Source organism: Vicia villosa, linkage group LG1 (assembly GCF_029867415.1).
Source record: "Vicia villosa cultivar HV-30 ecotype Madison, WI linkage group LG1, Vvil1.0, whole genome shotgun sequence".
NCBI lineage: Eukaryota > Viridiplantae > Streptophyta > Magnoliopsida > Fabales > Fabaceae > Vicia > Vicia villosa.
The window spans coordinates 94,470,254-94,532,173 of record NC_081180.1 but is presented as its reverse complement, the minus strand read 5'-3'; the positions used below and the strand labels follow the sequence as shown (position 1 = coordinate 94,532,173).

Genomic DNA, 61,920 nt, shown 5'->3' with positions numbered 1-61,920 from the left:
TTGTCCCTCGATGTTGCCTCGGTAATGATGATTGTCCCAATTGCTAAGGTATCCTCGCATGATGTCTAAAAAGATTAATGACTATTATATCCTTCCCTTAGACTACCTGCCTTCTTTATGGCAAGGGACAGTCTTGTGGCGAACGATACTTTCTCGATGACCCTTAACATCCAATTGAAAGACTTCCTGCCCTCTTATGGTATGGATAGACCCTTTCGCCCGAAAAGCTAGAAGAAAAATTTCAAAACTTAGGGTAGTTGCTACTAATTGCTTGCTCTAAACTCAAATCAAAATATTTTCCCACTCTTTTCAAATACTTTCAAAACAAGGCTACGCTTATTTACAAGCTAAAGTCCTTAACGAAATCTTTTTACTATTCACACACGACACTTTTCAAACAATTCAAACAAACAAGTGAGCTAAGCAATTAAGAGCCCATGGATAACCATGGATGCAAAGGGTGCCTTACACCTTCCCTTTGTATAACTTACCCCCCGAACTCAAAATCTTTTTCAAAGGGTATTTTTCTGTTCTTTTAGCCTTTCCTAAAATTGGATAAAATAAAAGTCGGTGGCGACTCATGCTTAACCGCGACATTTTCGATCATAAAAAGTCAGTTCACCGTGTTACAGAACTGGCGACTCTGCTGGGGATGCTTTCGAATAAAAGAGGGGTTACCTTAAAGTTTAGGATCACTTTAAATTTGTTTGACTTGTTTGCTTTATCTTTAAAGGCTGTTTTGGGTATTTTGCTGTGTGAAAGATCCTACACACGGATCTAGTGTACCTTAGGTATGTGGCATGAGACCAGGGAGGCTGTACGACATGTATCGTTATGGTTGAACTGGTGGCCACCGTTAGTGCGACGCTTTGGTTTGTCCTGATGGCCCTTGAATCTGATCAAGGAGACGTTTGGCTACCGCGTGGGGTCATAAGCACTAATTCGCCCTTAGAACCTTAGTCGAACTTGACTTTGGCCTATAGGAAGTAGCGAGATGGCTGGCTTTGGATTCCTGACTGAAGCTGGTTGATACTCGATGCTACACTCATTGAGATTGGACTCAAGGGATGCTTTTGGCTGGCCGATTGTGCGCTATGTTGAGACAATGCCCACGAGAAAGATCAAGGATATGAGCACCATAGAACCCGGTTACTATTCTAGGACAGGTTGAACCAACTTAACTTCAGTGGGGAGGGTACTTACCTACGAACTTCAAGCAAGCCTCTAAACCTAAGGGCACTTGTGTGACTTGTTTGTGTTTGCTACTAACCTTTGTTTCCTTGCAGGTTTTGTTAAAGGACGTGTTTACCCTTACTATTTCACGCTACGCCTAATAAGCTGCATTCGCATAACATACTAACCTTTGTTTCCTTGTAGGTTTTGTTAAAGGGCTTGTTTTCCCTCACTATTCCACGCTGCGCCTAATGAACTGCATTTGCATAACATCATGACATCATGAGCACAACATGATTTAACTAACCCTTTCAAGGATCCTAGGAATTTAGGGCGCACAATTTCAGGTGCCTTTATCAAAGACTGAATTCCTATCAAGGGGCAAGAGGATTTATTTTCCTCTGGCCACGCAACTCCCAATTCAAAGACTCAGTACCTAGCAAGGGGCAAGAGGATTTATTTTCCTCTGGCCACGTACCTTCCAATTCAGAAGTATCATCGAATCAGAGGCGATGACCCACTCGATATGGTGAGCTTGATTCTCAAAGAAAGACGTTCAAAGACAAAATTCAGAATTCTTCAGACAAAGACGCGACCAAATCATTTTCTAATGTCGCTAACTAAATTCCTATAGATCCTTGAAAATATTGCATTTGCATTCATAACATCGCATAACAGGTTTCTCAAAACAGGTATCTCATCCTCTCTTGTTGTTTACCTCAACATAAATGGATTTCGAGCAATCAGTCAAACACCTTCAGGCTCGGAATATCCGATCCCAGACTTTGATTCTGAACTCACCCAAGGGGCAAGAAGAATTGAAGGCACTCCTATTCTTGGGGTAAAATTACAATGCGAGATGCGCTTATTATTCGAACAATCCTGGTTATGGTATAAAGGATGGTAGACCGTTGAAGCGTGCGATTAAAGATTTAATCATGACACTCAAATCAGAAAAGACCACGACAATGAAGTCACGACAACTGAGTCACGACAACAAAGTCACAACAACTGAGTCACGATAATGGAATCACGACAACTGAGTCACGATAATGGAATCACGACAACCGAGTCAAGATAATGGAATCACGACAACTGAGTCACGACAACAAAGTCACGACAACTGAGTCACGATAATGGAATCACGACAACTGAGTCACGATAATAGAATCACCACAACCGAGTCACGATAATGGAATCACGACAACTGAGTCACAACGATCAATTCACTCATATGATCCAGACGCTCAGGGCAATTGAGCCAACGAATTCTAACACCTACTATAAACCCAATGCAAGGTGCGCGTACCATTCCAACAGTCCTGGACATTACAAAAACAATTGCTGGACATTGAAGAATAAGATTCAAGATCTGATCAATGATGGAGAAATCTAATTCACCCCTCTTGAGACTCCTGTGGTGATCGCCGCTCTTATGCCTAGTCATGACAAGACTGATTGAGATCTAGACGGACGAACTATTGGATCATTAGATCTACTTTCATGTGCAATTTCTATTCTGTTTGTTTAAACATTTGACTCATGATAGACATTATCTGTTTTAATAATCATCATCAGTGCATTGCATATGTTTGTCTTGAATAAATTATTTCGTTATCACTCATTTTTAAATTATGTCTCTACCTTGCATATGTTTTGTGATATTCAACTCCTGTTAAAGCTGTATGCCTTTCGAGGGAGGATGACGAAAACGATACCGTAACCTCATACAATATGCTTTTGAGCGGACTATGCTGACGATGTACAGGCATTGTTTCAATTCCTAAACAGTGGAGATATAAGGATGTTAATCCCTCGTCAACCCCTTTGAGCCTAAGAAGTAGAAGTTTCTTTCTTATAAAACCCTTGATCATAACCGGGGGCAGGGTAGTTCTCAGTTAATTTGGCTATGCAGTCTATTTTAAGAGAATCATTCAGTACACCTTTCAACAAAGGTTTCAATCACAAGCGTTCATCCGCACACATTAAAGAACTGCTGGAGATGTCAATCAAAAGCCAATGATGGTTCATCGATCATTAAGCAAGGCAGTCAATATCTTTCAAAAAGAAAAAAAAATGAAAAAATATATATACAAAGAAAAGCCTGCTAAGTCAAAAATCAAAAAGATGACTTAGGCAAAAATCAAGGCATCCCGCTGACTGTAAACTCGAAATAGACAGTTCAGGCAAAATTTAGGGATATCAAAAAGATGAAAAAAGAGAAGTCAATAAATTCCTGAACAATACAATTTTGTGACTACCGAAAGGAAGAAGTGACTGCCATCTCAAAAGTTCTCTTTGCTTGTGAACCATCATCATCAAAGGTGCAAATCCAAAAGTCTCTTGAAACCGGAATGCATAAGTTGAATTAACTGAGCTTAGGACGGAAGATCATCACGAAGAAGGGATGGGTATGAATAAATTTTTGAGCCATTATCCTTTGTTTCTTAAACCGTGAACCAAGCCACGTTACAACCCTTGAAAGTCCTAATTGAAGCATGGTTAGTTCGAAAGCATACTGTCACCAAAAAGGTATCCTGACTCCTTAAGGTTACCAAAAATGCTAAGTTGATATCACGTTTTTACAAACATCACATTGTTACGAATACCACGTTTTTACAAATATCACGTTTTTACATCTCCAGTTTTAATATTTTTCAACAAACTCAAGACAGACATATGCATTGCCTCTCATGAATTCATTATTAAACATATTTTGCTACATAATTTCAAATGTTAGCATCAGAAAGAACTTGCGCAGGGTACAACTAATGACTGGAAGTTATCCCGACAGACAAGATTACTCCGAGAAGCAATGTCTCCTACGTATACAAGGGGCATGGCACGCTTTGCCCAAATCAATCTGGGGCAATCAAGTCAAGATTACGAGAATCTCTCAAAGATGCCAAAAACAATCAGGGGCATGCATCCAAGTAAATCTGAATCTATTTCCAATCAACATGGGGCATTGTCCTGGGCCTATGATTACGAGGGGCATGACACCCATAGTGAACATCTCATAAAGTCCTCGCGAGGCGAATCTTTCCCTACTAGCAGGGGCAAATCTATGCAAGTCCAATTTGACATCTTGATCAACACTCAATGAGGTGTCCTAATCAAATCCAAGAATGGTAGTTACTATAATACTGGAGGCAACTTCCAAGACACCCATGTCTCCCCATAGAGCCGGGTTCACAAGATCATATCCCCACAGAGCAATTCTCAAGAAGATATCTTCAAACATACTCATCCCGACAAAGACATGACTCCCCAACAGAGTTTACATCTTCAACACTACCGGTTCTCCGACACTCTGCTCTCCTCCAACATGGTTTATCAATATCTCCTATCCCCAGTCTGGGCACATCAAGTTACTGATCATCCCCAAGCAAAAATCATAAATCCCCAGCTTATGTCTTCAAAACAAGATCATACATCAAAGTCACAATGATATAGAGATTTATTTTCTTAGAACAATATTAGTCATACATCATATTCATACATCGCATACATCACTTCATGATACATAGCATGTAAGTTTCTCATTTATTTTAAGAAACTCATTACATAACACATGCATCACGACATTGCATAAAAACTTGCTATGTCTATTGCAGGATACAGACAAACGAACAAAATCTCCAACTTTCCAAGATCTAATTCAGTTACTACGAACAGTACTGACACGATCAACATTCAAAGATCTAATTCTATCATCACGAACGGTGTAGACACGATCATCTTCCAAGATCTAATTCATATACCACGAACGGTAATGACACGATCATTTTCTATCATCACGAACGGTGTAGACACGATCAATGACCAACTAAGTCTAATTCGGTTACTACGAACGGTGCTGACACGACAAGAGATCTAATTCTATCATCACGAACGATGTAGACACGATCACCTTTCCAAAGTCTAATTCAGTTACTACGAACGGTGCTGACACGACCAACTCTCCAAAAATCTAATTCATCTGCTATACGATCAACATTCAAAACAACTACTTCTCAAACACTTCAGTCTCGACATCTGGATGGCATCTTTAAGCCCATCTCCAACAAATATTCCTCAGTACAAAAAATTTCAGCCTAACGCACGGCATTCCAGACATCTACGGATGCAATTTGGATTAGTCTAACGCACGACTCATCCATCAACCTAACCCACGGTTTTCCAGACATCTGGGGATGCAATTGAGAATAGTCTAACGCACGATTTATTCTTCGACCTACGCACGGTTTTCCAGAAATCCGAGAATGCAATTGAGGATAGTCTAACGCACGATTTATTCTTCGACCTAACGCACGGTTTTCCAGACATCTGAGGACGCAAGCTAGACCCAGTCTAACGTACAACTCAACCTAAGTCTAAGGCTCAGAAACAGTCTAACGTACGACACATTCTGACTCTCAAGTATATCAGTTCGGATGGCATCTTCAAGCCCATCTCCATCATACATATTCTCGAAACACCTGGATGGCATATTCAAGCCCATCTCCGACAAAAGTCCCTACTTCAGCTAGGGCAAATTTCTTGGTATTCTAGTGTTCAATCATCTTCCACCTTCAGATACCGACTGGCATACAAACCACTCTACATCTTCAGATTTAAGATAATTGAACAGGGGCAGCTGTCATACCCCAAAATTTGCCCATTACATTTTTATACTCAAGCTCATTTGAATATCAAAGTCTCAATACTCAACTGAGTATACACTCTCCTAAACAACAGCCTTCCAACTAGGGTTTTCTCTTTGTCAAAGAAAAGTCAGGTTCTGATGCCTCCATGTCCTCCCATATGATTCAAATGATCCTCATGCCAAGTTTCGAGCTCTGATTCAAAAGATTACTCACTCAATGACCCATAAGATCAATAATCGACTGATTAACCTAAAAGTCAAACTATGGTCGAACCACAGTCAAAACTTCTGATTTTTGGTCAACATCAATATTTTGAATTTACATTCATCACTTAATCAAGGGTTGATCATGATTCATCAAGAAGAGCTCCAAAGTTGACAAAAAAAACTCAAGTTTCTAATTAGGGTTTTGGACTAAAAGCCAACACAACTTTGAGCAGCCATAACTTTCACATGGAACATCAAAAATTCCCCATCCAAAGCTCATTTTGAAGGAAATTGAATTCTCTACAACTTTGTCTCTCACATGCCAAGTCCAAAAATGCTTCATTTGGAAGATATAAGCCAAAACATTACAAGTCCTTCTAAAAGATCGCAAAAAGTCATCTTTTTGCAAAGAAGTGTATATGAATATGGAAAGTTCAATGAAGATGAAACCAAAAGGAGTGTTTAAAGGACTCTTTGAGCTTTCTAAAAAGTATGAGAACACCTTCATATCATAAAAAATGAGAGAGATATGCTCGGTACAAGTTGATCGATTTTTGAGAATTTGCATAAAACCCTAATTGGTGAATTTTAGTCTTTGAGTAATGGGCTTTAAAATTTTGAACCATCCACGAAATTTGGAGCCCAAGGGAGGTCCATTTACTAGTAAAATTATTATTTTGATATTTATTTCATTTATATTTGATTTTTATCATTAAAATTCAAATAAAAGTCAAATAAATCATCAAATAAATAAATCAAATTTTTCTCTTGAATAAATCTGATTTAATATCATCTAATGGCTAGGATTAAAAGGAAAAGGTGCAAGAATTGGAATTGATCCAAGAATAGAAAGATTTGAAGAAAATTTCATTCAAAATCTTTTTAATCTCCAATCACCAATCAAACCTTTTTCTCTCCTCAAAAACCAACCCTAATTCTCATACTATATATATTTAACTCATTCATGTGCTAGAGGACGAAAATCTGGAGGTGGAGGCAGCCAAAAGACAAGGGTTCTATGTGGCAAAAAGTTCAAAGAACTAGGGCACATTCCATGGCTTTCCCCTGCAAGTTTCAGCGAGCTATAATCATGCCATCATGCTCCTAAGGATCCCAGGACTCAATCCACATCATCACAGATACCCATAGCACGTGAAAAGACTTCGTCCTCATTCTCACGGTTTGTCTAAAATTTCTTCATATTCAAACTTTATTTTCATGCCATATAAATGACTCTTGCGCATATATTAGTACTAATGGACATGTTTAGAGTTGTCTGGAGCATTGTTTCGAAGGTTTTGGTGCAGGAACAACCATCCACCATGGTTAGGGCATAAAAGCTCTACGCGATCGGATCCACATTTTCAAGCGTTTTTAGGCCAAACGGACATCACTATTGAATTCAGAAGACGATTTTACGTGGATCTGGGTTGTTCTTTGTTTCTACTAATGTTGATTTTACAGGTTTTGAGATTCGAAGGATTTTTCACAAATAAATCCGCAGCAAATATCGTGAAAAAATCCGCAGGTATCCAATGAAGAAGACAATGAACAGTAACGTGGACCCTTTGACCACGTGTGTTTGCGCTGCTATTGGCCAGTCCACGGTCTTACTTGCTCTCTCCGCTTTGATTGGCTCGCGCCAGAATCCAGGGGGCCCAGTTTGACTTTGTTTCAAATTTCTCATTTAACCACTTGTTTTCTTATTTAATTGTTTTAACTGATTCCTATATCAATATATTATTGCAGCGCGACTGGCAAAAGAGGATTTTATTTGAGGCATGGTAGGTGAGTTCGAATCATGCTTCAGACAAATAATTTTTACCACTTGTGTTCTCTTGCAGTTTCAACGAATCCGGTGTTCACCTGCCCTGTACCCTCACGATAGACTCTCACGCGTCCATCATAGGATCTCTACCCAGGCTGATCCAACGCAGATAAGCAAGCAATCCATGGTACACCATCAAAAGGGAACCAGACTAGATCCCAGCTAAGTTCCTTTTAAAAATTTTAGTTTTTTTTATTATTATTATTTTCTTTTGTTTTATTCCAATTTTATTTCTTTGCCTTTTCTCATTAATTATTTTCCCTAAAATTTATACTTACTACTAATAATATATTTTGCCAATAATTCAATCGAAAACCTGATTTTGCTTATAATGTTAAAAATAATTTGTTTTAAATTGGTTTTTAAGCTAATAACTATTTTAGAATAACAATTTAATTTTAGGCTAATTTAAATTATTTTTATGCCTTCAACCCTGATGTTAGCATGACAACTACTCACTGTTTTGGGGTTTGCCTTTTACCTTGTTATCTCTTGCCTAAATTATTACTGTTAATTTTTAATCTTTTTAATTTGCCACATTATAATTGTTGGGAATTTTAATGCACTCACAATTTCTTTTCTTTGTGCCCAATTTTCAGGTTTAATCAAAATCCTCCGACAACGCGCCTTACCCACTAAAAAGCTAAGTTTTTAACTCTTTCTTGGCTTAAATACCATTTTAATTTTAATTTTTTTTTGCTTTTATTTAATTTCTGCTTTAAATATCTTGCTTTATTTTTGCCTTTTTATTTTCGCGCCCAATTCTTTCCCTTTCTCTTCTTCACTTTTCAGGGATAGCCAAGATTCTCCGACTACACACCATCAGAGCTAAGTTTCCAATCCTTTATTTTATTTTATTTAAATATTATTTACCTTTTGCCTTTTGCCCAAAATAGGGTTTGCCTCGAATAGTCAATGCACTCACCCTTATTTATTCTCCTTTTAATTTTCAGGGTTCGAGGAAGATCAAGACGCTTAAGGATTTTTTTTTCTAATTATTGATCCTTCTTATTTTCCGCCTTTTAATTTCCCCCATCCCCGCAGGTGTTTATTGTAATAGCATAGGTTTTATTTTCCTACCTTTAATTTCTGCCATTTTAAACTGCGTGGTTAGTAATCTTAGGGAGTGCAAGCCTTTAACAGAATTAGATAACTAATTATAAGATAAATATCTGAATACAATCACGTGATTGGTGCACACACTCACCTTTAGGGTAACCTCTTCTGTTGCCTTGTTGCCTGTTGCCTCTAAATTGTACTAAATAGTCAAGTCCCTCGATTCCGAGGATACCTAAAGTAAGGTTGCCTACAGAGATTAAAAATCATCATAAGATCATAGTCCCTTCAAAGTTGCCTTAATAGTAAATGATCTTGTCCCTCGATGTTGCCTCGGTAATGATGATTGTCCCAATTGCTAAGGTATCCTCGCATGATGTCTAAAAAGATTAATGACTATTATATCCTTCCCTTAGACTACCTGCCTTCTTTATGGCAAGGGACAGTCTTGTGGCGAACGATACTTTCTCGATGACCCTTAACATCCAATTGAAAGACTTCCTGCCCTCTTATGGTATGGATAGACCCTTTCGCCCGAAAAGCTAGAAGAAAAATTTCAAAACTTAGGGTAGTTGCTACTAATTGCTTGCTCTAAACTCAAATCAAAATATTTTCCCACTCTTTTCAAATACTTTCAAAACAAGGCTACGCTTATTTACAAGCTAAAGTCCTTAACGAAATCTTTTTACTATTCACACACGACACTTTTCAAACAATTCAAACAAACAAGTGAGCTAAGCAATTAAGAGCCCATGGATAACCATGGATGCAAAGGGTGCCTTACACCTTCCCTTTGTATAACTTACCCCCCGAACTCAAAATCTTTTTCAAAGGGTATTTTTCTGTTCTTTTAGCCTTTCCTAAAATTGGATAAAATAAAAGTCGGTGGCGACTCATGCTTAACCGCGACATTTTCGATCATAAAAAGTCAGTTCACCGTATTACATAAGGCTAAATAAATAAATAAAGAAAAATAGATACTTAGCTTTGATTTGATCTGATATGGTTGATAGGACGCCTTTAAGGTTAAACCTGAAAAGAGACAAGGCAGAAGAAGATGAAGGCGAAACAAACCCTTATATAAAATAAACCAAACAGAATAGTTAAATTAAATTAAGTAAAATACTTAACTTTGGGTTTTTGAATCAGGCGCGTATTCGGAGTGAACCATGTCGATAACCCTGAAAAGGCAAGGCACAAAAGGAAGAAAATATTTTCAGTGTATGGCGAATCCACATTAGGATTCAAATTGAGTATAATGGTAAATTGATTTAATTAATTATTGGTCTCGGGACCTAATTAATTAAATCGGGATGTGAAAACAAACTCAAGCACAAAAATATTTTTTGGGATTTTTGGAATGAAAATAAGATATATATAAATTTTTTGAATAAAATACATAATAAATATAATTTAAATAAAAGATAATAAATGACTTAAATTAAGTAATTTAAATAAAATAAGTATTAATTATAAATAAATATATAAGAGTAAAAGAAAATGTATATATGAAAAATAATTAAGCAATATAAATAAAATAAATATATTTAAAGAAATATTAATATATAAAAGTAAAATAATCATTATTATAAAAAGAAAGTGTTTAGAAAAAGATATATGATAATTATATAATAATTATTGTATAATAGAAAAAAAACAATCAAAAACAATATATATATTAATATATAAAAAAAATAGTTTTATGTAATTAAAAAGAAAAAAAATTAGAAAACTTAGCGTAATTATCCAGTGCGGCGCATGCGTGAAGTCTATGGTGCATTTGCATGTTCTGGTGTGTGGGATTGATCCAAGAACGCATCTAACGGCTGGGATGGTGAAGGAACACGCTAATGGGTACATCTTAATCCACTGGATCTTCCCGGATTTGAACCAAACACGCGCGCGAAGGGGACCAATGGGGGAGTGACGCGTAATCGTCTTCTTCCTCCCAACCGTCGTCTTAGGTCTGTAAATACCTATAGTGACGGTGCTGCGTCGTTGCTACAAGACCTGCAATTAAGAATACAAGCAAACCTATGCAAAAACGTTTCGCGAGACCATCAAGGTGTTCGTCCAAGCCTCGCGAGTTTACCTATGGCCTTTATTTGGCCTAATTTCACCTGTATACGGAAGCCCTAATTGAAGCTCATGAACCCTAATAATGGCATATCGCTCGAGACATCACAAGAGCACAATTAATTCTCCAGAAACAATCAGAACATTGAGATAAACACAAATATGCATTCCAATATGATCAATGATGCTTGTATAATGCGAATCGATAAGAAAAAGAAAAGCAAACCGTGGAGCTTCTTAGGGGTTGATTCTGATCGTGTAAATTGATGGTGATGGTCTGGATAGCTTCAACAATCTTCAAGGAATGTGTTTGGATCAAAGAGATGCTCTGAATTCGCTTCTAACTCAGAATTCAACTTTGAAATTTCTCTGAATTTTTGGACTCGGTTTTGACTCTTGCACTGCAGATTTTTTTTTTAGGGTTTGGATCAGTTGTGTATTTATATTGGAACGTTTTAGGTCAACATATTTGTAGAGAATCTCATTGAATCATGATTTGCAACTTTGATTGGAATTTGATTTTGCAAATTTCTAACTATGGCCAAATCTCAATCTTTTCCTTCCAATTCTCTTGACCACGAATCTGAATCAAATATATGACTTAAATGATGATTTAATTTGATTAGAAACAAAATAAAATCATCTTTTCCTCTTTTCTTTCAAAATATTTGATTAGTCTTGTATTTTTAATGAATAAAAAATCATATAAAATCAATTATTCATCCATAATTCGTGACATGGCAAATGGAGCTTCTAAATGACTTGTATAGCAAGATTTGGATCAAAAGCACTTGGGCCTATTTGCAAAATATTTGAATTCCTTCACATTTTTTCCCTCCAAAATAGCCTAACTTTGACAAGGCCTATCTCTCTCATTTTTTGAGGTATGGAAGTGTTCCAGGACATTTTGGAAACCTTAGAGAATCCTCTAACCAATGTCTTTGGTCTCGTATCAAAATCATTTTCCATTCTCCTTTTATGACCTTTTAAAAAAAGTGTCTTTTTATTGACTTTTGAAAAGGACCTATAATGTATGAAGCCATATCTCTTAAACCATTGACCTATGAGCTCTGTTTCTTGGACCATTGGATAGAGGAATGAATTCCCTTCAAAATGAGCTTTGGTGGGAATTTTTCTGATGAAGTATGAATATTTGGTGAATTTTCAAAGTTTGGTTGACTTTTTTCAGTTCATGCCCAAAATAGTAACTCTTGACTTTTGACTTCTCTGATCTTTCCTTGCATCATCATGATCAACCCTTGATCAAATGATGATTTTAGGGTTATGAGGATGTTGTTGACCAAATATCTTGAGTTTTGACTATATATTGACTTGGAATGACTGTTTTGCCCTTGAGAGTCGACTGTTGACCTAATCAGGATTTGAGGGACTAAATTTGCTCTGTTTGACTTGAAACTTTATATGGAGATTCTTTGGGATGTTGGTGACCCTATGGAATCATCTTGAGCCATTGATTCAGTGATTTTCCTTTGAATGAATCAAACCCTAACTCAGAGCCTTTGTATAGGAGAGTGTGTTTTGGAGCTTTATGTCTTGATTTTGAAATTGCATATGGGAAATGGTATGGGCAAATTTTGGGGTATGACAGACTCCATTTCCCACATGTGGAAATCCATTGTCCTGATAAAGAAAATCAAAGCTCTCAAAAGGGAGTTGATTGTTTGGAATAAGAATGTCTTTGGAAATTTAGAATCCCAAATTCATTCTTTGAGGTAGATGGTGAGCTCTTTTGATTCCAGCACTACTACTGACTACACATTTTACAACGGTTGAAACAGACATATAACCACGGTTGATGGATTCTGCTAAAGTAGCGTGTGATAATAAGTGGGCTACTTACATCCACGGTCTATTGGTCATGGTAATAAATTGAAAAGCACTTTATATATCATCACGGTTGTAATAAACAACCATAGTGAAAAATTTAAAGGTTTCTGGTTCGATACCTAACAATGCCACTTCCTTAGAAATTGATTTTGAGGGATAAAACTAAACCTGTCACAACTAGATTTTCATTTAGAAAGGATGGAGAAACTCTTCTAGGTCTGGTGTCTATCATAAAATCAGCATCTATCAATGAATTTCTTCTTAACTTTGAATAGATTCTCGCCATGCAGGAAGAATCGAATCATTCTCCATAAATGATGTATATGGGATCTTGTACCAAGACCCAAAGGAAAGCACATTATTGGAACCAAATGGATATTCAGAAACAAGTTGAACGAGCAAGGAGATGTGGTAAGAAACAAAGCCAGACTGGTTGCCCAAGGCTATAGTCATCCATAAGGAATTGAATATACTGAAACCTTTGCATATGTGGCCAGGTTAGAATCTATTCATCTTCTTATTTCATTTGTTGTTAATAATATCATTTTATATCAGATGGATGTCAATAGTGCATTCTTGAATGGTTACATAACAGAAGAAGTTTATGTTCATCAACCTCCCGGTTTTGAAAATCATAAAAATTCTGGTTTTATTTATAAACTATAGAAATCTTTGTATGATCTGAAACAGGCTCCTAGAGCATGGTTTGAAAGACTAAGAAACTTTCTTTTGAAAAATAATTTTACAAGAGGAATGGTTGATACAACTCTGTTCTACAAAATATTCATAAATGACATTCTACTTGTTCAAATCTATGTGGATTATATTATTTTTGGTTCTACTAATGCCTATCTTTGTGAGGAAATTTCTAAGTCTATGCAGGAAGAATTTGAAATTAGTTTGATGGGTGAGCTAAAGTTCTTTATGGGAATCCAGATCAATCAAAGTTCAGAAGGAACCTATTTTCATCAAAGCAAGTATACGAAAGAACTTTTGAAAAAGTTTGACTTATCAAAATGTAAAACACTAAGACTTTGATGCATCTGACATGCATTCTTGAGATGGATGCTTCAGGTAAAAAGATCGAAAAGAAGTTGTATAGAGGTATTTATTGGCTCTTTTCTGTATTTGACTGCTTCTAGACCTTACATTCTCTTCATTATATGTTTATGTGCTAGATTCCAATCATATCCTAAAGAATCTCACTTAACAACTATTAAGAGAATCTTCAGATATCTGAAAGAAACTACTAACCTTTGATATATATATATATATATATATATATATATATATATATAATCAAAAGTATACAATTTAATAGGTTATTGTGATGCTGATTATGCTGGAGATAGAATTGAAAGAAAAAACACAAGTGGAAGCTGTCAGTTTCTAGGTGAAAATCTAATTTTATGGTCCAGCAAGAAGTAATCTACAATAGCTCTATCAACTACAGATACTGAGTACATTGTAGCCTCTAGATGTAGCACTCAAGTGCTCTGGATGAAAAATCAATTGGAAGACTATCAGATTAAAGAAGGTAACATTTTTATTTTGTGTGATAACACTTCAGCTATTTGTTTATCAAAGAATCCTATCTTACACTCAAGGGAAAAACATATTGAGATAAAACATCATTTTATAAGAGATTATGTACAGAAGAGTATTTTAAACTTAAAATTTATTGATACAGACCATCAATGGGCTCATATCTTTACAAAACCCCTTACTGAGAACAGATTCGTATTTATTTTGAAAAATTTTAACATGGAATTATTTCCAGAATAAGAATACGATTTTTCCTATGATGGTGTAATGTAAGACTTTGGGAAATAAATTTTGAAGCGTTATCCTTCTAGAGATAGAAGTTTGTATAACTCAGAATTAATCTTTGTCAGATTATAATTTGATAAAATCTAATGGCTAAAATATGAGGAATAGAAAAAGTCATGAGTAAATAGTTGAGACTCTGATGTATGACAGTTGTCACGCATGCAAATATCAAATCTTTGATAAGAATTTTGGGTTTCTCTATATCTTGGGAACATGTGAAGTCATTTCTTTCCCCTTAATATTATTAATTATTGAAATGATTATCCCTTCATGTCGTGTCCCATTTTTTGTGTCGTTTTGGTTCTCCGACTTTTCATAACTGTACCTCTCTTCATTCAAATTGTTTTCTTAAATGTTAAGGTAATAAAATGTGAAGATAATGTAATTTTTGTTGTTTTATACCATAGTGATTTCATACTGATGTTCTTAATCATATTTTCTCACATTGTACTCCCCTTGATAATATCTCTTATCTTTCTCTCGAGGCCAGGATCAGGCATCAAATTTTGTGGCAAACTTTCATCCAAGAGAAGAAAATTAGGAAGTGCTCACTCTTGTCGATAAAAAAAATTTGTATTTCATTATGCTTAAAAAGAAAGTTAATTTACCTCTTACCATCTTTAGCTATCTAAAGGATAAAATCATAACCTCTCGCAAGGGAAAGATCATTTTCATTCCTTTTTTAAGACTTCTTTTTGAAGTTTTTATTCGAAAAAGGATGGTTAAAAATATTTGGAAGGAAGGCTTAACTGACGTCCTTGAGACCGTTTACGGATCAAAGTTGGAGTTAGCTGAAATAGAAATCTAAATTGTTTGACTCGGGAGATGTACTTGGCTTGATTTTTTTATTTTATCTTTGTTGTACTCATCTCTCTCCAGAAGATTGATGAAGAATTTTTTCCTTCATATTTTCATCTCTTCATTTTATCCTTTTCATTCAGTCTTTGTGTGTATTTTACATTATTTTTATTGATGACAAATGAGGAGAAAATGAGTAATGATTTTGATATATCTCTTTTCTAAATAGAACCCAAACATATGAGATATCTTATGGGAACTCTGATATTCAAACAAATCTAAATCTGTGTGCAGACACCGATATATCTTAATTGGCACAAATTCTGATCAAAGGAAGTATTTTCTGATTAAGATTTTCTGGTTCTCATAGCGAGCTTACAAACCTCACTCTAATGAGATTTAAAATCCTAATATATTTAAACTTAGAGGGAGCTTACAAACGTAACTCTGATGTTTCAAACTATTGTGCATCCTTCAGTTTGATTAAACCATGCAATTTCAAATTGATTAAAATTTTCTGGACTATCAAAATTTTCTAAGTCTTACTCTCAGGGGGAGGTTGCAAACCTAACTTTGAAGTAGTCATGAAAATTTTTGATATTATTCTCAAGGGGAACTTGCAAACCTCTCTCTGATATTTTTAACTATTATGTGTTTATCAACGAAAAATTGTTCATCAAAATACATGGTATTGTCATTATCAAAAAGGGGAGATTGTTGGAACAAGTTTGGTTCGTTAACTAATCCTTTAAGTTATGATGATAACAAGTACATTTGTATAAAAAATAATTTTATTCTCTAACGGTCGTTCAATGTGCATAACAAAAAGAAAGCAATTCTGACTTTGAAGAAGTCAAAACTAAATGTACCAAATGTTGAGCTAAACACATACCGAATCTGGAGATCAATAGAAACTGAAGACTCACGTAGTCTGAAGATTAGCGTTATCAGAAGCAAGCATAATCTATTGTAAGAATAATGACTTTGAACTATGAACAAGTTTCATCACTATTTATCATAATGCTCTTATTCAAAGGGATAACTTCTGAAAGAAGATCTTAAAGAAGCAGCAAATCAAGCATCGGGATTATCAAGTCAATGCATCTACAAGAATCTATCAAGAAGACATCTGAGACAGACTATAAACTCTCTACGACTATGATATCTTAAAGCTCCAAACACTAACTCTTATCAAGCTTCATCATAACCTATCAAAAGCCTATGAGTCATGAAGTTAAGTGTGAAGAAAAAGGCAGTGACTCTAACCTCTGATCAAGCCTCACCTCATTCTATCAGAAGCCTCTGAATTATGAAGTTGGATGTGAAGGGAGTTTTTTGTGAAAATATTATTAAAGTACAAAATCAAATGACTACAGTACAACATCCTATCCACTATCTTGCAAGTCAGGATAAAGAATCGTGCATTATAGTGTTACTACTTTCACACAACCCATCATAGTGCTGTTATCGCCACTATACTCTTGCTCTAACTGATGTCTCCAAACATCTATTTGTTGTGTGGATACTCAATCTCTCTTTCTCTAACAAATCTATTTTCTTTATATATGTAAATATAAATTGGAAGGTTGAAAATCATAAGAGACAACATGTAGACTATATTCATAAGAAAAGGTGAAGAATAGAAAGAAAATCGCAAGGGTGCACAAAAGAAAAAGATGCACACAAGAATAAGAACACCTTAAAGATGAACATCATAGCAATGATAAGCAAGTAAGTAAGGAAAAGATACTGCAAGTACTTTAATATCAAAATAATCACCCTCATGAACATGGAGAAAAACAAAACTGAAGAAAATCAGTGAGGGTATTCATTGAAGATATGTCTTGGTGCACAAAGGCTAATATCAAAGATAAGTATAGTTGGCTGCAGTTCACACACAAGTAAGATTATACCCAACCAGGAGCAGCTATGAAGAAGAAAATGGAAGATAAGGAAAATACATAAAGCATGATCATCATTTAGAAACCTTAGTTTTCATCAAAGTGATCAGAGTAAGGAATGCAAAGCAATGATCATTAAAGAAATATGGGAAGAGCATAATTAAGAAGTAAATCTCTGCAAAAGACAATAAAGAGGAAAAAGTTCTTAAAATCATACATTCCTTATTTCTTTCTATTATGTAAACCTAGAATGTAAATTTGTGTATCTTCTTAACTAAGAAGCACTCTTATAAACACAAATTTGTTTTAACCAAGTTAGGTTAATTTCCTCAAGAGACCAGTTGGTCAGAATTCTTGAGATGTTAATGATGGTTTGTCATTGAGGTTAATTTCCTTAAGAGACCAATTGGTCAGAATTCTTGAGATGTCAATGACAGTTTGTCATTGAGTTTGATTTCCTCAAAAAGACGATTTGGTCAGAATTCTTGAGATGTCAATGATGGGTTGTGATTAAGGTTGATTTCCTCAAGAGACCAGTTGGTCAGAATTGTTGAGATATCAATGACGGTTTGTCATGGAGACTGATTTCCTCAGGAGACAAGTTGGTCAAAATTCTTGAGATGTCAATAATAGTTTGTCATTGAGGATGTAATCAAAGGGTTTTTTATTAATAGATTAAACCTTGTTGATAAGGCAAAATCACTTTGGTGGGTGGATTGGACTAACATTGTTTACGGTGATCTAGGATAAAAATCTTGCCTCTTTTATTATCGTTGTATACCTTGTATATGAATATTGTTTTGAATATGAATCTTCCCCCAACTGACTGACATTTGATCTCCTTTAGTTGTTTGACGTCCAAAATTCCTAAGATGACATGTAGTCACGTCACTGACATTTGGAGACATGCTCAGAGCCACCACTTAAGGGACACGCCTTACGCGGAAAGGACTTGCCTTGTGCAAGGGAGATGCCTCTTGCTTAAGGAACTCAGTTGAATAAGAGGCACATATCTAAATCACTTCTCCCTTTCCAAATCTTCATGTTTGAGGTACTATGTAGTGGTATATCTATAAAAGGTCCTTGAGAGGCTATAGATGCATCACTTTACCTTAGAGTCTTCCTAATTGTCCATTCACGAGATCAACCATCTATTTATCAAATGTGTCACGCCTTTATTAAAAGTGTCGCCCATATGTAGAATAAGCCGCCTAACATGAGAGAATGGGTAAGTGGCGTGTCTATGATCCATTTTAATGTAGAATGAGTCATGGGGAAGTTAATTATGCTCCATGGATATCAGGAGATTAATTGCTCATTCCCCAATCTTTTTAGAAGTTGTTACTATTGCCACGAGGCCTAGGATCCATGTCCAATTCGGCTATAAATACCTCAATGTTAAAGCTGAGAGGACAATCTGATTCTCACAAAAAAAATCACATACATAGAGCTTCTTACCCCTTATGCCATCTATCTCTCAACCCACAATATATCTTAAAATCTTTGACAGTTCTTAATCACTAGGGGTTATTAATCACTAGGGGTTATCATGTATTGCAATTTTGAGCAAGTACAATAATATACAAGGATTGTGACGAGAGTGGTGAAATAGTTGGGCTGGATACCATGGTGATAAGTGAGAGCTATGGAGTCATTGTATTGAGACTTCTATGCGGGTAAATGGGATGATAGATTAACGGTTTGTCGAACGAAAATTTTCAAGAGTTTCACTTTCAACAGTTCTGAAAACTCTAATAGTGACGACAACATGGATAATGATTTTATTGTGATGTCTTCTTACTCAGGGCTAGTGAAACCTCTAATGGTGAGCTCAAAAGTGAGCCGAATTCCTTTCGTATGGATATGGCAACTATCTGCTCGTTGTATCATAGTCATGCACCGGTAAGGTTGTTTTGCAAGGTTTATACATATACAAGTTTGAGGATAAAGATCATGTGTTGTCGGAGCCATGCATGGAAGACATGATAGTTTGTCTGCTACACCCACGAGGATGAAAGTTTTAAAGGTGATCTACATAGCTCCTTCCCAACTACACCCAAACAGTCGTGCTTTTGTGAGAGGGTTTGAGATTCTCTGTGAGACTTTGGGAATTACACCTATGGTAGATTTTGGAGTGGTGCAGATACACCTTTCGACATTGATTATTGAAGTTGTGAAAAATGTTAGGCTTAGATAGTGTGTACCAAACTCTTGGTAGAGTTAAACACCTTAAAGTATGGGTTTTGGGCTTCGATCAGGCAAAAGCTCAAACCAGGAAAGGTACATTTATAATGTTCAAATAATTTTTAGTGTTATCACTTTCTATGGCTATTCCCATCGCTCTATATTGGCTACTGTATCATAAAATCAAGTGTAGTATTTGTTCTTATCAATTTAATATGTGATATGTGGGTCAATGGTCTACACGATATTAAATTTATTTCTAGAGAGAAAGAAGCCACCACAGTAGCTTAGTAGCTTGCTATTGAGTCTCTTGCGTATTGCTTTTGCGTTGCACTAAAGCAATTGATGGCGCACCCCACCCATAAAAAATGAATGCATGATAGTATTTCTGATTGCATGGACAGTATATCATGGAACCTTTTGCTCTCATGGTATAATACACTAGTATATGATAAAGTTAACCTTCAATTCAAATACATCCATATTATTTTATTAAACAAAATATTACATCCAAATCATTAGAAGACACTACTTTGGTAGGAACAGATCTTGAACTGAACATTTTCAATGGGCAGTTTGTCAATTGGAAAAGGACAGTCCAACTTCTTTTTCCCTGGCAGTAATTCACAAGGTTTAGGGCTCACATTACTTGTAACTCCAGCAACGTCTGTGCAATTCCATGGAAGCTTCTTCTGTGCACTCATTTCAATAGTCGCATTAGAAATACATATTCCTGTAAAAGGGTCATTTGAAATCCCTTCTAGTTTCGCCGCATATGTCACATTCTTTGCAGTAACATCTCTATAATTAATTCCACTAATTTTAGGCAATGCTTTTGAGTCATATCCTTTATCAGGGTGTGATTTATAATCACCTGTCATCCAAAACACATATTTCATTGTCTTCAAGTTCATTCCTTTAACAAAAATGTCCTTCACAAATGCGCCTCTACCGACGGCTGTTTTGATTCTAACAGCTGATTCAGTGTTGATAGCAGTTACGTCTTCAACTCTTACATCTTGGATTCCACCTGACATTTCACTCCCTAATGCAACCATAGCACTATAAGGTGATATACATGTTAGCCTTCTTATGATAATTTGTTGAGATGGCTTTCCAACTTTGATCCCATACTCATCAATTCCACTTTTTATTGCAATACAATCATCACCAGAGACAATGTAGTTGTCTTCAATCCTAACATTTGTACATGAATCTGTTGAGACGGAAATTTTTTTGGAAATCAAATAGTTGTTAGTAGTTTTATATGAAACACAGATACGGACACACACGTGAACACCTAACAGACTCTGATGATAACCTCAGAAAATAAATAAATTAAATTGAATTACTTAATTGAACATAATCATTTGTGTATGCATCAGACACCTAATGGAAGTATATATTCATTACCAGGGTCTATGCCATCTGTGTTTGGAGAGTCAATTGGTGCAAGGATGGTGAGTCCATTTATAATGATGTCACTGAACAAATAAAGCTTGATCAGATATAGTTATATACATAAAGAAAAAAGAATGCACTTAGGTTGAGAACAATTGAAATGGTGAATTAACAAACCTGCTGTAAATTGGATGGACAAACCAAGCTGGGGAATTAACCAAAGTAAGATTAGATATTTGGATTTGATTAGAGTACATGAGTTCAATCATGTTAGGTCTAGTGATTTTCAATTCATGCTTGTTGAACTTGTTCCACCAATAAGATCCTTGTCCATCAATTGTTCCGTTGTTACCGGTAATTACAACATCGGTAAGATTAGTTCCAAAAATGAGACTGCTAGACCATCTATCAGTAATTACACCATCTCGGCCTTTTCCGTAAGATGGTAAAACAGGAAGTTGGGGCCATTCTGATTCATCCTGTGTCATATAAATGACTCTTTAATTGAATATAAAATTTCCAAATGCTAAAAAAATAAAAGTTATCAAATATATTATACCTGAGATGCAAGAATGACAGCGTCTTTTTGGAGAAAAAGAGTGAAATGGCTTGTGAGGTTGAAGCTTCCAGTTAACCATTTACCTGGTGGAACAATAAGTTGTGCACCGCCATCATTTGCATATTGGCTTAGGTTAGTTATTGCTGAATTAAAAGCCTTTGTGTTAGAGGTTTTTCCATCACCAACACCACCAAAATCTGTCAAAACTGCACTGTGTTTTCTGCAATTGGTTGCAGGGTAATTGAAATCGTTTAATTCGCTACTTGGTTTTCCGCTTTCTACTACTGATCCCAGTATCAAAACTATAGAAATCACACCAATAACCTAAACAAATTTCCAAATCAATTATAAGTGTATATGATAAAATAATAATGATAACTACAAGAAAAGTTAATAAAATAAATAGATGTGTATACGAATGAAAATTACATAGAAATTTTCAAATCTTGAAATCTTCATGTTTTGATGATATATGGAACTTGTGAGGAAAACAGATGTATAGTTGAGGTATATATAGAGAGAAATCGGATTATGACTAAAATTCTGATATGCATTATTAAGAGAAAATATTTCAATAACTATGTAAACTTTTTTGCGCAGTCAATTAGATTTTTTAAAAGAGGTTAACTAGAGTACACTTTTAGTGTTTTACACGTGTCATCTAATTAAAATGAATTATTTTGACATATAATTAAGCAATTAAAAATAAAATAATAAATTGTAATCAAATTATTTTAATAATTATTTCTGTCATGTTTTTCTTTTTTAAGGTGTCAAAATAATTCACTCTAATTGAAAGATGATGTAAAATTATTTTAGACGGATGGTGTATTTCAATTAATTTCACTTTAAAAATTAAAATCAATAAGAAAAAAATTTAGATACAATTCTTTCTATAATATGACAAATGTACTTAAATATAATTTAAAAAGTGAAAATAGAAAAAATTTGCATGTGTAAGAGAAAATTAACATTTGTCATATTTTCATTGAAAAATTGTAACAACCACACCTAAAGAATTGTATATAAATTTTATTCAATTAATAAGTAATTTGATTTGATGTATTTGTACTACAATTTATATAAATTAAATGTATTTTTTACCAACAAAAAGAGTAAAATTAATAAATAATTTGATTTGATGTATTTGCACTACAATTTATATCAGTTAAATATTATTATTTTTTGTAAAAAAAAAATGTTATATTTTGACTTAACATGCCCATTATTATTATTACTATTATTATTATTATTTATTATTATTATTTTTTAAATAATGAAAATTATATTCTCAATATAAATTAATACTTCCGCTAGGGTAATAGAAATGGTTGATAAAGTGATCAAATTACTTCTTTACACGATGAAGTGAACTTCTAATGTGGTGGAACGGAGTGAATCTGCAATGTTAATACTCTTACGCTTAAGTAAGTTTGAGAATATAACGGAGTATAGTGAACTATGGTTAAAATATACTTCGAGCTTCGTATGGGATTCCTTCTATATATATATATATATATATATATATATATATATATATATATATATATATATATATATATATATATATATATATATATATATATATATATATATATATATAGAGAGAGAGAGAGAGAGAGGTAACTTAGAATTACATTGTAATCCCATCGTGGAACACACGGGGTGGGGGTCAGATGATATCTAATGGTTGATGATTACCCATGGCACATCGAGTGTGGGGATTCAGATGTTGCTTGTGTTGTACCATCAATGCCTTAATAAGACCAATTTAGGTTTATAATTGGGCCTTCTCTTTATTAGGCTTGTGGCCGATCCATAATAGTTTCCCCAAAGACTTGTTGTGGCATAACAACATAAAGTCTTTCAGAATACTAGGTCGGGTTCCTTGTGACGGGTTTAGTGTTTGCAAAAACGGAATTAAATGCTAGTCTCATTATTGAGACGCTTCACAAAAATGACTCTTCTTTCGGGCCACTTATTTGCCCCTCTCACCTCGCTATTTAAGGTCATTTCTTCTTTCAAATAACTTTTCTACTTCTTTGTGCAAAATGTATCTTTCTTTTCCTTTTGCAAATTATGATTGCATCTCCTTGAGCCCTGATAATTCATATTTTGTACTCTCTGGCCATTATTATCAGCAAATATTCTTTTTTTTAGATTCATTGAGTAATTAATATGTGCGCCTAAGAGAGGGGGTGAATTAGGTGATGGTAGATTTTTGTTCTTTTATTCTTTTATGATCTTGTTGAGTGTGTTGAAAGCAATAAAAGCGGAAAGTAAATGAACACACGATGTATACTGGTTCCCCTCACAGGTCGAGAGTACTCCAGTCCCCTTGCCAACAAGCAAGAGATTTTACTATAATGTTATGACTCTTACAAGACTCTTCCTAGTCCTTCTAAAGAGACAACCACCAAGAACACCCTTCTTGGATTTCAATAAGTCCTTAAGAGAACACCCTCCCTAAGGATACCTCTTGTTTCCAAAACTATGGACAACAAGGTTACAACCTTACAATCTTATATCCACACTTGGAACAATAAGATGTAATCAATACAAACATAAAGAATTACAAGTGATTGAATATATTTGGTAATAAGTAAAGTTTTCTCACAATAGGTTATTATGTACTCAATGGAAATGATGAAGAAAATTTTCTAAGTATATGAAAGTGTATGCTGAAAATTTTCTTTAAAGAAGTTTGAACACAATGGAAATTTGAGAGCAAGAGCACAACAAAAATGATTATGAAAAAATGATAGTATATGTGTGTTTTTTAAAAGGAAGAAAGAAGCCTTTATATATGATAAAACACCCTTCCAAAAGGCTGCAAAAACATTTTCAAAAAGATGCAAACTCATGGCTAAAAAGAAATTTCGTATGGCTGAAGAAATAATGAAAAGATGTGATGCTTCAGCAGTAATCGGTTACCAGAAGTAGGGTAACCGGTTACCCAATTGCAACGTTCATATTTTTCAAATTTTTAACAGGGTAACCGATTACTGAAACCAGGGTAATCGATTACCCATACAAAAACCAGAGAGAGATCTTTTGAGAAACTCAGTAACCGGTAACCAAAGCTTCAGTAACCGATTACTTCAACTACAAAACCAAAAAAACACTTTGAAAAAAGCTTTTTATGTTGAAATGAGTTTTACCAAAAGCCTTTTAAATGCAATGCATGTTATGTGTGATATTTCCATTGATTACACAATTATATCTAAGTGAGTTTTTCTTTAACTTATTTACCTTACAATTGATCAAGATATATTGAAGATTAAACTTGTATATTGAGAGAATTCTTGATCCAAGTCCTTTGCCAAAAGCTATGGTGATGTTTTGTCTTCATCAAAAACCCTTGAAGAAGCTTGTCTTCACATTCTCCCCCTTTTTGATGATGACAAACCAATCTTAGATGAAAATATGAATAATATTGCTTTTGCCTTATGATTGACTTTTGCTCCCCCTATCACCAATACTCCCCCTTTATGTAAGAGTATTTCTTGATTTTGAAAATTAAGTATTCTTGAGCTTCTTGAGCTACATATGGTTAGTAAAAGCAATCATATAATTTTGAGATCTTTCTCCCCCTTTGTCATTAACAAAAAGGAAAGAAAGACTAATAAAAGTTAGAATGCATAAAAGTTACAAAGAATATAGAAGATATTTTGAAACCAAACATAACTCAAATTTAATAATTCAAAACATACTAGCATAATGCAAACATTGTTTTTAGAACATGAAATTTAAACACACAACTTTGATGAAAATAACATAAAAGTAGAACAAACAAAGATGATAAAACATAAGCAAAATGATAATATGAAATGAAATGACTATTCTTGCTCATCCATGTTCTCTTCCTCTTCCTCCTCTTCTTCCTCTTCATTTTGGTTGTGAAGCATATCTATTTGGAGTTGCATGTTGTTAAACCGGTTGATCATATAGGTGTCCATAGCACACACCTTGTTGTAGGTTAACATTTGAAGATTGTAGATAGCTTCATTTGTGTATCCTCCTTCGGGTATATCGGGAGGTTGGTAGTGAACATTTGGTTGTTGTGGTTCAACATCTCGATAAACAAACCGACCTTCCCGGTTTTGAAAAATGCCGGTATTTTTGGTGATGGTTGAAGTGTCGATCTCATTGTCATTAGTCATCATGATTTTAGGTTCCCTTCTTAGAGCAATATCAAATTGAGGCAAAAGGCGAGAAATCATTCTAGCATAGGGTAGGCCACCCGTCAATTTGAGTTGATGTTCCATATTCCTTAAAATCAAAGTTGCCCAATCAAGTTTAATGCGGTTTTTGACCGCAAACATAATCATCAACTCGGTATCACTCACTTGAGAGTGGTTAGAGTGTTTTGGAATCAAAATATAGCTAATGAAAAAGTGAAGCACTCGATCACTTACGGTTAAATTCTTTGCCGGTAAAACCAAACGGTCCGCCGTGTTAGCCTTGGCCGCGAAACTCTCCCTAACCGATTCTCTTGAAATGTCATAAAAGTAGCCATACCTAGTATAGTTCTCCCATGGAGGTAACATACCGTGAATGATAGCTAAGCCGGTAGTAGGCATAGTTGAAAACTCCCTAAATTCTTCTAAGGTCATGGAAATTTGTTTCCCTTGAACCTCACTAGACAAAGATAGATCATTCCCAATTTCAAAAGAACAATAAAAATCTTTCACTAAATCCGCATATATTTCTCCATGGTCACTAACAAATCTATCCACTTTTTGATATCTAAGCAATTCCGGAAATTGGAAACTAGTGTTAGGAAATTTATGCAACATACCATACTTTGTTGCCATTAGAGGTCTCTTGCGGACATTGAAGGTGAGACGTCGAGCTTTCAAGGAAGGTGCTGCCGGATGCCTTGAAGAATCTTCATCCATATGCTTGTTGCTTCTTGAAGATCTCATGATGAAAGTGAGGGTTTGGAGATGATAGAGATGTTAGGTTATGGAGGGTTTGAAATATATAATAGGTAGAGTTTATGGGAATTTGAGAGATGTTAAGAGTAGTTATGAGAGTTGAATGTGAAGGTTGAATGTGAAGATTGAATGAATTGAATGTGAAAGTTATGAGAGGTTTGAATGAGTTGAATGAGATTTATGAGAGGTAGGTGGAAGAGATAAAAAGGAGATTTGAGGAGAGAGGAAATAAAATAAAAAATATGATGCATGCATGTATGCCACATATGCAATATAGGAGAAAAAATAAAGTAAAAACACATTTAAATAACCTAAAAACGTGAACAAAACAGAGCTGGACGCAAGGTAATCGGTTACTGGGGTTTAGGTAACCGGTTACTCAAAGTGAAAAAAAAAAACAATTTTTGCGCAAAACTCCCAGGGTAACCGATTACTCTCATCTGGGTAACCGATTACTGATGCAAAAAATGCAAAAATACATAAAATAAACATAGGAAAAACATGATAAGCATAGAAAGAAAGCACCTTAATATTTTGGTGAAGATTCAGGCTAGATCACTTTCATCCAGAATGCCAAGTTCTCGACGGATTTTATAGAAAGCATCTTTTGGAAGCGGCTTTGTGAAGATATCAGCAAGTTGATTTTGCGTATCTACAAATGTTATCTCAACATCACCTTTGAACACGTGATCTCGTATGAAATGATGTCTGATATCTATGTGTTTTGTGCGGGAGTGCATCACTGGATTTTTTGTTATGTTGATCGCGCTTGTGTTATCACATCTTAGAGGAACACACCCAAGGTTTAAACCATAGTCAAGCAGTTGTTGTTTGAGCCATAAGATTTGAGCGCATCCACTTCCGGCTGCAATATATTCAGCCTCAGCAGTACTAAGAGCCACGCTTGCTTGTTTCTTGCATGACCATGACACTAGAGCATTTCCCAAAATGTGACACGTTCCACTGGTGCTTTTGCGATCAGTTTTACAACCTGCATAGTCAGCATCAGAATAACCAACTAAAGTATTTATACTACCTTTAGGATACCATAAGCCGACGTTGGTTGTTCCTTTTAGATATTTAATGATTCGTTTGACTGCTGCAAGGTGAGATTCCTTAGGGTTGGCTTGATATCTGGCACATAAGCAGACGCTAAACATTATATCTGGTCGACTTGCCGTTAAGTATAAAAGTGAGCCGATCATTCCACGATATTTTGTGATGTTGACAGGATTGCCTGGTTCATCTGGATCAAGGTAGGTGCCAGATCCCATTGGTGTTGCACTATCTTTACTATTTTCCATCTCAAATTTCTTGATTAGTTCTTTGCAATATTTTGACTGATTGATGAAGATTCCATGCTTGAGTTGTTTTATTTGGAGACCAAGAAAGAAATTTAATCTTCCCATCATGGACATTTCAAATTCTCCTTGCATCATTGAAGAAAACTCTTTGCACATTTCATGGTTAGTCGAACCAAACACAATATCATCTACATAAATTTGTACAAGTAAAGTATGACGATTGAATTTTTTAATGAAAAGAGTAGTATCTACTTTACCCTTTACAAACCCTTTTTCGATTAGGAAGGTACTTAGTCGATCATACCAAGCCCTTGGTGCTTGTTTTAGCCCATATAATGCTTTCTTTAGTTTGAAGACATGAGTAGGATGCTTGTAGTCTTCAAACCCGGGGGGTTGCTTTACATAAACTTCTTCATTGATGATACCATTGAGAAAAGCACTTTTTACATCCATTTGGAAAAGTTCAAAGTCTAATGAGCATGCATACGCAAGAAGTAATCTTATCGCCTCCAATCTAGCTACTGGAGCAAAGGTTTCTTCAAAGTCAATACCTTCTTCTTGATTGTACCCTTGTGCCACTAATCTTGCCTTGTTTCGAGTAATTATACCATTTTCGTCCATCTTATTCTTGAATACCCATTTGGTTCCAATGATACGTTTGTTTCCCGGATTAGGAACAAGTTCCCAAACATCGTTTCGCTCGAATTGATTTAACTCTTCTTGCATGGCAAGAATCCATTGATCATCTTCTAGTGCTTGAGATACCTTGGATGGTTCTATTTGTGAAACAAAAGCCATGTGTAAGCAAGCATCTTTGAGATTTAATCTTGTTGCAACTCCTTGGCTAATATCACCAATAACTTTATCAATAGGGTGATCTCTATGCGTTCTCCATTCTTTTGGTAGATCATTGGTGTTTGATTCTTGTTGTATGCTTTCTTGTTGAACACTTTCTTGTTGAACACTTTCTTGTTGAACTTTCGGTGCCTTCACAATTGTTTCATTTGAAAGTTCTTCCGAGGGTAAATCTAAAGAATCATCATCATCACAAACAACTATTTCCTCCTTGGAGGTGTTAGTCTCATCAAACGATACATGCATAGATTCTTCAATAGTTAAAGTTCTTTTATTATAAATTCTATATGCTTTACTAGAAAGAGAATAACCAAGAAATATACCTTCGTCGGATTTCTCATCAAACTTACCAAGATTGTCTTTGTCATTGTTGAGAACAAAGCACTTGCATCCAAAAATGTGAAAGTGAGCAATGTTTGGCTTTCTTCCTTTGAAGAGTTCATATGGAGTCTTCTTTAAGATAGGTCTAATGATTACTCGATTTCCAACATAACATGCCGTACTAACCGCATCCGCCCAAAAGTATTTAGGAAGATTTGCATCACTAAGCATTGTTCTTGCAAGTTCTATTAGAAACCTATTTTTCCTTTCAACTACTCCATTTTGTTGTGGAGTTCTTAGTGCTGAAAAATTATGAGAGATACCATGTTCTTCACAAAATTCTTCAAATGATGCATTTTGAAATTCTCCACCATGATCACTTCTTATGGATACAATCTTTAATGACTTCTCATTTTGGATTTGTTTTGCATACTTTTTAAAGGCTTTAAAAGCATCACTTTTCTGCACAAGAAACAAAGTCCAAGAATATCTAGAATAATCATCAACAATAACTAAAGCGTATACATTACCTCCGAAGCTTCTTGTCCTTGATGGACCAAATAGATCCATATGCAACAATTGAAGTGGTCTTGTTGTAGTCACCACATTCTTTGGTTTGAAAGATGATTTGGTCTGCTTTCCCTTTTGACATGCATCACATAATTTATCTTTGACAAACTTTATCTTAGGTAAGCCAATAACAAGATCATGTTTGGTTAACTTATTTAAATGATCCATATGAATATGGGCTGCTCTTTTATGCCATAACCATGATTCATTATTGTTTACCAAAAGACATTTTACTTTCAAAGATAAATCATTTAACGAAATCATAAAAATGTTATTAATTCTTGTACCTTTGAGTTTTACCTCATTGGTGACTTCATCGATGATCAAGCATTCCTCCTTAGTGAATTTGATCTTGAAGCCTTTGTCACAAAGTTGGCTAATGCTTAGAAGATTATGCTTTAGTCCTTCAACATAAAGAACATCTTCAATGGATGTGAAAGGTGGTGCACCAACTTTGCCTTTGCCAAGAATTCTTCCCTTATTGTTGTCTCCATAAGTGACAAAACCCTTGGCCTTTAACCTTAGATCTGAAAATTGGTTTAAGTCTCCCGTCATATGCTTTGAACAACCACTATCTAGATACCATAGGTTTGAAGTGGTCTTCAAGCAAGCCTGCAAAACAAATTAAGTTTTGTTAGGTACCCAAGTGGCTTTGGGTCCATCATAGTTAGTTCCTTTCTTCACCCATACATAATGTCCACTAGGTACACTAAAGTTTCTTACATAACAAGCATTGGGTGTGTGACCAATAATACCACAATAAAAACAAGTAGGTTCAAAGTTACTTCTATATCTAGGAGGATAAGATTTCTTCTTAATAAAGTTCTTCCTTTTAGGATAATGTTGCATTACTTTAGGCTTGATCACTTTCTCTTGAATTGGTTGGTTACTAGCTTTGACAAAGATAGTCTTGTTGGATGTTGGTTTATCAAATTTAGAGAAACCAAGTCCGCTCTTATCATTGGAGTATCTTTGTGTGCTAAGAACATTTTCCAATCCAATTTGCCCTTTTTCATATCTTTCTAAAACACGTTTTAATTGGAAAATTTGGAAGGAAAGTGATTCACAATTCTTGCATGCAACATTATCTTCTTGAACACTAATCATTTTTTCTTTGTCATCTTTATGTTCTTCTTCAATTATCTTAACCTTTTCTTCTAAAGATGATATTATCTTCTTTTGAGATGAGATAGTTTTATAGAGAATTTTACACTCATTTAACAATTCATTTATTGCATCTTGTGCACCATTATTAAAAAGAGAATCATCGTAACTAACCTCGCCTTCTTCATCATCGGAGTGGTGTGATGCCATCAATGCTAGATTTGCACTTTCGTCACTATCGGAGTCCGATGAAGAACTTACTTCATTATCTTCCCATGCTATGTAGGCACTTTTCTTTTTGAATTCCTTCTTGCCTTTGAATCCATTCTTCTTAGAAAATTTTGGACACTCCGGCTTTATGTGTCCTTGTTTCCCACATTCATAGCATGTTACTTCTTGTGATGAAGTGGATGCTTCTTTATCCTTATGCTTTGAGAATTTCTTCCTTTTGACAAAGTTAGCATTATCAATATTATTTTTATTACCAAAAAATTTGCCTAACCTTTTTACAAGAAGCAAGAAGTTTTCATCTTCATCCGATGCATTTTTCATTTTGCTTTCTTTTGAATCTACTTTTAATGCAATGCCTTTGGATTTCTTCTCTAAGTTCTCATGCTTTTCCAATCTTCCAAGTTCTGTCTCATATTCTTGAAGTTTTCCAAATAGTGTTGCGGAAGTAAGTTTTGATAAATTCTTCTTTTCGGATATCGCCGTCACTTTTGGTTGCCACTCCCTTGTCAAAGATCTGAGCACTTTAAGATTAAGTTCTTCGGTAGTAAGAGTCTTACCAAGTGCCTTCAAGTGATTTGTCAAATGTACGAATCGTTTTTGCAAATCGAGAATAGTTTCTCCAGGCTTCATTCTAAACAGTTCGTACTCTTGGCTTAAAGTATTCAATCTTGATCTTTTAACTTCAGCGGTACCTTCATGAGTTTCTACAAGAGTATCCCAAATTTCTTTTGATGTTGTACATGTTGATACTCGGAAGAATTCATCCATACTAAGAGCACCATGAAGAAGACTGATCGCCTTTTTGTCAGCAAGAACCCTTTTTCTATCATTATCATCCCATGACGCTTTAGGTTTCTCCGATCCAACACCATTAACGACCGTTGTAGGAACATGAGGACCTTGTAGGACAGCCTCCCAAACTTCTTCTCCTTGTGCTTCTAGATGAGCCTTCATTTGGATTTTCCAAAAGTCAAAATATTCACCACAAAACAATGGAGGCTTGTTGTTAGAACCACCATCTTTGAAAACCGGTCTTTGATTTGCGGAAGCCATTCTGGATCTTTAGGAACAAGTTACCTATAACTTGCTCTGATGCCAAATGTTAGTTAATATGTGCGCCTAAGAGGGGGGGTGAATTAGGTGATGGTAGATTTTTGTTCTTTTATTCTTTTATGATCTTGTTGAGTGTGTTGAAAGCAATAAAAGCGGAAAGTAAATGAACACACGATGTATACTGGTTCCCCTCACAGGTCGAGAGTACTCCAGTCCCCTTGCCAACAAGCAAGAGATTTTACTATAATGTTATGACTCTTACAAGACTCTTCCTAGTCCTTCTAAAGAGACAACCACCAAGAACACCCTTCTTGGATTTCAATAAGTCCTTAAGAGAACACCCTCCCTAAGGATACCTCTTGTTTCCAAAACTACGGACAACAAGGTTACAACCTTACAATCTTATATCCACACTTGGAACAATAAGATGTAATCAATACAAACATAAAGAATTACAAGTGATTGAATATATTTGGTAATAAGTAAAGTTTTCTCACAATAGGTTATTATGTACTCAATGGAAATGATGAAGAAAATTTTCTAAGTATATGAAAGTGTATGCTGAAAATTTTTCTTTAAAGAAGTTTGAACACAATGGAAATTTGAGAGCAAGAGCACAACAAAAATGATTATGAAAAAATGATAGTATATGTGTGTTTTTTAAAAGGAAGAAAGAAGCCTTTATATATGATAAAACACCCTTCCAAAAGGCTGCAAAAACATTTTCAAAAAGATGCAAACTCATGGCTAAAAAGAAATTTCGTATGGCTGAAGAAATAATGAAAAGATGTGATGCTTCAGCAGTAATCGGTTACCAGAAGTAGGGTAACCGGTTACCCAATTGCAACGTTCATATTTTTCAAATTTTTAACAGGGTAACCGATTACTGAAACCAGGGTAATCGATTACCCATACAAAAACCAGAGAGAGATCTTTTGAGAAACTCAGTAACCGGTTACCAAAGCTTCAGTAACCGATTACTTCAACTACAAAACCAAAAAAACAATTTGAAAAAAGCTTTTTATGTTGAAATGAGTTTTACCAAAAGCCTTTTAAATGCAATGCATGTTATGTGTGATATTTCCATTGATTACACAATTATATCTAAGTGAGTTTTTCTTTAACTTATTTACCTTACAATTGATCAAGATATATTGAAGATTAAACTTGTATATTGAGAGAATTCTTGATCCAAGTCCTTTGCCAAAAGCTATGGTGATGTTTTGTCTTCATCAAAAACCCTTGAAGAAGCTTGTCTTCACAGCTATTTTAGGTCATTTCTTCTTTCAAATAACTTTTCTACTTCTTTGTGCAAAATGTATCTTTCTTTTCCTTTTGCAAATTATGATTGCATCTCCTTGAGCCCTGATAATTCATATTTTGTACTCTCTGGCCATTATTATCAGCAAATATTCTTTTTTTTAGATTCATTGAGTAATGAATGTATTTGGTCTATATAAAAGACTAGATACATTCATTATTCAATGAACCTAAAAAAGAATATTTGCTTATAATAATGGCCTGAGGGAGTATGTTCCTTATCTTCTTTGGATTTTGCATTCCTTTGGTTCCCCATACTTCCAAATAACCCTTCTTCTTAACTGTTTTCTTAAATTTCCAGCTTTTACCATATACTATTTCTCCTTATTTACATACAATTATATTTCCTTCCTTGTTCTATGAATGACTGAAGTAAGAAATAAACATTCAAATATTGTAGACATGCATACTGGTGAAGGAAAAGTGATGCGTCATCCCACATTGGAATAGTAGACCTAGAAATGCCAAATATTGTTGCTTTAGCAGTTAACCAACTCATTGCGAACCTCATTACCCTCAATGATTGTTCTGCCTCTAGTGGAGAATCTATTGAAGATGGCATCAAACCTTTGAATTCTCATTTTGGAATAAGTATAGACAATTCTATAGAAGGAATCAAAGGGATGAACTATGATCATCGTGTTACTAAGGATGTTGTTGTTGGTCCCTTTTCTCTCAACAACATATGAAAAATATGGATTTTGCTGAGACTAGATGGGATGAACCAAGGACTCGCCTCTCTATTAGTTCATTTAGGTCAATAAATGGTCGGGATCTTAATGATAAGGAGGTTTAGGATCATCTCGACTTCCAAACTATTCTTGAGTTCATGACCAACATTATAAGTTTATTATAGTTGAGAGGACATGGTTCGAAAGGAATGGCAAGGTCTCATAACTCCTACTGATGCTACTTGATACCATTAGGTGCAGGAAGAGTTAAAATAGTAATGGTTTCAGTCTTCAGTAGTGCTGCAAGTTTGGAAGGGCTTATACATATGTGGGGTCTTCCTTTGATTGAAATATTTCCTGTGTCGACACTACCAAGAGGATATGTAGCTCATGGATGTTTGATACTTTTCTATGAATGTTTACTTTCTAGGTTGAGGTTCAATCTTCCCTTTAAGGGCTTCTAGGAGGGGGTATTGAATCATTTAAGAACTACTTCGTCCTAAATGAACTCGATAGTTTGTGCCTTTGTCAAGGTATTCTACTACTTGTGAGAGTATCAGGAAAAATTGTTGACTCTGAGATTATTCCTCAACCTCTTCATTATGATGTGAATCTCTGCTAGCAGGGATCGGGGACATGGGATACTCTCGCTTCACCAGCCTCAGAAGGTGTTTAATGTTTACCTTAAAAGCTGGTAAAACTTCAAGGACCATTACTTCTTGGTGACCCTCCCTTTCCCAACCCATAATCAATAGGCTTAGTTAGCATTATGCATTCTCCCAAAAGACAATACTTCCTTTTCGGGCCCTAGTTCTTAGTAAGTGAAATGTAAGGACATGATCCTAAAATGTTTGGCTCATAGCCATTTATTTCGTGCTCCGAAAGCATATGCCTTCGCCTCTAACTCTTTGACACTAGAGGAAGAGTTGTTGAAAGAGGACTTAGGTTTTTTTGGAAATCTTGGGTTATGAGGAGGGAGTTAGGCCTTCAGATGTACCGATCACTCAGTAGAAGAAGCAGTATATTAACACGCGAGCGGTTGTGGAAGCAGCCACTGCTCTCGAAAGAAAATACCTCTTTTGTAAAGACATAAAATTATCTTTGTATATTTACTTTTGTTATTTTCAAGCTATTTTTGCTAACCGTCTTTATATTCCCTCTTACATATAAGATAATGGTGCTCAAAACATTTTCAGGAGGAATAGAGGGCTCAAGAGGAAGATAATACACTTTTGTCCCCTTCTCCGTACCCCCATTTTGGTCTCAGTTGAGTTGACAATAGTAACAGGCTAGAGGGAGAATGAGACTTCACCTATGGAGCAGGAACAGTCAGACTTGGGGCATACGTCTTCTGAAAGTCGGAGTTAGAAATCACACGATCGACCTGCATCTAGTGCTAGTGAAACTACAAAAACGGGTTGTGGCAAAGGTCGGGCTCAAGGGGGGACCTTCCAAAGACATATGGGCCATACAGGCCCACCTCTAAGAGCTTGCCCTGGGTGTTAAACAGAATTCTTCTACCTCTTTCAAACTCTTTGAAATCTTTTTAACCCGAGGGCCTCACACCGCCTAGTAAATGCATATTTGCATCCCAAAAGGGGGCTATATATACCATTAAATTCCCTTTCGGGACGTAGAGAGGCCCCCAATAGATATTAAAGGTAGAAGGGCATGCTCTGTATATCAGGATAATGGCGGATATAACCTTTAATATCTAATGGGGTGCCTCTTTATGTCTCAGATAGTGATTGGTCGGGGTGAGGTGCTGGCACGTGACAACCCTTTTGAGGAGAAAGAGCTTCTAAAGGGTTAATATGACCTTTTCTTTTGTGAGCAAAATAAACTCTGAGAGAAATTTGTTGGTGTTAAAAAGGATGTGGAAACCCATGGTGCTCCTTCTGAACTCACTTTGAAGGTCTCTCTGTTATGGAGTCCTTGATGAAAAAGGAGAAGGAATTTGTAGAGGCTCGAACTTCTTTGACCTACTCCGAGATAGCCCGAGAGACACAGATTTCCTAGGCTAAGGAGGCCGAGGATACTCCTTAGGAAGAGAAGGATGCATGTCCCAAAGAGGTGAAGACTCACAAGGATAGATTGGCGGGGCTAGGGAGAGAGCTTAATGACTATATCTAGGATAGCATCAAATGAATGCATGCAGTGTATATCATGGATCCGTTATAATATATACCATTAAGAGAAGAAATTCAGAAGAAAAAAAAATCCTTTGCTCTCATACTATTCTACACTAGTATATGATAAAGTTAACTTTCAATTCAAATACATCCATTTTATTTTATTAAACAAAATATTACATCCAAATTATCAGAAGACACTACTTTGGTAGGTACAGGTCTTAAACTGAACATTTTCAACGGGCAGTTTGTCATTGGGAAAAGAACAGTCCAGCCTCTCTTTCTCTGGCAGTAATTCACAAGGTTTAGGGCTCACATTACTTGTAACTCCAGCAACATCAGTACAATTCCATGGAAGCTTCTTCTGGGCACTCATTTCAAAAGTCGCATTAGAAATACATATTCCTGTAAACGGGTCATTAGAAATCCCTTCAAGTTTCGCGGCATATGTCACATTCTTGGCAGTAACGTCTCTATAATTAATTCCACTAATTTTAGGAAATGCTTTTGGGTCATATCCCTCGTCAGGGTGTGATTTATAATCACCTGTCATCCAAAACACATATTTCATTGTGTTCAAGTTCATTCTTTTAACAAAAATGTCCTTCACGAATGCGCCTCTACCGACAGCTGTTTTGATTCTAACAGCTGATTCAGTGTTGATAGCAGTTACGTCTTCAACTCTTACATCTTGGATTCCACCTGACATTTCACTCCCTAATGCAACCATAGCACTATCCGGCGATATACATGTTAACCTTCTTATGACTATTTGTTGTGATGGCTTTCCAACTTTGATTCCATATTCATCCCATCCACTTTTTATGGCAACGCAATCATCACCAGAGACAATGTAGTTGTCTTCAATCCTAACATTTGTAGATGAATCTGTTGAAAAGGAAAAGGGTTGGAAAACAAATAGTTCTTGTTAGTAGTTTACAGGGACACAGATAGATACACGACTTTGATGATGTTTTAAGAAAATAAAGCTTACCAGGATCTATCCCATCGGTGTTTGGCGAGTCAACAGGTGCAAGGATGGTGAGTCCATTTATAATTATATCACTGTAAAAATAAAACTTAATCAGAAGAATGAAAAACAATACACTAAGGATGAGAAATAATAGAAAATGTTGCATTATCAAACCTGCTGTAAATTGGATGGACAAACCAAGCTGGTGAATTAACCAAAGTAAGATTAGATATTTGGATTTGATTAGAGTACATGAGATCAATCATGTTAGGTCTAGTGATTTTCAATTCATGCTTGTGGAACTTGTTCCACCAATAAGATCCTTGTCCATCAATTGTTCCGTTGTTACCGGTAATTACAACATCGGTAAGATTAGTTCCAAAAATGAGACTGCTAGACCATCCAGCAGGTGCATCTTTACTTCTTCCATAAGATGGGAAAACAGGAAGTTGAGGCCATTCTGATTCATCCTGTGTAATATAAATACCCTTAATTGATTATGAAATTTCCAAATGATACAAGATAAAAATCATCATAGATATATATACCAGAGATCCAAGAATGACAGCATCCTTTTGGAGAAAAAGTGTGAAATGGCTTGTGAGGTTGAAGCTTCCAGTTAGCCATTTACCTGGTGGAACAATAAGTTGTGAACCACCATCATTTGCATATTGGCTTAGGTTAGCTATTGCTGAATTAAAAGCCTTGGTATTAGAGGTTTTTCCATCACCAACACCACCAAAATCTGTCAAAACTGCGCTGTGTTTTCGGCAATTGATTGCATGATAATCAAAATTGCTCAATTTACTACTAGGAATTCTGCATTCTGCTACTGAACTTAATATCAGAACTACAGAAATCACACCAATAACCTACAAAAAAACAATGATCAGTCTATATGCTAAAATAATACACTAGAAACGTTAATATAAAAAAATATAGGTATATACGCAAAGAGAGTTACATAGAAATGTTCAAATTTTGGAGTCTTCATGTTTTGATGATACATGGCATTTGAGAGGTAAACAGACGTTATTGTTATGAGATTGAATTAAAGTCTATGCAATAGCGTTGCAAATCGTTTTACATATGCTTTCAAATTTCAATTGACTAGTGTCGATTAGATATTGTAAAAAGTACTTTTTTAAAAATTAAATCATTACATAATTTGACTGAATGTATTTACACTTTCATTTCATGTATGTAAAACAAATAAGTATTATTTTTTGACTTAATTTACAAATTACTGTTATTAGATTTATTTTTTTTAATCTTTTAATCAATAAGGAAAAAAAAATCTCAAGATAATAACTTTACTCGTGAGTGAGTATTTTCTCTAATCTATAGTATATACTTATAAGGAAAATATATAAATTTGTGTTTATGAGTAATTATTTTTATAAGCTAAATTAGAATTTTAGTTTCTCAATTATAATCTATTTACGAAATTTTAGTTTTTTTAAAACAATTTTGACATCTCTTCCCCAATTCTAAATAAAAATAGTTGATGTTTAAATTATTTTAAAGAAAAAATTTATATACAATTTTTTAGGTCTGGTTGATAGTATACTATTTTTTAATAAAAATATCACAAATATGCTTAAATATCATTTAATCACATACTACATGTCTTTTTTTTTTCTTTTATTATATTTAATGAGTTAAACTAAAACAATTTAAAAATATCAAGGGGATTGAACCCACTACATCAGTGGTGAAAATAAAAAATAAAACAATTTAAAAACTTGATAAACCTTTAATTAATTTTCTAAATAAAAATTGAGAATGAAAATCGAATTATAATTATTGTTCCCAAATCAATGGTTCTCAAATAAGGAAATTAATGGATAAAATAAATTGGAAATGAGATGTAGATTTTATGTCGCAAATGGAGACTATTAAACTAGTCAGTAAATTGAGATATTTAAGCATCTAGCGCATGTGGTACCAGCATAAGAAATTCTTTTTTTTTTTTTTTTGATATTAGGGAGGGCCAAGGCCCAAGAAGAAAAAAACTACAAGGAAATAATCTTAGGACTAGCTAAAAAACTTCTATCTTCCTCCAAACTAGTAAGCAACCAAGGAGGAGGATGGCTATAATAAATGGTATCACCTCTCAACTTCTTTCCTTCTCGAGCAAGCAAGTTTGCACAGTTGTTAGCCTCTCTATAAACATACTTAATTTCCACCTCTTCAAAAAGAGAGAGACTTCTGACAATATTGGACACTAAACTCTCCACCAACTTGTTCTTGTTTCGCTCCTGCATCTTAATGCAATCAACAGCTCTTATAGCATCAGATTCAACCTCCACTTTTAGATAACCGAGATCAAGCACCAACTTGATACCTAGATACACACTCCAAAGTTCAGCCATTAGCGGGCTGCATGAACCAATGCAATTGGAAAATCCGCCAATCCACGTACCATGGCTATCTCTTATAATACCACCACTTCCTGATAAACCATTATGGTCATGGGCACCATCAATATTCAGTTTCACAAAACCATGCTTAGGAGTACACCAATGAACAAGCTTAACAGTATGATATCTTTCCATGATCATATTTTTGTTGACCATAGCCTTCTTATATTGCAGGAACTTCTCCATAATTACTGTTGTAGCACAAAATGGCCTCTTAAATGTAGTATCGTGCTTTTCCTTGTTTCTCCATTGCCATATTGTGTGACATGCAGTAGCCCAAATATCTCCCCAATCATTGCTACCGTGAATATCACTAAGGATATTAAGCTCTATCCAATCGTGCCAACCTGCAATAAAAAAGTTAGATTTAAGAGAAATAGGAACTAAGCAGTTCCAAACATCTTTCACTGTGTTACAATCTCGCAAAACGTGAAGAGAAGTCTCCTGCGCTGCACCACATAGGGAGCATCCATCCAACCCGAAACCAGACAAGCTTATACGATTCTGCCACTAATGCAGAAAGTACTTTTTACATCGGGCAAAACGTACTTTTTACATCGGGTCTGGACCCGATGTAAAGCCAGGCGATGTAATAAGTTAGAGACATTTTACATCGGGCCAAGGTCCGATGTGAAAAATTAACATATCACATCGGTTGAATTCAGAGGTCTGATGTGAAAAATAATGTAATTTTTTAATTAAAAAAATATACGCCATATTTTACATCGGTTTTCCTATTCGCCCGATGTAATAGACATTTTTTACATCAGTTTTCCACTTTACCCGATGTAATAGATAAGTTCTTACATCGGTTTTCATTTTTGCCCGATGTAAGATGTTTTCTGCTTTTAAGCAAATAATAGCTATTTTTCCTATTTTAACCTTAAATTTTTTTTACCTAATTTTCCATATAACTTTCAAATACCACACAGACCAAAGTTAGGTCGCTATTTTACACATTTTTCCCACAGCACACAAACCACATTTAGGTCACTATTTTCATATTTTTCTAACCAATGAAGGATATAAATTCATTGCACCAAATAGCTAAGATTCATATATATATATATATATATATATATATATTCTTCAAAATTTACAAAAATATTAATCTAGAAACACAAGTGTACAAAATTATAAGAAGGTTTACACACGGTGGACTACTATAAAATAACAAAACATCAAATATCCAACCATTTAAGTCATTTCGCGCACTTGAAATACCAACATGCATCCACGAGAAGATGAGTTGTAGCTTCTGATCACACCAAAATTACATTTGCTGAGAATAAATAATAACACTAATTAACATCACCAGACAACACCAAAGTCAAGAAATTGGCTCCAATAAAAAATATAGACAATTCCATATAACTCACCAGATAAAGCTTATATAACTCAATGAAACATTTTGTCCAACGGAGTCGCAAATCATACAAATCATCTTGTGTTAATTCTGTAGGATCATCAAATACCTACAATACGTAAATAACAATATAAAATTATTCTTTGAAAATTCACATTAAGTTGTAAAACACAAGATTCTTTGAAAATAATAAATTAAAGTTATTTTATTACCTGCATCCAAGATTCAGTTATATTGGCAGAGACAATATCCAACATAATTTTCATCACATGGTACCCATAATCATTAGAGTTATTTTGTTTTCTTGTCTACGAATGAATGACATAATTGGTGAATAATTATCATAAAATTAAATATACAATATACAATTATAATTTAATTTATATCACACTTACATTGGATTGAAACCATGTAGCCTTTTTTCTATTGCCATTTGCAAATTGATGAACCTCAAAAGCACTAATTCAGAAGAAAAAAAATCCATATAAAACCACATAAAATATAAAATTGCTTTTGTAACAATAAATATATATATATATATATATATATATATATATATATATATATATATATATATATATTATATTGCATTAAATTTATATAACAAAATTCTCATTAGTCCTTATTGATATTAGCTCCCTTTAATACTCATTAGTTCCCTTTAAAAGCTAACCCAACTTCCCTTTAATCCCATGGTTTTATGATATTGATTATTGATTCACCCTATCAAAAAATATATAGATTATTGATTCACACGTTTTATGCTCCCTTTCTCTTTGTTTTATGATACTGACTCACTACCTTCATTTTTCTTTATATTTCTAAAGTGTACCAAATAAACAAACAATGAGGTACCAGATGAGGGGAAAAAAACACGTGCATTGCATTTTTGTTATATGGTTCTAAAGTGTACCGAAACATATATTAGTGACAATCTTTTCAAATGTTGTTTCAAATACAGGGTGACCTGTATTTCCTTCCATGTAAAACATGCTCTCAATCATCTTTCCAATTCTTGTTATATGGTTCTGTCAGATATTGTATATATGTTCATTAGATTTGTATGAAAGAATATATGATATCTAAAAAAGCATCGGATTCATACTTACTAATACTGAATCTAAAACAGAGAACACACCTTGGATAAAGCATCCATTGCACCTTCCATGTGATTTAGATCATTGCTGTCCAAGCAATTTACTAGGGCTTGCAATAATTCAGGCCACGGAAACTCCTCTAGATTGAACAACAACGCTAATAATAGGTAGATCTTATTATGTGTTTATCTGTTGCACCAGAACAAGGAAACAACTCTGATTTCACGTATAGCAGTCCACAAGGCCACTATCAAAGAAGTGACCAGTGTTGCTGAGTGCCCAGTTTGATTCAGTTCGGTGAAAGCCACCACTATAGCAAGAATCAGATACAATTGTAAGCCTACATCCTCTAGGAATCCCATCCACAAGTTCCTAAAAATCATCATATGTATACACAAAAATCAACAAAGTGCAGAGACATAAGGACCGAAATGTCTAACTGAACTGAATCGAAAATAACCGAACCATCATGAAGTGCAATCACAGTTCTCGAGCCAAAGCTGTAAATAACTAAACCGAACAGTTTAGAGCCGAATTCTCAAATTAGCATGTATATATAATCAAACACTCCAATCATGTCCACTTCCCAAAAGTCATTCATTATAACATCATATCTAGTTATTGCTTATTTTTTCAATCTTTTCTGCTATTATTGCTTTCCATCACACAACATAGATTGAATCTACTATTTTATCATTATTACATGATATACCAAAAAATAGAGATATTGTCATTAAAAAATTCTTGAATTGCAAACTATGTGAAACAAAGCTTGAATGAGATGGATTCTATTATTGGTAGTCAACTGGAAAAATCAATAACAGTCATCAAGATTCTGCTAAGACTCACCGGTAATATCTTTTCCTAAGACTTTAGCTTTGTTCAAACTACCCACAATCTTCTTCAACTCTTCAGTGGTTCCATTCTGCAACAAAATAAACCCAAAAATTAATAGTTGTCACTATCGATTGATGGAAGAGCTTACCTGAAAATCAAAGAATTTACTGATGATGAGACGCGGAAGAAACGCATAAACGATTTCTGAGTAATGATTTAGGGCTTCAACGAGTCAGAGAAGAGAGTGAGGAACGGTTAGGAGAAGAGAATGAGAAACCATTTAGGGCTTCGTGGTGGTGAGTATCGCGGACGGTGGAGACAATCGTGGTGGCTGTCCGTGTGAGCAGTGGCCGTTTTTTGTGGTGCTGGGAACGAAAGAAGAAGTGCAGGGACGAAATGAGATATGGAAAAGACTGTTAGGGTTTTGTTGAAACAAAGGCTCCTTTACATCGGTTGGGCCTGAGGCTCGAGGTAATTTATATGGGTTTTTCCATCGGTTGGACTAATGAACCGATGTAATGGGCAAGTCACATATGTTTTACATCAGTTGGGAGCAATAAACCGATGTAATGGCCTCTTAAAACAAAAATCGATTTATTTACCAAACTGTCATCGTGTTTTTATTTTTTTAAATTATTGGACTTTTTACATCAGTTAAGAAACTGGACCGATGTAATGGCCCTTTATAACAAATATTTTTCTAAAAATCAAATATTTTTTATATCATTGGAAATAAATATCTGATGTAAAATCATTTTACAGATATATTTTACATCATATATTTTTATACCTGATGTAAAGACCTTTTCTAAAATGTCATATCTTACTATCATCATGCTGAAGGATCCACACAAAGGTTCTAACTCTCTCAGGGGCATTCAGCTTCCAAATGCGATTCCATATCTTACTATCATCACTTTCATCATTTTGTGTCAGATACTTATAGAGCTGGTTAATAGCGACATTGCCTTCTTCATCAGTTGTGAAGACAAGCTTCTTTGGATTTTCTGAATTTCATAGATGCTGGCTTTCGGAATAAGATTTGTCATCATAGGGTATGTAGGAATAGCTTCAATGACACTCTTGGCAAGAGTTACTCGACCAGCAAAGGAGAGATTACGAGCTTTCCAGCCTGACAGTTTGTTAGCCACCTGATCAACAACATATTGGAAGTCTTGTTTTCTATTGGCTTTCCCTTTAAGAGGAATACCAAGATACTTGTCGAAGCTCTGCGTTTCTCTAAATCCAGAGATATGAGTGAGTTGATTCCTAATGCGACGAGGAACATTATCACTGAAAAGAATACTAGATTTTTCAGCGCTAATTTCCTGACCCGACATTGAGCAGAAAGTCTCAAGAGTAGCCTTTACACAATTCAACTGCGCTTTATTTGCTTCCCCAAAAATCAACAAATCGTCCGCAAACATCAAATGCAAAATAGAAACTCCATTTCTACCAAGTTGAAACGATTTCCAATGCTTCTCATTAATCGCATGCTCAATTAAATGGGATAACTTATCCATACAAAGAACAAACAGATAAGGTGACATAGGATCACCCTGTCGAATTCCTCGTTGCGGTCTGAAAAACTCATTCTTGTTACCATTCCAATTAATATTCGTCTCCACACTAGTCACACCATGCATGATAACATTAGCAATGTTTCTTGGAAGCTCTATTAATTTCCTCCAAAATCCTCCATATAAACTCCCAACTTAATTTGTCATAAGCTTTTGATAAGTCAATTTTAATGGCAAAATAGCCTTTCTTACCTTTCTTCTTCTGCATAGAATGCATTATCTCTTTGGCAATGATGATGTTCTCGTGAATGGATCTCCCAGGAACAAAACTGGTTTGCAAAGGGGAGATGAGATGAGACATAAGCGGTCTAAGCCTTGCAACAATCACCTTACTAATGATCTTATAGTTGGTATTGCAGAGAGAAATAGGTCTGAATTGTGCCACAGTCGTTGGGTGATCCACTTTCGGAATGAGACAAATATCTGTTTTATTAAAGTCAGCCATGCTACTAGGATTCTTCCAAATATCTTTCACAAACTGACTTAACTCCTCTCCCACTGTGTTCCAAGCTTTTTGGTAGAATCCGGCTGGAAACCCATCTAGACCTGGGGCTTTCCAGGGCTGCATGGAGAAAAGAGCTGCTTTAACTTCATTCTCGCTAATATCCGCATTCAGCATATCCATGTCCGCATGGCTAAGACGAGGAAAGCTGATAGCAGATTGGCTCCAATTGCACAAGCCTTGAGCTCTTGAAAAAAGCTTCTTATAAAAATTAGTAACATGTTGTTTCAAATTATCAAGTTCACTAATCCACGTTCCATCCTCATCCTTGAGAGTGATAATTTTGTTCTTCCTCCTCCTAGCCAATGTTTTCATGTGGTAATACTTTGTATTACGGTCGCCATCTGCCAACCACATCATTCGTGAATGTTGAAACCACATCATTTCCTCTTTATTCAGAATGTCACTAAGCTCCTTCTGCAGTTGCTTCTCAAGCTTCCTCATGCCCCCATAATTATCTCTCATCTGCAACTTTCTTTGAACTCCATCTAACCTTCTTAAAACTAACCTCTTCATTCTTTTGATTTGATCAAAAGATTCAAATTTCCACTTTCCAATACCAATCACAATATTATTAAGATTGTACAACAGAGACTGCTCCTTCTGCCACACTTCTTTTAGCATACTATCGTACGTATCATGCATGAGCCAAGCACTCTCAAATCTGAACGGACGCTGCTGGTACACACGGTTCTCTTCATGCAGATTTATGAGGATAGGGTGATGATCTGAGAACTCCACCCTCACCAAAACTTGCACGTAAGCATCAGGAAAAAGAAACTTCCATTCGTCATTACTCAATGCTCTATCAAGTTTTTCATATATTCGTTGCCCCCCATGGAATATTGGTCCTCTCCAAGTGAATTTGGGCCCTCTCGTATCAAGGTTGTTGATATTGCACGCTTCAATTCTATCTCTCATTCTATGGCAGCGTTGAATAGAAGCAGGTAAGCCACCCTTTTTGTCATTCACATTGTCAATGTCATTAAAATCACCAGCAACCATCCATCCTCCTGTAACACTTTGCGCAATATTTTTCAAGCTATCCCATAATAACTGTTTACAATTATCGTTGGGACTCGCGTAGACAGCTGTTAACCACTATTCATCCACGTATTCCATGCAAACTTTGGCATGAATAAATTGGCTATTAATATCATGCACATGCAGCTGAACATTCTTAGAATTCCAAGCTAATACAATTCCACCAGCAAATCCTCTATTATCAGAGCTCTCCATCCTGTCAAAACCAAGTTTCATCATCGTCTTCTTAAGTTTTAACGGATCACATCTAGTTTCCATAATCACCAAAATGCTAGGATTATACGTATCAATATATTGTTTGCAATATCTGAAAAATGCTTTATTAGCTGCTCCTCTACAGTTCCAACACATGATTTTATTATTTGAACACATCATAAAGAAATCATGTAAAGATTGGGTCCTCCAACAATCAAGGAGTTTCCTTCACAACTTCGACCGTCTCTTTCGTTAATAGGGTATGAAAAACTTATAAGTCTGGCTCTTTCTAAGTCAGGTGGTTCATCTACCTCAATATCTCCTTCCTTCGCACCATGGTCCTCCATCTCTTCTTGATTGTGAGTAATTGTACTCTTCTTGTTTAAAACATCATTAACATCATCACCTTTCTCATTTGTATTTCTCCTTACTAAGCTAAAAAGATCATATGTCTCTGTCTCCTTTATATCTCCTGGTTTGAATTTAACAAACATTTTCTCCACACCTGATCTACTAATGCCTCCTGCTTTCTCCTTTAATTGAATACCTCCACGTGTCGCCAAGGAAAGTTTCTTATTTTTAATTCTCGGCTTATTCCTCTTAGTACCTAGTCTTTGACCAATCGCAACTTTTCCTGGCTCCTAGGTGTCGCGGGGAAAAATTGTTATCTTTTTTCGGGATGAGACACCTGATGCCTTCTTTGGGCTCGAGTGCTCAAAAAATGATTTTTCTTTTGTACCGACCAAACTTTTTATTATTTCCAAAGTAGGAAAAGGGAAAAAGCTGCAATAACCTAAAAAGTTGGGGGAGAGATCTTGGGTAAGAGGGTTGGTTATACGAAGGGAAGGTATTAGCACCCAACGTATCTATAGTACTCTATAGGTTTCTTTGTTTTGTTTATTCCATTCTTGTTATGGTGGAGGTTCTTGTGAGAAAGAGGTGGGACCTAAGGTGTTTGTTTGATTATGCTCGCAAAGATCATCGCGATCCTCTGCATACATATCCCTTAGAGGGAATCAGAGCATCTGTAGCTCGGGGTCTACGGGTGCTAAGGTTTGAATGGTTTGAGGGAGAAGTTTTGCTCGCCAAGGATACGACCTTGTGCCTACGTATTCTCAAAGGGATGTTGAGAAAGTCAGAGCAATCGTAGTTCCCACTTATGCTAGTGGAAGCAAAGGAAAAGAGACAAATGTCATCTAAATGTTCGATGTATCTAATCTATATCATCACATACATCTGTTTGATTTTTGTTTGAAAATCTTTTCATTATAAGCCCTGGGCCATGCCGCTTATGGTGCTTAGAATGATAAAGATGTTTTTTAGCCAGCCTTGTGGCAAAAACTTTTAATGAAGTCAGCCTTGTGACAAAAAGTTTTGATTAATCAGCCAGCCTTGTGGCAAAAGTTTCAATGAAGTCAGCCTTGTGACAAAAACTTTGATTAATCAGCCAGTATGGTGGTAAAAAAGGTTTGATTGATTAGCCAGCCTTGTGGCAAAAAAGTTTGATTGATTGATTGATTGTTTGTGATGATATAGAAGAGATACTCCTATCATAGAGATGATAAATGTCTAATCTCCTAGGGTTTTTGATTTGGATATTGGGGATGCTTATAAGAAGCCCGTGGGTCCTTGTACGAAGCCCAAGAGGAGGCTATCCGAGGGTCCTTGCATTGTAAGCCCAAGAGGAGGCTATGGGAGGGACAATCCAGGGTCCTTGCATTGTAAGCCCAAGAGGAGGCTATGGGAGGGTCACTCGTTTGTACAAAGCCCAAGGGGAGGCATGGTATAGTTGGTCTGAGCTCTTAGAGCGATTTCACCGGGAAACCATACTCTATGTCCTAACCTAAACTAGTGGAGATTCTTTGCACGAAGCCCAATAGGAGGCTATGGGGAACCTAGTGTTGTACTAAGTTGAACAAGCACACATATCACACATATGAACAAACATGAACAAGTATGAACAAACATGAACAAACATGAACAAGTTATGAATAATTATATATATATGACAAAGTGTGTGTATATAATGGAGTTTATGAAGGAAATATACCTGTAAGCATGATCCATTTGTATACACGGGGCTCGGGACTTATACTCGAGGAGAGGTCCACTTGAGTTTATTCAAAGCTATGTAAACAGGTATTTACAAAGGGGCTTGGGACTTATACCTACATGGAGGCCCATGGTATTTTACAAAAACATGGTTGATTGTTTTGTTAACAGGACGCGAGGTTTCGCTTTTGAAAAACTGTTTGAAAGTTGTTTCGAAAGAGTTTTCTGTTTGAAGAAAAACTGTACAAAGGCAAAGGTCTGTACAAAAGGGCTTGGGACTTATACCTACATGGAGGCCCATGGTATATTTGAAAAGTTTGAAGTTTCTTTGAAGTTTTGTTGTTTTGAAAATGATTTGAAAACTGTTTGAAAAGATTTTATTTTGAAGAAGTTTTATTGTTTAAAAAAACTGTACAAAAAGAAAAGAAATGGGACTTACACTCTCTAATATTCGAGAGGCCCACTTCGTTTTGAAAATCAATTGATCAATCAAAGAGATTTAATCAATAGTTTCTTTTGAAAAGAAAAATCAAAAAGAAATGGTTTTATCGTTTTGAAAAGAATCGCGATCGCTTGTTTTAAAACGGTTTAAATTTGACAAAAGTCAACTTAATTAAGTTAAAACAAGTTTTAATACTCAATTAAGACCTAAATGATTAGGGTTTGATCATAAAAAATATTTACAAGTGATTAGGTTAAAAATTAAATAAAAAACAATATTTTAAAGTATTTAAAAACACTTAAAAATGTATCATTTTAAACCTAATTAAAAATGTATTAAATAAATATTTTTTGGTGATTTTTTTTGGTATTCATAAAATACATATATAGAATAAGAAGTGTGTAAAAAATGAATAAAAAATGAGTTAATTTGATTGGTCAATTAATTAATTAAAGTTGTGAAGAAAATGAAAGAAAATAGGTGCTAAAAAAAATTGGTTTTGTCTCCACAAGGGTTTGAACCCACGCACCCACGCTTGCCAACCAAAACAATGACCAACTGAGCTGCGCGCGCAGCTTGTAATATGCTTGCTTCCATTTAATTATATTTAAAAATGAATGTTTGAATTTTCTGAAGAAAAATGGCGCCAAGAACACACCCTAATTTGATTTTTGAAAATCTTTGAAACTGAACCAAATTGATCAAGTAGATAGTCTATCTCACTCGTTTTTTCATAAGGAACATGATGGTGATCTTTAATTTCATTTATTTCTTCTCTAAGATCATCAATTTTCTGGAAATCGTGAAGAACCCTAATTCTATGATTCAATCTGAAATCGTGTATGTGCAAGTTATGATGCAATTGATTGAGGGTTAATGATCCATATGTATGCAGAAACATGATGGTAAACCAGTTTTTCATTTATGATGCATGAATGATAGAGTTTGAAGTTCATGTGCACTTACCTCAAAAACGGCCAAGCTGGAGATTGAATTTTGCAAAGGAGGTGTTACAAATGCTTTGTATCAATCTGAATAGCTTCTATGATGATTATGGAAGGTGTCTGGATGCTTGGAGTGAACTGAATTCATCTGAGCATAGCCATGGGACCCGATCTGCAGTTGCTTGGAGTGAGGATCGAATCTGATGATGGAGATGTTACAGGTCATATGTGAGTGTTTGGATCATTCATATGAAGTATATGGAAGGTGTTAGAAGTGATAGTTTGGACAGAAATGATCTGGAATGAAAATTGGCATGATAAGGTTCATTATATGCAAACATGGAGGTTGAAGAGTGATTCTGAGTTTTATGTGTTTTTGGGGTGTGTGAATGATTCAAACACATCCCAAATGATGTTTATGAGATGTTAGAACCATCACTTTGGCCATAACTCAAAGGGTTTGGAGGTTGAGTTTTCTACCTCTTTGAAAACTATGAAACTTGCAATTCAAGAAAGAAGAGAGAAAACCTATAATTGTGAGGTTTTGGTGTGATTTGAAGAGTGGAAATGATCTCTATTTATAGGCCATGGATTCTGAATTCAGAGCTTTGCAACTTGCTTCAAAGTTTGATGATTTGGCTTAAGGGATAGAAAGGAATCTTTTACATTAAATGCATATGGTTAAAGTTACTAAACCATGGTTATTTTGGCCAAGCTTCTTATCTCTTTCCCATCTGTCTCAAATCAGAAAATATCTTCCAATTATTGCCTCTAGGTATCATTACTTGGTCCATTTGGCAATTTGGTTCATAACTTAGTGAAAAATGGCATGAGATTTCAAGTGAAAAGTTCACTAATGTCAAAATTCAAAACCATGGCTACACTCCATATTTTTCCATGCTCTTGGACATTTTAGAAAGCTCATATTACACACTTCAAAACCCTAGTTGAAAGTTTCTTCAAGACCTTTAAGGAAGTGGGTGAAAAAGATCCATGAACTTTGAGAAAAATGAAGTTTCAAGTGAAATTTTCCAAAGATGCCAACTTTGAAGCTCCATATCTCTTAAATGGTTGATCTTATGGAAAAAATTTATATGTGTCAAAGTTGTTTATTGGATCAAAATCTACAACTTTCATGTTGGAAGTTTTTTTCAGTTTGTAGGTGAAATTTTGAGAAATTCCCTTCCAAAGTTTGGAAAAAAACATGAAAAACACTTAGAAAAATTTTCTAAGTATGAAAGTCAAACTTTTGACTTTTTGATTCTTGATTGATTTTCTTGATTTTTCTTGATCAAATGACTTCATATATCATATATTGATGATTCAAAACTTCAAAAGTCATGGTTGACCAAAATTCCCCAAAAGTCAATGGTGATCTTGTACAGTTGAATTTTTCAAACGAATCGCGTTTCTGGAGATTTCAAATGAAACAGGCTATCCTCATCAAATGAGTGGTATGAATGGATCATATTGAGGTATTGGAGGATATTGAATCATAGTTTGAGTTGTGACACCATGTCCTGATTAAAAAGGCAGTTGTTCAGTGAATTAGGTCAAAAACCCTAATTGTCGACCAGATGAAATTGATGACTGTGGATCTTGAATTGAGATACAATTTCCATTGTATATTGTCATAGGGATTATTTGAGGATGATTAAAACCTTTGATTGACTTCCTGGGGATTTTTAGGGTTTCCCAAATGTGATCCCTGATTTTAGTCCCTGATAGTTCAAAACCCTAATTCTGATGATTTGAAATTTCACTGTTGATCAATCTTTGTGTAGGAGATGTTCTGAGCCAATGGATTGGGTCAAAATGATGCACTTGGGGTCTTGAGGTCATGTCCCAAGTCATTAGGTCAAATCCTGAGCAGAGGTCAGGAGTATGCTATCTTCAGTCAAAACCCTAATCTGGTTGGTTCAGTGCCTTTGAGCTTGTTGAAATGAATCTCTGAGGACCAAATGTTGATTGTTGATGAAGATAGTTCATTTGAGATGAAGGGAGAACAAAACCCTAATTGATTGTTACTTGTACTGATGAGTGATTTCTTGATTAATCCTGCTGAGTCACAAGTTGGTATCTTAGGTCAAAAATTGGGGTATGACACTAGGCCCCAGCATTGATCTCCAAACTCGTGAGAGAATCAAGTATATTCTTATTGTTATTTTCCTTCATGTTCTCCACGTCAGCACCAGCATTATTTTTATTTATTTTGTCTGTATTTGGAACGTTGGCCATAATGGGGTAATCATACACCATCCTTGTGGTCCCATCATTTTCCATAATGGGATTATTCTTGTCATGATTGGTATTAACCTCAGCATTACTTTCAATATCCTCATTTTCTAAAATTAGAAAACGGGATCCCCCAGCATTAATTTTCCCATTGAAGATCGTCGGTGTCGTGTTTTTTCGGCCATCTACCGGTTTCTTCCCCTTTCTTTGCTTCTGAACAATTTTCCAGGGGCCATTCTCCACCTCATACTCTCCTTGTCCGCCTCCATCCCTTGTAATTTCCTTCCCTACATGCCTCTCTCCATTACTACTTTCTCCTGACAAGTTCTTCCCTTTGTTATTGAATGAGCAGCTTTCTTTATAATGACCGTACCGACCACAAACAAGACAAAGTAAATGGAGCCCTTCATATTCAATCTTGTAACAGCTTCCTTGGATTCTCAACATAGCAAGGAGCGGTTTCGACAGATTTACCGTGACACAGATACGAGCATACTTGCCCCTCTCCTGCTTCATTGTTGTTTTATCAACCTTCACCGTTCTACCAATACGATTGCCGAAACATGTTAATACCCTAGAATCGCAGTATTCTATTGGTAGTCCGGCAATTCTAACCCACACCACCACTTCGTTTATGGATTCAATTTTCGGTTGGAAATTCGGCCTCCATTCTTTAACCGTCAGATAGTGATCGTAAATGAACCACGATCCATTAAGCATTGCCGCCTTCTTATCATCTTCATGTGAGAACGCCACAAGATAGTAATCATTGCTTAGATCAATGATACTAATGATACCTTTACGTACCCACATCTGGTTTAGTCTGTTCTCGAGAGCCTTGTATCCAATTTTCTTCCCTAACAGTTTGACAATCACTCCCCTCTTTCAAGGTCTTTGAATTCTCTTCTCCTCCTTCTCCGAGAAAATGAAGTTAGGGCATTCATATCCACCTATCAATTCCTCCTCAACCTTGATGTCCCGATAATCCTCCTCATTATCTCCCCTACCTTCCTTCTCACTTTCAGATTCATCCTCCATATCATCCCCGCTTTTCCCGGCCATGATATCTTTGAAGGAGATGCCTTTCTCAACCAGGTGACCCACCCCTTCTTTGACTTTTTTGGTACTGCGTTCATGAAGATCCAGTTCCGCCGTACTCTTTTTCAGACTTGCCGGAATTGTATTGCCTATTGCCGTGACAGGAGAACTCACAAACCCTAGCAGAGGGTTGGAGTCCATATCGCTTTTCAATTTTATCTAATGTCAGATTTTTAACATACATAAATCTTAAGAAATTCTCATTTGATTGTGGATTTACCTCTGAACTTTGATGCAAATGTAATTAAATATGGGGAAAATCTAAATGATTATAAATGTGTTGACATATATGTTGAACCTGAATTACTTGCCTACATATACGAGGAATTAAGAGTATGCTGATCCTAAACCAATATATGTCAATTTAGAAGAATGTGGTGTGCATGAATGACAATGAATGTTATATGTTGTTGTGATTGAGTGAGATAGAAATTTTTTTGTTGACAATAATATATATTAATGTTCTAGTTGTTTCATTGTTATTGTGTTGTTGTATTGGGATTGTTATTGTGTTGTTGACAATGTTGTTGTTGTATTGTTGTACTAGTATTATTGTGATATATTGACAAGGATGCATTGTTATAGAAGGGGTACACAAATTTTACACGATTGTCTGGGTGTTAAAATTATTTAATATATGAAAGAAAAAAGTGGGTGAACAGATAAAATTTTCACATAATTGTTTGAGTTTCTAAAAGAAATGCTTCCAGAAGATAACAATTTGTTGGACCGTAGGTATGAGACCAAGAAGATATTGTGTACAATAGGTTCGAAGTATATCAAAATACATGCATGTCGTAATGATTGCATGTTATACAGAAAAGAGTATGAAAAATTTAATCAATGCCCAAAAAATGGTGAGTCGCACTACAAGGTAAATGATAATAATGGTGATGACAATAACAATGTTAGCAAGAAGCATCCTCCTACCAAAGTGTTATGGTACCTGCCAATAATTCCAAGGTTCAAGAGACTATTTGCTAATGTGAATGATGTAAATAATATTAGATAGCTTGCAAATGAAAGAAAATGTGATGTAAAAGCTTGGCATTTAGTTGATTCTTTGCAATGGAAGAAAATTGATTTATTGTTTATGAATTTTAGTTATGAGACAAGAAACCTTAGGCTTGGACTTGACACTAATGGAATAAACTCATTTGATAATCTGAGTATTAACTATACTTATTTTGGATCAAGCGCTTACCATTGTGCTAAAACAATTTATGTTAGTGAGGACGCAACTATATTTCCTTATAGTATAGAGCCCTTAAGAGATTGTACCTAGTCCACTTAGCCCATCCTAGGCGCCACAGGTTAGGATGTTAAGCCCATCGAATAACATAAATTACTTTGGATAATTAAATTTAACAGAGGTAACCTTCCACCAAAGGGTTCGATGAAAAGAAAGATCACCGAAGTGATGGTCGTCCTCTAGAAGGATATATGGAGGTGCATCGGCAAAAACCCCTGACCAACCAATGCTAGGGTTTCAGAACTCTTAGAAAGTTGGAGGAACCCCAAACAAAATTTTCCCTTAGGGATAACTGCTACGATCGGGAATTGCGATGTCTCCTGGATTTTGATTAACGATAATAGCTCGTGTGATATCACGTACTTTAAGTTGTTTGAAAAGATGGTCCCTGAGAAATGAAGCATCTGGTCATACAAAGACTCATATATGCAATCATTCAGTGGCACGAAAACTCATCCATGGGGGTATATCAATATAATGATATTAGTAGGAGAGGGGAAAGACGTCTGGTTTATCGGCTCGCAATTCATTGTAGTTTCCTGCAGGAGCATCTACAATTGCATTCTAGGAAGACCATTCACAACCACCTTAGATGTCATAGCCTCATATGTCCATTTTAAGCTTAAATATCATAATCTTCAAATAGAGTTGGCCACTATCAATGCTAATCTCGAATAAGAAAAAAGAATCTATCAAGCACTCCAATGAGACCAAGAAAAAGGCAAAATGATGGAAATCAACATGGCATCCTTAACTAAACAACTCAGAAGTATGAACGCCTAGCCTCTTAAAAGTGGATGATCCCACGAGAAGAAAACATGAATAATAAGTGGTGATCATTCCGTCTGATTATGTTTTCTTTATTTTTTTTCATTACATGATATGTATGTATAATCATCTTCTTTAAATGTAGGATCAATTAACAAATATTAATGAAATGTTGCAAGTTCTCAAATATTAATTTCTTTTTGGTTGTGTAAGGTAATGACAAGTCCGGGGCACGATCAAAGGAATTGAGACCCCAACAAAGAGACTCATGAGTGTTATCGCAAACGCCACACGCGTGCGACTAGAACAATTAATTCCCCACATCATAAAGTACACATAAAGACCTAGGGTGATGCGCAAACACCACGCACATGCGACTACAACAATCAATTTCCCACAACCTAAAACACATACACAAAGAAAATGGAAAAAACACTAAAAACAGAAATAATGATCCACCCCCTCTGGGAACTAGCCACTCCGGAGGCCATGGTGGGTTGGCTACATGTCGACCTCAGATCGGGTTTTCACCTGAGCAGGGGAAGGGGAACCGACCTTTGGCCATAAATGGCCCTAGAAACATCCACAAACTTTAAGGGAATACCTCGTAAGTTCGCACGGAATCCAGAGCTCCCCACTCAGGATCATGCAAACATACCTCAAACGAGTCAAAATAACAAAACATCTACTTCTTCATTACAAATAAACTTTACACACAGGATGTGACAAAAAATCAATGGGAGGCTACCCTAGCAGAGAAACAACCTTCCTATCTTTGAGCATCTGATTCGAATAAATCTGCTCTCTCAAAACAAGCTGATGATGATGAAAATGCTCCACCTGTTGTAAGGAGTTCTCAAAAGACTCTAAAACAACCTCAATGCTAGCAGCATAATGTAACACCCATAATTTCAGTTTATTAATTTAATTTGGATTTAAATTAAATAATTGGAATTTGAGAATTTAAATTGGATTTAATTGGAAAATGAGGGAGTAAGAGCTATTGGGCTTATGGTGTGGTGATAGTAAAAGAGGGGTGCTAATTAGTTAGGCCTTTTACTAAGTTGTGGTTAATTTATTTTATTTTATTTTTCATAAAATAAGAAAAAGGAACCATTTGGGGAGAAAAGAAGAACACGTGAAAATAGCAAGAGAAGAGAAAGAGGCAAGAACGTGAAACTGGAAGGAGAGCATTCAAGAAATTCATCGAGGTAAGGGGGGACTCTTCCTTTTAGTATCTATTATGTGATCTTAGGTAATAGGTAGATTGATGTATGGTTTGGTTCAATTCTATATTGGGATTGTTAGGTTAGAGTACTCTCATTGGGATTGAATTGATGATGAATGTGTGAACTATTTGGCTAATAATGATGTTTTATGGTGTATAATTGACCGTGTGATGATTATATGCCTGTATATGATGTCTGGGATCGTTTTTGGGTGAAAAGGATGTGAAATCGCAGACCCGTAATTCTGCAAAATCGCCAGGTCGCGCCGTGAACCTTTGTTTGCGCCGCGAACCGTTGGGCAGAATCCCAAGAAGTTGTGATATGCTCAGGTCGCGCTGCGTCCATGTGTTGGCACCGCGAAGGCGTAACTTTTTCTCGTTCCGCGCCGCGAACCTGGTTGGCGCCGCGTGCTGTTAGTGACGGAACATTTCTTTAAAAATGCGTAACTTTCAAACTGTAGGTCCGTTTTTAGTGCCGTTTTGGGCGTTGTGCAAGTAATTAAATGTTTTATATGATGAATGATGAATGTAGGCAGTGGCCGACTTTATTTCTATAAATCTTGATTTAATTACTTGATGAAAATTGACATTGTGTGCATATGAGATAGGTGTAACAATGTAATTGATGTGATGATGAATTGGTTGTGATTATTATTATGATTGTGATGAATGCATGACTATTTGAATGATGTTGAAAACATGTACATACTTATTTGGGGATGTGGTGATGATATGAGTTGTTCATCGTGATTCGGTGTGTTTTAAGTATGTTATATGTGTTTCATTCATTCATATGCATTGATGTTGGATCCCGGTGATGTTCGGATCGTTGGTGGACATATTTCCCATTGTGTGGAAATTGTGTCGGTGGGCCGTATCTCGATGAGGCGTAGATCGGTTAGGTGGATTGATTCCACGGTTTATTGGTACCACATGCATAGTGTCAGTTGTGTCATATGCATTCTGTCATAACATGATTGTATGGATTTCTGTAGTGTGTGTTGTAATCTATTATTGTGTGAATTAATAATGGATGTGAATCTGAATATGTATAATTGGGTGAACGGTATATTATGATGCTTGTTGCTTATGAATTGCATAATATTTACTAATTGAGAATGAGACTCACCCTTACATGTTGTCATTTTCAGATTGAGGAGTAGCGGCATTAGTGCTTGGTGAGGATGACTCGTAGAGTTTATCCGTTTACGTTGGGTCGTGTCGGTCATGCTTTGATCTGTAACACTGGGGAACGATAGTTATAGAGTTTTTATGAAATTATCCATTTTTTGGTGTTGAATTACGATTCTATTTGGTTGTATTTGATGATGTTTAGTATTCCGCTGTGATAAACATGATTATGTTTTGGTGAACCGTTTCCTAGTGAAGCATGACTTTGACCTTAGTTGATTTAATTATTTTGAATAATTGTGGCACCCTTGTGCATATGTTTTTACTCTGATTAATTATTAAAAATTGCCGCGGGGTTTAGAAGGGTGTTACAATAGTGGTATCAGAGCATAGTCGGTCGTTTGAGTCAGAGTCTTAGTGTCAGTTAATCCCTCGTATGCGAATAATGTAAGGTTGACACTATCGATACATCTTGTTCTAGTGAATATTGTTTTATATTTAGCAGAACAATGGCTGGAAGAGGAGGAAGAAACGACGATGCAATTGTTGAGGCTCTGGGCATGATTGCTGGTGTACTGGGAGGGAATGCCAATGGGGTTGGTATTGGTGCTGACAGGCAGCTGAACAGTTTCCATCGGAACAATCCTCCGTTGTTCAAGGGCACACATGATCCTGAATGTGCTCAGAAATGGCTTAAGGAGATCGAGAGGATTTTCAGAGTCATCGATTGTGTTGAGAACCTGAAAGTGAGGTATGGTACTCATATGTTGTCCGAAGAAGCTGATGACTGGTGGATGGCTACCAGGGCTGAATTGGATGCTGATGGTGTAGCTGTTTCCTGGGCTGTGTTCAAGAGAGAGTTTCTGAGGAGGTATTTTCCTGAAGACGTTCGAGGCAGGAAAGAGATTGAATTTTTGGAGCTGACTCAGGGTAATATGACGGTACCAGAGTATGCTTCGAAATTTGTCGAGTTGGCGAAGTACTACGTTCACTACAACAATGACGAGGCTAGTGAATTCTCAAAGTGCATCAAGTTTGAGAATGGTCTTCGTGATGAGATCAAGCAGGGGATCAGGTACCAGAGAATTCGGCGATTTGTCGATTTGGTGGACTGTAGTAGGATTTTTGAAGAGGATAACCTTAAGCTGAAGTCATCTCACTCTCGCGAGTTGGTTGACAAGAAAGGTAAGAAGCCTATTGATAGAGGTAAGCCATATGGTAGAGGAAATCCTAGAGCTGGGGATTGGAAGAGGCCTAGTGGGGGAGATTCTAGTGCTCTCGTTAGGTGCTACAACTGTGGTGAGACTGGGCATAGAAGGAATGAGTGCAAGAGTGGAGAGAAGAAATGCTTCAAGTGTGGTAAGGCGGGTCATATTGCTTCAGATTGTAGGATGAAGATTGTGACTTGCTACAATTGCGGCGAAGAAGGTCACATCAGTCCGCACTGCACTAAACCAAAGAAGGATCAGGTTGGTGGAAAAATCTTTGCCTTGTCTGGGTCAGAGACTACTCCAGAAGACCGTCTAATTAAAGGTACGTGTTTTATCCATGACACACCTTTAGTTGCTATTATAGATACTGGAGCGATTCATTCGTTCATTTCATTAGATTGTGTTAAACGATTTGGATTAGAAATATCTGTTATTCATGGAAGTATGGTTATTGACACTCCGGCGTCGGGTTCAGTAACTACTTCTTCTGCTTGTTTGAACTGTCCTGTTGACATATTTGGTAGAAAGTTTGGAATGGATTTAGTGTGCCTTCCTCTTGAAGGACTTGACGTCATTTTGGGGATGAACTGGTTGCAATTTAATCGAGTTCATATCAATTGTTTTACGAAGACGGTTATCTTCCCTGAAGAGGTTAGTGTTGAGGATTTGACTATGTCAGTCAAATAGATGAATTTAGCTGTCAATGATGGAGGAGTGGTATTTATGTTGTGTTCTTCGATGGAAGTGAAGGGGGGCGATAGCACTGGTGAGCTACGGGTAGTGAATGAGTATCCGGAAGTGTTTCCAGAAGATGTTAGTGAGTTGCCACCTGAAAGAGAAGTGGAGTTCGCTATAGAATTGATTCCTGGAACTAGTCCTGTGTCGATGGCACCGTATCGCATGTCAGCGTCAGAATTGGTTGAACTAAAGAAACAGTTAGAAGAATTGTTGGAGAAGAAGTTTATTCATCCTAGAGTGTCACCGTGGGGTGCACCGGTACTGTTAGTTAAGAAGAAAGAAGGTTCAATGAGGCTATGTGTTGATTATAGACAACTGAACAAAGTGACGATCAAGAATCGATACCCTTTGCCGAGGATTGACGACTTGATGGACCAGTTAGTTGGAGCTTGTGTGTTTAGCAAGATTGATCTGAGGTCTGGATATCACCAAATTCGTGTGAAGGCAGAAGATATTCAGAAGACGGCATTCCGAACGAGGTATGGACACTATGAATATTCTGTTATGCCATTTGGTGTTACTAATGCACCTGGTGTTTTCATGGAGTATATGAACAGGATATTTCACCCGTATCTTGACAAGTTCGTGGTAGTGTTCATTGTCGACATTCTGATTTACTCGAAGAGTGATGAAGAACATGCAGATCATTTAAGAGTGGTGTTGGAATTATTGAAGGAGAAGAAATTGTATGCGAAATTGTCTAAATGTGAATTCTGGTTGGAGGAAGTAAGTTTTCTTGGCCATGTAATTACGAAGGACGGTATCGCAGTGGATCCTATGAAGGTAGAAGCAGTATCTCAGTGGGAGACGCCGAAGAATGCTTCAGAGATTCGTAGTTTTCTTGGTCTGGCGGGTTACTATAGAAAGTTCATTGAGGGATTTTCGAAGTTGGCATTACCAATGACTAAGTTAACAAGAAAGGGGAAAGTATTTGTATGGGATTCAGAATGTGAAAAAGGTTTTCAAGAGTTGAAGAAGAGGTTGACAAGTGCTCCGATCTTAATTTTGCCTAACCCAGCGAAGTCTTTCAATGTGTACTGTGATGCTTCACTGATGGGTTTAGGTGGTGTTTTAATGCAAGATAAGCAGGTAGTGGCCTATGCTTCAAGACAGTTGAAAATTCATGAGAAGAATTATCCGACTCATGATTTGGAATTGGCGGATGTGGTGTTTGTGTTGAAGTTGTGGAGACATTATCTCTACGGTTCTCGATTTGAGGTATTCAGCGATCATAAGAGTCTGAAGTATCTCTTCGATCAGAAAGAGCTCAATATGAGACAGAGAAGATGGTTAGAATTTTTGAAGGACTATGATTTCGGTTTGAATTACCATCATGGTAAAGCAAATGTTGTTGCTGATGCATTGAGCAGGAAGTCATTGCATATGTCTATGCTAATGGTGCGAGAATTGGATTTAATTGAACAATTCCGAGATTTGAGTTTAGTATGCAAAAGTACTTCTAATAGCATTAAGTTGGGGATGTTAAAGTTAACTAATAGTATCCTTGAAGAAATTAGAAACGGACAGAAATCTGACGTTGGATTGGTAGATAAGTTGACATTGATTAACCAAGGTCGAGGAGGTGAATTCCGAATTGACGAGAATGGTGTCATAAGGTTTGGAGACCGAGTGTGTGTACCCGATGTTACTGAGATCAGAAAGAGCATTTTGGAAGAAGGACACCGAAGTGGATTGAGTATTCATCCTGGTGCTACCAAGATGTATCATGATTTGAAGAAGTTATTTTGGTGGCCTGGAATGAAGAAGGAAATTGCTGAGTTTGTTTATGCTTGCCTAATTTGTCAGAAGTCGAAAATTGAGCATCAGAAACCGTCTGGATTGATGGAACCGTTGTTTGTTCCGGATTGGAAGTGGGATGGAATTTCTATGGACTTTGTGTCTGGGTTACCTAGAACGAGTAGGAATTGTGATTCTATCTGGGTTATTGTAGACCGGTTGACGAAATCTGCTCACTTTATTCCAATAAGAATGGATTATCCGATGGAGAAGTTGGCTCAGTTGTATGTTGAGAAGATAGTGAGTTTGCATGGTGTTCCAGTTAGTATTGTGTCGGATAGAGATCCGAGATTTACTTCTAAGTTTTGGGCAGGATTGCAGGAAGCCTTAGGTACTAAGTTGAGGTTGAGTTCTGCTTATCATCCGCAGACAGATGGACAGACGGAGAGAACGATTCAATCGTTAGAGGATTTGCTACGAGCTTGTGTATTAGAGAAAGGAGGTGCTTGGGATAGTTATTTACCTTTGGTTGAGTTTACCTACAACAATAGTTATCATTCGAGTATTGGTATGGCTCCGTTTGAAGCATTGTATGGTAGGAGATGTAGAACACCTTTGTGTTGGTACGAATCTGGAGAAAATACGTTGGTTGGACCGGAGATTGTGCAACAAACTACAGAAAAGATCAAGATGATTCAGGAAAGGATGAGAGCTTCTCAGAGTCGTCAGAAGAGTTACCATGACAGAAGAAGGAAGGATATTGAATTTAAGGAAGGAGATCATGTATTCATGCGAGTTACTCCAATGACTGGTATTTGGAGAGCCTTGAAGTCGAAGAAGTTAACTCCGCGTTTCATTGGTCAATTTAAGATTACTAAGAAGATTGGAAAGGTTGCTTATCAGGTTGCTTTACCGCCTGCACTTGCGAATTTGCATGATGTGTTCCATGTATCCCAGTTGAGGAAATACATTGCGGATCCGTCTCATGAAATTCAGGTAGATGATATACAGGTGCGAGATAATCTGACTGTAGAGACGTTACCTATGAGGATTGAAG

General features: G+C 35.9%; 4 protein-coding genes and 1 pseudogene across 4 annotated transcripts; 1 reads left to right on the top strand and 4 right to left on the bottom strand.

The window, feature by feature from the left end:
* The first annotated feature begins 19,701 nt into the window (after positions 1 to 19,701).
* Positions 19,702 to 19,908, top strand: LOC131645288 (U2 spliceosomal RNA; annotated as a pseudogene).
* Positions 19,909 to 19,957: 49 nt separating this feature from the next.
* LOC131649545 (probable polygalacturonase) lies at positions 19,958 to 22,170 on the bottom strand. Its single transcript, XM_058919307.1, has 6 exons — positions 22,162 to 22,170; positions 21,939 to 22,052; positions 21,510 to 21,833; positions 21,128 to 21,429; positions 20,963 to 21,033; positions 19,958 to 20,765 (listed from the first exon to the last, which is right to left on the bottom strand). Exons 1-6 carry the CDS (start codon positions 22,168 to 22,170, stop codon positions 20,068 to 20,070), a joined length of 1,518 nt encoding a protein of 505 aa, XP_058775290.1. The 3' UTR covers positions 19,958 to 20,067.
* A 14,030-nt stretch (positions 22,171 to 36,200) lies between these two features.
* On the bottom strand, positions 36,201 to 37,992 carry LOC131612699 (probable polygalacturonase). The gene is made up of 5 exons (XM_058884466.1): positions 37,948 to 37,992; positions 37,532 to 37,855; positions 37,158 to 37,453; positions 37,005 to 37,075; positions 36,201 to 36,898 (listed from the first exon to the last, which is right to left on the bottom strand). The coding sequence occupies exons 1-5, from the start codon at positions 37,990 to 37,992 to the stop codon at positions 36,201 to 36,203; spliced, it is 1,434 nt and encodes a 477-aa protein (XP_058740449.1).
* Positions 37,993 to 38,998: 1,006 nt separating this feature from the next.
* LOC131649534 (uncharacterized) lies at positions 38,999 to 44,352 on the bottom strand. The gene is made up of 9 exons (XM_058919295.1): positions 43,675 to 44,352; positions 42,719 to 42,794; positions 42,297 to 42,379; positions 42,096 to 42,241; positions 41,168 to 41,231; positions 40,985 to 41,080; positions 40,786 to 40,881; positions 39,823 to 39,916; positions 38,999 to 39,753 (listed from the first exon to the last, which is right to left on the bottom strand). Exons 1-9 carry the CDS (start codon positions 44,350 to 44,352, stop codon positions 38,999 to 39,001), a joined length of 2,088 nt encoding a protein of 695 aa, XP_058775278.1.
* Positions 44,353 to 51,571: 7,219 nt separating this feature from the next.
* On the bottom strand, positions 51,572 to 52,513 carry LOC131649522 (uncharacterized). Its single transcript, XM_058919284.1, has one exon. It carries the CDS (start codon positions 52,511 to 52,513, stop codon positions 51,572 to 51,574), a length of 942 nt encoding a protein of 313 aa, XP_058775267.1.
* Between the last annotated feature and the right edge of the window lie 9,407 nt (positions 52,514 to 61,920).

What these genes read in the sequence shown, in the direction of transcription:
- LOC131649545 (XM_058919307.1), bottom strand. An exon ending in GTCCATCCAATTTACAGCAG is followed by an intron (nt 21,034 to 21,127) that starts GTTTGTTAATTC and finishes TTATTTGTTCAG; the next exon opens with TGACATCATTATAAATGGAC. An exon ending in CACAGATGGCATAGACCCTG is followed by an intron (nt 20,766 to 20,962) that starts GTAATGAATATA and finishes CCGTCTCAACAG; the next exon opens with ATTCATGTACAAATGTTAGG.
- LOC131612699 (XM_058884466.1), bottom strand. Translation starts at nt 37,992, where the DNA reads ATGTATCATCAAAACATGAAGACTCCAAAATTTGAACATTTCTAT. An exon ending in CAAAATTTGAACATTTCTAT is followed by an intron (nt 37,856 to 37,947) that starts GTAACTCTCTTT and finishes GTTTTTTTGTAG; the next exon opens with GTTATTGGTGTGATTTCTGT. An exon ending in CACCGATGGGATAGATCCTG is followed by an intron (nt 36,899 to 37,004) that starts GTAAGCTTTATT and finishes CCTTTTCAACAG; the next exon opens with ATTCATCTACAAATGTTAGG.
- LOC131649534 (XM_058919295.1), bottom strand. Translation starts at nt 44,352, where the DNA reads ATGCATGGTGTGACTAGTGTGGAGACGAATATTAATTGGAATGGTAAC. An exon ending in CTTAGGAAAAGATATTACCG is followed by an intron (nt 42,380 to 42,718) that starts GTGAGTCTTAGC and finishes TGTTCGGTTTAG; the next exon opens with TTATTTACAGCTTTGGCTCG. An exon ending in AGTTATATAAGCTTTATCTG is followed by an intron (nt 39,917 to 40,785) that starts GTGAGTTATATG and finishes TTTCTGCATTAG; the next exon opens with TGGCAGAATCGTATAAGCTT.
- LOC131649522 (XM_058919284.1), bottom strand. Translation starts at nt 52,513, where the DNA reads ATGTGGGTACGTAAAGGTATCATTAGTATCATTGATCTAAGCAATGAT.